The sequence below is a fragment of the Hevea brasiliensis genome, chromosome 7 (assembly GCF_030052815.1).
Source record: "Hevea brasiliensis isolate MT/VB/25A 57/8 chromosome 7, ASM3005281v1, whole genome shotgun sequence".
Taxonomy (NCBI): Eukaryota; Viridiplantae; Streptophyta; class Magnoliopsida; order Malpighiales; family Euphorbiaceae; genus Hevea; species Hevea brasiliensis.
In genome coordinates, this window is record NC_079499.1 from 15,042,445 (window position 1) to 15,114,533 (window position 72,089).

The 72,089-nt window shown below is 31.4% G+C and overlaps 2 protein-coding genes across 2 annotated transcripts; both read left to right on the forward strand.

Annotated features, from left to right (window-relative positions):
- The first annotated feature begins 47,360 nt into the window (after positions 1 to 47,360).
- Positions 47,361 to 49,397, forward strand: LOC110658473 (5'-adenylylsulfate reductase 3, chloroplastic). Its single transcript, XM_021816101.2, has 4 exons — positions 47,361 to 47,519; positions 47,834 to 47,971; positions 48,073 to 48,166; positions 48,768 to 49,397. Exons 1-4 carry the CDS (start codon positions 47,465 to 47,467, stop codon positions 48,919 to 48,921), a joined length of 441 nt encoding a protein of 146 aa, XP_021671793.2. The 5' UTR covers positions 47,361 to 47,464; the 3' UTR covers positions 48,922 to 49,397.
- Positions 49,398 to 52,067: 2,670 nt separating this feature from the next.
- On the forward strand, positions 52,068 to 52,691 carry LOC110658442 (uncharacterized). The gene has a single exon (XM_021816061.2). It carries the CDS (start codon positions 52,068 to 52,070, stop codon positions 52,689 to 52,691), a length of 624 nt encoding a protein of 207 aa, XP_021671753.2.
- The last annotated feature ends 19,398 nt before the right edge of the window (positions 52,692 to 72,089 follow it).

The window sequence follows — 72,089 nt, forward strand, 5'->3', positions numbered from 1 at the left end:
TTTTTTTATAAAAAGTCAAATATCTAATTTTTAAATGTCATCATCGAAGAAAAATATTCTTAATAATAATGGGTTGTCAATTACATTTTTCTTTTAAATTCTAATTAACTTAAAAATTTAGAGTTTTAAGATAGCAAAATTCAATCTAAATAATTTGTGTTCACTAATAATTAACACTTGGTATAATTATAAAAAAAATAAATAGCTTTGGAATTAAAAAAATAAATATTTAAAATTTTTATTTTAACTTATCTTCTTTAAATTTTTAGTACAAAATATTTAAAATTCCATTTTAAAAGTTTTGTTAGATGAGGTTAACTGAGTTTGAAATTTAATATTAGCTTCAGGGATGTGCATGGCTCTTGGGGTACCGAACAAAAATGAAGAACCACACCAAACTGATGGGAATCATATCGAACCAAACTTATTTTGCTACTTTGGTTCTATTCTAGTTCCTCATTAAGAAGCTGTTGTCCCTTAAGCAACCTAAAGGGGGGCAAGGGGGGGGGGGGGGGGGGGTGTGGGGAGTGATGGGGGAGGGTTGAATTGGGATCTAATTGAAAATTTCGAAGGCTAAAAGAGATTAAAGAAAAATAAACACAAATAAGGGTGGAGGAAGAATGAAGACATAATCGATTTATAGAGGTTCGGCTATCCCAAGCCTATGTCCTTTCCTCAAGGCCTTGCTGAAGAGTTAACTCCACTAATCTTTCTTCTTTGGGTGAAAAACAAACCCCTTACAATCCACAAGAGCTAACCTTGCTCTTTGATAAATCCTTTTTCACACAAGAGCAATTTAATGCTCTAAAACACTCTAGATACAATAAATGCACTCAACAACTTTAAACTTACTCCCAGAACTCACAAGCTCTCAAAAATTAATTGTGAACGCTCAAGTTCTAGAGAGAGAAAATAGGGAAAAGCTTTAGAACTCGATAAATTCTCAAAAAATTAGTTGTTGTAACTTTCCTCTACTCATAAATAGTTTCTATTTATAGTTTTGGCAAGAAAATGACCGTTTAGAGTGCATTAAATGCAATTACAGTCATTCAACCGCCTAAAATCTTATTTTATCGAGCTGCAGAAACTCAAGTTTGACTATTGAAATCCCTTACTTCGGCTGCCAAAAGTTGGGGCACCAAAACTAATATTTCAAAGACTTAACTTTGACTGCCGAGGTGCCCACTAGACTAAATGGCATAAAAATTTAAAAAACTCATAACTTTTCATTTCAAACTTGGGTTTCAAATCCGTTTGAACTGTTGGAAAGCTAATTCACTAAACTTTTCAATAAAAACATTTTCAAAACCAAATATTTTATTTCTCAAAAACGAAAATTTCATTTCACTTCCCCTTGGTCAAGAAATAGGTAAAAACAAAGATACTAAGAAATTTTGAAAATACCTAGACTTGAGCCAACACAATTAACTAATTGATATTCATAAAGTATATAAAGAAAATAAAGATTGACATTGTAAAGTCTCCATGATCTTTGCTTCAATTCCTTACTCTCATTCAGTATAGATTTTGAACTAATTTCTCAATTTTTGGGACCCATTATCTTAACACAAACACTTCCAAAGTAGATTGTTAGCACATTAATTATTTATTATCATTAAAACATGGATTAACATCACTAGGTGCAATAATCTCTCCCCTTTTTATGATAAAAAGTAATTAATAGGTGAAAGAGATTAAGCACAAGTAAAGTGTGTGTTTTTCAAAAATTCTCCCCCTTAGTGTACGTCCCCTTACAAAAATAATTTATGCCTCAACAAAGACAATTAGAAAGCATATAAGAGAGGTTTTGACTCAATGATGCAATGTTATGATGCCTTGAGTCCTAAATAAATGACGATGCAAAAAGCATTATTAGATCCAAAAAAAAAAAATCCAATAAGAGAGACAGTAAGCCAATATACGAGTCAATATATCAAAAATATATCAAGAAGAATAATCATCTTCCAAAAAGCCAATGTGGCTAAGGGATAAGAACTGCATGTATATCAGTTATAAAACCTACAACTATATATCTGCTAGCTAAAAGATCCATAAGATGAAGAAAAATATCCACTAGCTACATATCTCTCCCTTTTAGCATCATCAAAACACTCATCAAAAGGGAAGATATACAAAAAGAGTATCAAAAGATAATAGAAAAGAAGGTCAAGACTTTGGAGGTGATGGAGTAGTCGTATCTGATGGAGGAGCACCAGATGCCATATGCTAGAGAAGTGAGAAAATCTAGGCCATCGGCTCCTCCACATACTGTTAATGGTGAATCTGTCGATCCTCCATCTGCTGTAATCTATCCTCTATCTAGATAGACCCGAGATTCAGACAAGCTAGAGCATCATATATGTCCTAAGAAGTCTAGGAGGACTCACCCTGGTTCACTGTACCATTAGGGCCTGCTGTTGTTAGAGCTGCAGCTTGATCGGAAGAGTCTCCCACTGCTACACTCCTAGGCTGTGATCTCTAAGTCTTTGGTCACTGAGATGATGTAGGGCGATCCCTCGTAGCATGCTTGCAACTGTCTTGGTAAATAGTAAGCCCCATGTATAAGTGTGTCCATAGTATAATAACCATAATCTCTAGCTATAATCATAGCGGCTTCTGTACCAGGATCAACTCTTAGAGCCCTAAGAAGTCTAGTGATAAGATGACCATAGGGGAGACAAGCCATGGAGTGCTTAAGGGCAGAGGCCATAGTATGAAGGATCAAAACAGGTAGATTAAAGGGATGACTCTCCAAGAGATAGGTCATAACAAAAATATCAATATAGGTAAGGTTAGACCTATGACCTGCTTTTGGGATAATCTCATGTGTGACTATATGGTGCATAACCTTGGGTACTACCCCAAGGTGACTAGCAGGAAAGCGAACAGGGTCACCAGTATGGTCACCCCTAATGACAATCCTAACCTAGTTTGTAGGAATATAAGGCTCAGTAATCCACTGGTGAGTGTTGGTCACAACTACACCAGCATTTGGGACCCTTAGGTGCTGAGATAGAGTAATATGAGTAAAAGAGACTCTAGTTTGGTTAACATAGCTAATTAGAGTGATTGGGTTAGATTGTTGAACAATGTGGAGGTCGGCATAGAAATCCCTAACAAGGTTCTCTCTGGTGGGATCAGGAGTAATAATCAGATAGTCCCACCCTTGGGCAACAAAGGGAGCAAGAAACCTATAGGTAGTAAAATGGACAACAAACTCTGGGTCAATAGGTTTGCCCAGGTGAATGAATCTCTTAGAAAATGGAGCATACTTCTTAGAGTTCCTAGTTACTATGTCAAATTCAAAGGTTGGAGGAGGTTGATTAGGTTAAGGACCTCTACTAGATTCTCCACTAGGCTATTTACTACATGCCCTCTTTTGATCCATAGACAAAAGAAAAAGTGTATAATAAAAGAAGAGACATAGAGAAGAGCGCAAAAACTGCAAAAAGAAGGTATACATGTGCCAAAACAAATCAAAACAAAGAAAGATATCACTAAGTCAAGAAAATCATATGAATATCTCAACTTTAAGCAATATAACAGGCAATTAAGAATTTAGGTAATAAAAAAAAAAGCTCAAAAATCCCAAGTATTCACTCATATATAGATACATTTCAACATAAACTCAAAGAAGCAAGAATGTAATTGTATTAAGACAAATTAGAGTGAATAAACAATAATTTCTCAAAGCATAAACATAGTACAAGTTGATTTTCAAGAAAAACAATTTGAGGTAAAAAGGTACTATGCCAAGAGAGGATTAAGGCAAGTCTTTTATGTAAGAAAAATGTTAGCATAGTGTTAAGGAGATATACAAAGGTAAAAGGAACAAAAAAAAAAAAAAAGTGATACACAAGCACTTTTCAATTCACAACTTTAATCACAAAACACAGTGCAATATTAAGCAATTATAAGCAACTTGAGATATAAGTAACAGTTTCAAAAACAAACCACTGGACACATATTTATACTTGAACATAGTAAGGTAGTCCACAATATAGCTCAACAAACATATTTTGTAGGGTTGGCACTGGGTAGGGTACCCGCAAAATTTGAAGTACTCGAATTTGAATTCGTATACTATTTGAGCTACCCGTATCAGTCCCGAACCCAAATAAAATATATGTTTTAATACCCAAACCCGTCCTGAATCCGATTAATAATACCCGCATACTACCCGAACTCGACCAAACTCGTTAACTTTATTATGCATTTTTCTAGGATCAGATAACCCGAACTTAACCAACCCGAACCCGAACTCGAACATTTTAAATTCACTATTTAATAAGCAATAAACATAATACTAAATATTAAGCTGTCAAACTTAATACATAATTCAAATAAACTTAATGTATAAAACATGACAAAATTGTCATAGTGCATGCCAAATCACATCAAATTAAATCCCTTTCAAAACAAAAACAAATTAAAACACAGATTATAAAAATAAGTTCGAAAATACAATACTTCTAAAATAACTCATAAAACTCATAAAAACGTGGTCTTGGAACTCTGAAAATCCCAAGACATGATGAAATTCCTTCAATACCTTCAAAAATAAATCATAAGAAAAAAATTAGAATATTACACTTTCTAAAACAATATATATTGTGTACAACAATTTAAGAAAAAACACACACTCATATTGAAATTGTGAAATACATGCTTTAATCTACATCTTCCTCAACATCACATAAACAACTTGTTTCCTCAGTTGAACAAGCAGCTAAAACATTAAAATAAAGAAAATAAAATTTTTGAAGCATCAGTTAGTTTTACATTTAAAGTGAAAAACATAAATATTAAAAGAGTTTGTAGATGTGATAAACACCTTCAATTTCTGCCTATAACCAATTTTGTGAGCACATCAATGCTTCTAAGGTATCCTCACGAAGCCTACTTTGATGAATACTAACAACTCTGCCACCAGTACTAAAAACAAACTCAGATGCAACTGTAGACACGGGCATAGCTAAGAAATCTCTAGCAATCAGCTGTAATGTGGATTATTTTATCCCATTTGTCCTCCACCAATTAAGAATATCAAAATACCCTCAACACAAATAATAAAATCAAAACAACAATGTTAATAAATCATAATTATAATATTGCTACAATATCATGAAAATTATAAAATCTAGTAACCCAAAACCCAATTGCAGTATATCTTAGTACTAATTACTAATGCATTTGTAAACTGTGATTGATGTCCTACATAAATAACAAAGCATCTCTCTTAGTACAAATCCATAAGAAACATATACTTACTTGTACTAATGTTAAAGCACTCATTACTTTAAAATTGGATTAAAAAGACATATCAATGATTTTCATCAAAATGACAAACACAAATTAAAAAAAAAAAATTACAACCAAAAAGAAACTTCATCCCCATTCTCTCTCCCAACTTAATTTCTATAAAATGACCAGATACGCTCATTTAAAACGTGATAACAATCATATAAGCTCAATTCGAAAATGCTAGCTTCAACCACCAAACTGCATTTGCATTCAGTTACACTTTGTTAAGTATACTGAAACATTAACTTCCAATTGAACTATCTCAATCAGAAAAGGAAATTGAAAACCTAAACTTTCATAACCACAAGCACACACCAACAAAAAAATATCAAACAAAAAAGGAAAACATAAAATTCTAATTAGATAAAAAAGTACTTCAAAAAAAAAAAGGAACAGTAAGAGAGAATACATAACCCAAAACCTAATTCCTCCAACACAGCCTCCTTCTAACTTTTGTTTCCTCTCTCCAATTGATTTCTTGAACTAAAATCAATAGGTTTTACTAATAGAAGACAGTTGATGTAATTGGAGAAATCTTCCATTTTACTTTACATTATAGACAAGAAATTCTATATAATTTTGCTACTTTTAAGAGATTAATTAGTAATATATATTCTTGTAAACCTTACACAAGTATTGGTTTTAACATTTTATTGGCTGATATCTTTATAATTAAAATTTGATCTTTTAAGCATCCACTTTCAGTAAGTAAATGACCTGGAAGAGTAAGAATTGTTGATCAATATATAAGAACAATAATAAGAAGGAGAGAGCAGTGAAGGGGAAATATATCATGGAAAGCAACCTTCAAAATTCAAAATCCACTCTTAACAATCTAAAATCCTACAAAACACAGCTACCAACAGCACAACAAAAGAAGCGTGAGCATCAATAGAAAGTTATTCTTGAGCTAAAAGAAGAAAAGCAAGTTAAGCTCAACAACTGCTTGCCTGGATCAAATCAAGCATGAATAGATCAAATGTTGAAGTCACAGTAACTTCAACTCATGAATTAAAAACATACGGCGTAAACTCACCTATGAGGATTGAGTGTAGAGTAGTAGAGCTTGAGGGCATTGTGTGTAGCCGTGAGAGGTTAAGTGAGACTGCGAGAGGTTGAGCGAGACAGAGGTAGTCATAATAGAGAGATTGAGTGAGAGGTTGAGGAGCCAACTAACATAAACAGAGAGATTGAGCAAGAGGTTGAGGCATTGAGCGACAGAGGCGATCGTTTTGCTCTATGACAAAGGCATTGTCGGAAGGTGAGAGGTGGTAGAATCGTGCGTTTGAAAGGTTACACACTTACTCTCTTTGTTAAGCGACGGCAGAATGAAAGTGAAGGAAGAAGAGATAATTTCATTTAGGTTAGGTTTTGTGAAGTTATTTTCAAAACGACGTAGTTTTATGGTAATCAATAAAAAATTTTCTATTAATTAATTATGTTATTAAAACTTAATAAAGATAATCAATTATTCTTACTTAACTCTATAAGTTTAAAAATAAAAAGTTTTTAAATTATTTTTTATTTTTACATTAATATGATTTAATTTATCATAATTATTTAAAAATTGAATTTTAAATTATTTTTAATTAAATAAAAATTATTAACAAAAATTATATTATAATTTAACATTCATCAATTATAATTTAACATATCATTAAAAGGGTTTAGGTAGTTATAAGAAAGTAATGATATATTGAGAGAGAGAGAGAGTAAAAAATTAATAATACATGCAATAATATATATATACATAAATATAAGGCAGAATATTATAATATTTATATTGATCCAAACACCCCCGCACCCCACAGATCTCACTTTTTATTCTAATCGAGTTGCAACGCAAAATTTTCATATTGAATCACAATTCGAGTCCATGAAGAAATATCCAAATGTCAAGCCACATAAAAATAATATATATATATATATATATATAATGATAGAAGAGGAGAGAGATGATCCATATATGAAGTAATGATAAATATAGAGATAAAGAGATTAATAGTATTAGTAATATAAAAGAGAGAGAGAGAGAGAGAGAGAATAACAACAAATTTATAAAGAGAGACAAAGTATTAAGTATATGAATAATTATAAATATATAGATAGTAATAAGAGAAAGAGATAAGTGGGAGATTTCATAAAATATTAGTTTAAAATATTTAGAGAACTTTTAAAAATTGTATTCATTTAATTTAATTTAATTTATCAATGTTTAAATTATATAATATAAACTATTATTAGTATGCAAAAATATATAACTTTTTTTTTAATTTAACACTGATAATATAAATTTTGATGTTTAAAAAAAAATATATATATATAAAATATAATTCTTATATAAAAAATATGAAGGTTATATATATAAATACACATACATAAATAACAAATGTGAGATGTAGCTTAGTGGTAAGTTATGGTCCTTACACCTTTGGAGGTCTAGGCACTCATAATAATATTTTTTCATTTTTACGGGTAATAAAATTGGGTACCCGCGGGTACCCTACCTATTTAGCTAAGCGGGTTCGGGTAGCAGGTATTTAGGGTTCAGAATCCGAACCCTACTTGAACCCGTGATAGGTAATTTTTTCTAAACCCGAATCCATCCAAATCCAAATATAATAAACTCGAACCCATCCCATTAGGATTCGAGTGGGTCGGGTACCCGCGAAAATCCACCCATTTGCAGTTGGATTAAGACAAAACAGAGTTTCAAGTATAGTATCAAGACATAGAAAGTCTCAAAAGTGATATAAGTTCATTCTTAAGATCAAAAGGCAAAGACAAGAGAGATCGCACTTGAATAACTTTATAAGAAACACAAACATCATCTTAGCATATTTAAGTGATAAAAAAAAAAAAACACAAAACAACATCATAAATGTCATACCAATGTTAACAAGGGCACCAAGTAGATACATGATCACAAAGGTATTTTGAATTAATTATACCAAGTGACAACATAGAAATATCTCAATGTAAGTCAAGGTAGAGAATTATATCACTATTAGACACAACCATACATATAGATCAAGCCAGTTAAAAAGCATTTTAACTTGTAGCAAACGTAACCAATAAAGAAAAGTCATTACCACTTTGACACAACTATCATCCATTAACACAAGGTATTATAGCAAAAGTTATCAATCACTATTCACATAATTTTGATCAAGAAAATATCAAAAAAAAGATATGGCAGCAAAAACAAAATTATAGTAGAAAGTTTATAGGATTGACAATCCATAACTTGTATATATATTCAAGCAGCAGTATAAAAATTGTAACAATATCTCAGTGGTAATATGATTTATATAGAATAATTACATGGTTATAGTAGTTAAAAAACAACTATTTGCAAACATATATAAGCACCATAAAAAGTAGCAACTTAAATTTAACAAATTCTCATAGCAAAACTAAAATAGTAACAACTGTAGATACCATATTTTGGTCGACCCTCAAATGCATAATGTACAATTTTCTTTTAAAGTTGTAATGAGATTAAAATTTCATTATGTTTTCTTGAATGGATTATCCATCTTAATGTTATCCGTTCTCAACTAATGACCCGATCACAGATCACCTTTCTGAACTCAGCAATAGTTTGTCCTCAGAATAACTCGATCTCACGTTCAAGTTAGATTGTTTTCCGATCTCTTCATCTTTATTCGATGTGTTCGGATCGATATTGGATCTCCGGACTATTTGATCTTACATGCTATTGTTTATCGATCTCACTATGTTCAAATACCTCAAAATGCCAAATTTGCGTATAGTTTTGTGATCAGGTATCTCGCTCGAATTGTTCAAACATTTCTCAACAAAGCTAAGGTTTTATCCGATCTCTAAATAATGATTCTGACCCTAATAAGCTCAAGTCATTTTCAATCTTTACAATTCTACTAAATCACTCTCAAATGTTTCAAGGTTTCAGTCGATATTCGGTCATAGCACCGTCCGATCTCATGTTCACGTGTAATGATTTTTCGATCTCTTGAAGTGGCCTGATGTTTTATGATTAATAACCGGTCTCAGGTTTAATGTTCAACTTTGTTCAATTGATTAAGTACTCATGCAATTTGGTTTGGATGTCTTCCAATTTCACCAAGAAAATTGAGCATGAAAAGACTTAATTCATTTCAAAATAGAAAAATATGCAAGTCATTCGGCAGGAGGGTCTCTCCTAACCTGCTCTTCAGGTACATTTTCAGTTCTGTCATTCCCTTTCTCTCTTTCAGGCTCCTCCTTGCTGTCATGTTCAGCTCTTAGGATAAGATCCTCCATCCAGGAGAAGTCTTTCTCAGGATAGCACTTCATGAGTTTAGCCAGAAGATCGCCATGAGCATTCACATAAGCACCAACCTCCCTCGCCATCGAGTGACATTGACAGATTGGCAGGCTCTAGCGTCATCAAGTTCCCACTTTAGTTCAGCTATCCTTTCCTCATAAGACTTTGCCCGATCTTCTACCTGGGCGATGTGGTCCTGAGTAGTTGAGAGTTGGGCTTTAGCGGAAGCTGCGTCCTGGATCGCCTTTAGAATCTCCTATCTTAAGAGATGGGCATTTTCTCTGATTATGTGTTGATTCGTAATGGTCTCCAAACCCAAGCTCATCGTCTAAGCCAGGAGATCATCAATGCTATCCGAGGCCAATCTGTTCCGATCTTCTTGAAAACATATGGTGGCACCCAGGACCTTGGTTAGGTCAGGATTAACCCAAATTGAATGGTTCCTTTCCAGAGAATGGATAAGGACCTAAGCACCTTGAAAAAGTGTCCTTACGACTAGTAGGGGAAGGCCGCCCTTTTTCACTTAAAGAGACTGGCAGAGGTGGAGGTTCGGCCTGTTGAGGTGGAAGAGGAACCACCTCTACCTCTGAGGCTAGCTATTTTGGAGGTCGGAACGAAGAGCTCGGTACTTCTACCAAGTCTCACCTCGGTGTCTGAGCAGTAGCAGCAACTTTCATCTCCCGCACTTTTTGAGCAAGCTCCCTTTTTTTCTTATGGCTCTCCGTGGCACTCTCACCTCCCGCTATACCTGCACAGAGAATAAGTTAGTGAGATCACCAAAGTTAGGAGACTGAAGATGTAGATTATACTGATCCCAGGGCCAAGGTTAGAGATTTGTAGCTCATAGTCCTCACGGGCGATCACTCGCATCAACCACTATTTCAGTTCGGCCCTAACCACATCCAAACATGAGTATTTGTGAGTGGCCGCCTGATTCTTTAACTCATTCACCATGGCATCCTCATTTCTATTTAGGGTGATCTTCTTTGGAACTAAAGGAACCAAATACTGCCAACTACATGGAATGCCTTGAAAGCCATTCGGGTCCTTGCTCCTCAATATGAAAAATGGATCTTTCCAGTCCTTCAGCGAAGAAGGGAGATCGGTGAAGAGCCTGCAGTTTGGCTTGACTTGGAAAAACTAATATTCATTGTCTTTTCGCCAAGCGAGCCTAAGCAACTCGGCAAAAACCTTCGCCGTAGGTTTGAGCTTTTTAGCTCGGCATAAACCTCTAAAATCCACCAGAGTCCGCCAGGAGTTTGGATGTACCTGGGCTACATAGACATGATGGAACTTCAAAATGGCTCTATAGAATTCGTCCAGGGGAAACTGAAGCTCGGCTTTCAATTGTTCTTCATATACCATAATCAGGTCTGTTTCTTCAAAGAAATGATTGGCTTAGAGATCGCCATAACATCTGATAAGTTTGAAGGAGTCAGTCAGAAGGTTGTATTCTTGGCTAATAGACTAGAGATCAGTCTCCTTGAGAACCGATGGCAACTCATCCACGGGTAAGTTCTCTTTCCTTGAAGACGATGCTTGTTTTGACTTGGTCACCCGACCATGTTGCAGATGGTTCAGGTCGCTCGCTCAGTCTAGCCACTTCACCTTTGTTCGATGTCCACTAGATGTGAACAGAAGGAGGACTGGCAACTCTTTGATCGTTAGTACAGCTCACTTTTGAAGATAAAAATAAAATTGATCGGAAAAGGATTAAAGCTCTTACCGGAGTGTAAAACAGCGTCAGAAAACTATAGAAGGTAGGAAAGAACATAGTAGTTGCTCAGGGAATCTCAAAATGGCATAAGTAGGCAAATGGCCAACACTCTCCCCTATTTATACTTGCCCGAGTATTAAATGCTCACGCAGCCCCAAGAGATGCTTCGGTTAATGGGATTGGGCTGTTTTGATGACTCATTAAAGGAGAATTCCAGAAACATGGTAGGGAGTCGGATATTTAAAGAGCGATCAGGAGAGATCGGTCGATGAGTGTGAGTTATGAGATTAGATCGGATATAGTTATAAGAGATCTAAAAATAATGCAATAATAAAATAAAATAAATAATCAATTTTGAATAAATAAAACTTCATTTCATTTTCAAAAGGTCAGATTACATCATTTGGGCGATCTCTCAAGATTAACAATTACAAATTTCCCTCCACTACATTCTACCTATCTTGTTCCTGCAGATCAAACCACTCCCAATTTTGAGATGCCGTTCAAGAGATACGTGGAGATCGGGAGGGTAACTCTCGTCAACTATGGTAAAGACTACGGGAAGCTCGGTGTCTTCGTCAATGTCACCGACTAGAACTGAGCTACGATCAGGACCTCCGAGATGGTGAGGAGCCAAATGAACTTCAAGAGGCGATCACCAATATTAAGATTGAAATTAGCGGTCCTCTTGTCAAAGATCAGTCTGCACGCCATACCGATGAGTCGATTTGAGATTGGCGCGGTAGTTAGTTTCGACCTTGATCGGTCAATTAGCCCAGTTCCCTTTCCATCATCAGACGATGCTCTCATAAACCTCTGATCACCAGAATTGCTCATTTTCAGGAGATGAACGAAGAAAACATTTGGAAAAAGATTAAGGTAATTGTCGTGAGGAGAATTCTTGCCAGAAAAACCAAAAATGGGAAAATGAAAAATTGAAGATTCACCGGAGAAGGAAGGTTGTGAGTATGCAAAGGACAAAATTCGTCAGCATATATATAGGGCCTTGGCATTTATTGCATGCAAAACTCAAAGTGTCTCATCGATAATCAAAGAATTAATTGCTTTAAGAGGTGAGGAAGGGATCGAAAATTAAGATCAGAAAGAAAAGAGATCAGAAGCAGAGAGAGCCGAATTAAGAGATCAAAACAAGAGGCCTCAGGTCTACCAATAATAAAAGAGATTGGCTAAACTGAGAAATGACCTATAGAGATCAGAAAGCTTGGAGGATCAAAATCACTTTCAAGTTTGTAAAATTAACTCCTTACAATTGGATCTCAAACGGTTAAAGCAGTCGAGTACATCTCAATTTACACCGTTGATCGCACTTGTAAGGACAGATTTGAGACCTTTAGATCAAAAGAGAGTAACTAATTCAGCACCTTTAGCTCCCAGCCCTTGGATCCATTCTGTAACGTGGAATTCCTGATCGTTAGATTAAATAATGAAAGGACAGAGATTCTGAACCAAATCCTGACCCTCAATCTTGATTCTCTTTAATTCTAAGACGTCAGATCATGTCCTTTTAAATTCGGGCCCTCCAACTCCTCCTGCTGGAATCTTGGCCCTCTGTTTTGAGTACCCATCTCCTATAAATACCTGCATGCAATGCTATGGGGGTAGCAGTGATTATTAAGGAAAAACCCTGGAATTTTGCTGTAGATTTATTTTCAATCAGAAACTCTCAAGGTTCTTAGAGACTTTAGAAACAAGTTTTTCTAAAGGATCTTACTGCAGAAGCTATAAGCCTTGCAATCCATACCCTGCACAACCTCGCTCGGTCTTGGAAACTCAATCACCGTTTATCAAGAAGATCTCACGTCAATCATTTATAACTCCTCAAGATCACCTTACTGTCTCAGTTTTAGTGGCGCCGGATACACGAAGACATCAGTACCAGCTTACTCATTTAAGTCTTTTCTACAGGTAAATGCTCGACTTATCATTCTCAAATGATCATGACATAGTTTGTTGCAAAAAATCTTCAGAATAAGTTTACGTCAAACCGGACTTATTTCACCTTTTGTGACATCCACGAGTTTTACCTTTTATTTTTACGTTGTCTTTAATTTCTTTATGTTATTTCATGTAAAAAAAGATAATTCAGGATACTGACATTTTGTAAGTTCTGTAAGGAGTACGAATGGGGGAAAACAATGTGGGGATTCCCGATCAGGGTAAAAATGATTAGGAATAGTACGGACGAATTGGGAGGTTAGCTACTCAGTCTAGCTTTGAAAAAACAGAAATGAGATCGGGATTCTGGATTAAGCTCGGAAGGGAAACCTCTGAAATAAGATGTCTAGAAGACTCCAAATGAAGAGTCGTAATAAGCTAAGGAAAGTTCGGTAAATAAAGCATGAGATCGGGAATTAAAAGTGGGATAATATGAAAAGCGAGAGGTGATGTGAGTGATGCTCTCATATCTAATAGGGTCAAACAAGTTCGGTCTCACGACCGAGACCTTTTAAAATTCATTTTTTACGAATCAGAAGAGATCGGAAAAGAGTCCTTACCCGAATCCTCTTAGCAAAAATTCTAATAAAACATTTTAAGAGATCGGGAGAGAGTCCTTACCCGAATCCTCTTAGCAAAAATTCTAATAACAAAAAACATCTTAAGAGATCAGGAGAGAGTTCTTACCTGAATTGTCGTAGTAAAAATTCTAATATACACATCTTAAGAGATTGCGAGAAAGTCTTTACCCGAATTTTCTTAGCTAAAATTCTAATAAAAACATTTTAAGAGATCGGGAGAGAGTCCTTACCCAAATTCTCTTAGTAAAAGTTCTAATAAAAAAAAATATCTTAAGAGATCGAGAGAGAGTTCTTACCCGAATTCTCGTAGCAAAAATTCTAATATACATATTTTAAGAGATTGGGAGAGAGTCCTTACCTGAATCCTCTTAGCTAAAATTCTAATAAAAACATTTTAAGAGATCGGGAGATAGTCCTTACCCGAATTCTCTTAACAAAAATTCTAATAAGAATATTTTAAGAGATTGGGAGAAAGTCCTTTCCCGAAATCTTTTCAAAATCTTTAAATATCGAGGTACATAACATGTGAGCCAAGAATCCTCCTCATTCATTACGAATCTTTAGGGACTCAAATAACATCTCTTAAAAAATTAGAATCCCAATTCAAAGCTGAAAATTTAGATAAAATGTGTAATAAATCAAATAAACAAAACACCAATTCACCGTGGGGTCATCCCATGTACCCGTGTTCTTGGGAAACCTAAAATGGTGAGATATTGAACACTCCTTTTGTCAATAAAAAGGACCGACATCGTGACTCCAAGATCCCTAAATTATCAATCGTAAGTAATTAAGAGCACATCGTTAAATTTGCTGACCCTCGTTAAGAGACAAGGTGGGGTGCCTACCACCTTTTCCACCCGTGAACGGACTCTGAACCTAGAATCTCTATTTCGAAAGTGGTTTTTTGTTTTCAGTAATGGTTTCCTTTAATTTTCCTTAAAATTAAAGCGGTGGCTCCTCATTTTTTCCACTTCAGTGAAGAATCGTCTGGCGAGCGCAAAGTCCTTGTGACAACAACCAAGGTCAATATTAAAAGGATCTTCATTAAAGGTTCACAAGATCAAGGTCCAAAGAAAAATTAACATTAAATTTGTCACACCTTACCCCTCCGTAAGGCATAACATGATCCCATAGTATACCTAATGAATTACCAAACTTCGCCTACCGATAACCCACTAAATATACTACAAGGGATTTTAAATCAATTTCTATTCATTTTGAAGTGTAGGATAATTATGAACAATTAATAAAAAGCCTTTAATTAAGGTTTATATCATAAGGTAAAATTTTGATTTATTTGGAATTTCAAAAATTTTACAAAAATTTTGGCAGAGTGCGGGCTAAAAATTGAGAAAACAGTTCTTCAGAACCTGTTAAAAACACTCCCAATATGTATAAAATCTACAACTCCATTTAAATCAACATAATCCAACTCAGTCAACACAATTTCAAGCAATTATAATATCATTTCATTCAGTTCAACTCAAATATAAAATTTGCAATTCCAGAAAGAGAACAAAATATTATTATTACAATTTTGATTGTACAACTGCTCGACTAGTTCAATAGATACATATGAACAAAAATTTATATCAAAAGAAATTTACAGGGATATAAAATATTATACTCATAAAAGATCCTCAAAATGTGCTACTCTGCAACTATAGCAGCTCACTCTGCTGCCTTATCCTTCTTTCTATCTGTGACAGCAAGAAAAGCCATCGTTGAGTAATTCACTTTGTGATACACAACTAAAAATTATTAAAACTCATTATAAACTACAATATATCAAATCATAACAAATCAAGATTTTCATAACTAATGAAGCATTTCCACATTTTCAAGTCAATAAGAACCACCTATTTCAAATTATATTTCACAAATCATAAAGAAAAGGTGTTGCTAAGAACACACAGTCTAGACCATGGCACACAGTCTAGACCATCGGATCTCAAACGGTTAAAGCAATCAATGTCGTGTTGTACACCACGACAAAGCAAATCACCTTTAATGCATCTCATGCTAACTGTGGTTTAAAAATAATTTCATAAAATCTCTATTCAAATAATTGCCTTACCAATCATAAAATACATCTCATTCAATAAAATTCCCTTCCAGGGTTGGCAACACATAATTTATCAAATTCAAAAAAAAATCATAATTGCATTCAAATAGTTTATAATTACAATTTATTCAACTCATTTACAAAATTAAAATCAATTGAGGAGATTAGTTGTGTACAAACCTTTAATGAGTTGCCTCCCTTCCTTGACTCACTTTTTCCTTATCCTTCCTGGCCTCTTTTTCTATTGAAACACATAATAGAAGTGTTTCAATATCCATCCAAGCCATTTCTAATAATTAATCCAATAAATAAATTTTTGCATACTTAATTTTTCTTATGAATTCTCCTAAGGGTTGAGTTCTTTGTATTTAATAATATTGTAGTTACTATTCACATCACTATTCATTCATAATGTTAACTTTTTCATAATTAATAGGTATATCATTTCTAAACACATGGTCATACCACATTTTGAGTCACAAATTTATTGGCATTGGTTGCCAATTGAAATTCAAGGTCTATTAGAATTAATCCCAAAATTTTAGATTTAGTCACTAATGTTTACTATTCTATTGGATCAATCTATAGTAGAAATTTGGCTAAACTTTATTCATCAAAATTGTTCCTTAATGTGTCTAGTTTAATTTTCTTTTTGAATCACTCCATTTGGAGTTTTGTAGCTCAAGTTATGGTATTTTTACCATAACTGGCTGGATTGGTTATTTCCAGATTTTCTGGGTAAAATGTGATTCTGGCAGATTAGATGAGCTAATTTTTGGTTAGCAATTTCATTAGGTTATGGTCAGAATTTAGGTTTGTATTCTTCATAAAAGTTGTTCTAATATGTCTAAGCTTTACAATAATTCAAAAATTAGGTCATTTGGACCTCTCTACACAAAGTTATGACCATTTGAACATGTACTGTTCATTTGGTCAATTCTGCCCATAATCAGGGCATCAATTCCGGATTCAACCTAATTTTAGACCAACTTGTGGTCACTTTTTGGGCAAGGTTCCTTAATAAAAAATGTAGCATTATGACCCTAATTTCATCTCCAATTAGCCTCACACCAATTAGAGTAACACAATTCAACTTATGGCTTGTTAACCTAGCTATACTCATTAGACCAGAATCTAATCACTCCACAATCACAACTCAATCCAATTCTATTCATCCATTCCCAATTCAAAACATACTAATTGACCATAATTAAGCATTTTAATACCAATTGATCAACATTTCATCAAAACCCTAATTTCCTCCCAAAACCCTAATTTCCATCTTCTCAATTTTACAATTTATGTAAATTCATACAAGTCTCACTTTACAAATCTCATATACACTCTTAACTAAAGTAGAATTCAAGCTCAATTTAAATGAAATACCTCAAGGCTCTAAGGTTTAATGGCTGGCCGAAATTCATTGCTTGAGTTTCATGCAAAATTTTTATGATTTCTTAAGTTGTTTGTACCTATTTAAAATATAATTCCATCAATATGTAAAGAGAGAGCTTGAAAATTAACTTACCTTAAATTGGCAATTTTCCAACTTCTAAACCTTCACTTGTATCTTGAATTTCTTCCTCCAACTCTTTACTTTGAAGCTCAATTAGGAGGTTTTTACTAATTTTGAAGAAGAATTTAGGGAAAGAAAGTGAGAAATCAAGCTTGAGAAGAACTTAAAATGGAGGGACGGCCAAGAGAGTTTGGGAAGAAGATGATTATTTTCTTTTTAATTTTTTTGTCTTTTAACTTAGTAATTATCTCATAAAATAAATAATTTAATTTATAATTTAATTGTGTCATCAATATGTCATGGTGATGTCATAATTCACTTTAATTTAATTTTCTTTTCCTTTCCTTTTTCCTTTCTTCTATTCACCTCTTCCTTTTTAATCTATTTTTCATAATTTTAATTTCCTACATTTTAATGGACATTTAGGCCAAGAGTCACCTCTAAGGGTAAATTGACCATATTGCCCTTTATCGGTTTGATCAAAATTTCTAGTAACACTGAGTTGCTTCCTGAAGTCTGTCTCAATTGTTTGAACTTGTTTTTTATTCTTTTCTGTGGTTTTCACATTACCATTAACTTCGCAATTATCTCTTGGCCTAGGGTGTCACAGGGTCCCACACGAAATTAGGATAGCAACTGGATTCACAGTCACTTTCTGGTACGGTCACCCATCGCCGGGACCTCAGCTCATTTAAACTTTTATGCTTTGTTTTTCTTATTTGTATTTCACCTTCTTATAATTTCTATTAATTTTTATTCATGACTTTTCTAGATAACACAGACATAGTTCTAGATAGAGGTGGCCACGGTCCGGTTTGAAATCGGAATCGAACCGAAATCAGACCGGTCAAACCTGGACCAAAACCGGTCAAAACCAAAATCGTTATTAAACCGAACCTAAACCGTTTCTCCATGGTTTGATTCAAGTTCAATATATTATGAAATCGTTGAATCGTCGGTTCGATTCGGTTTAAAATCGTTGATTTAGAATCGACTCGAACTGGCAGTCTGATTTAAACTCGCACAGTCACATTACACTGCAAGGCTGCAGCCTGCAGACTAGACTAGACCTAGTGTGCTGCACCAGTACCCCCCTCCCCCCTGCACTCTGTCAATTCATGGGTCATTTCCTTATTAAAAAAAAAAATCTTAATCTTTTTTTTTGTTTAATTTCAACGGTAAAATTTGTAATGTTTACATTTTTTTAATTTTTTTTTAATTTCAAACGGTAAAAATTGCTACCGTTATAATTTTTTTTATTTTTATTATAAAATTACTTTTTAGTCCCTTAAACAGTAAAAAAAATAATTAATTTTTAGGGATAATTTTGGAAATAAAAATTTATAAAATCTCTATAAATACCTCAACTCACTCCCTTAATTCATTCATGTAATTCTCTAAAATCTCTCAAATTCTCTATACAATTATTCTCAAATCTCTCTTTAATTCTCAATATTCTCTAAATTTCTACATTTTATTTTTTTATACACTCATAAAAATTTCTAATACTTCATTATTATACTCTATAACTTTATTATTATTTTTTTATAGTATTATTAAAATTTAATATTTTCTCTATTACACTATTTTTTTATATCCACACAAAAATTTCTACTACCTCTATTTTTTTTAATATTCTACACTAATTTTTTTTTTATTTTCAAATTTCTAGTATCTTTTTTTTTTTATATCTTCTACACTTTTTTTTTAAATTTCTAGTACCTTCTACTTTTGTTATCTTCCACACTATTTTTTTTTAATTTTCAAATTTCATCATACTATTTTTTTTTTTTTTTAAGAAAATGGCAAGTAGTGGATTTGGAAGTTCATCAAGTAGCAAGGGGAAAAGTAAGGTTGGTGAATCAACATACCCAAATCCAAATGAGTTTGCTGCAGTTGATTTAGACAACATAATGGAGCAAATTGGGGATGATGATAATAATGCTGAAGTTCAAGAGTTATTCCAACACACTGAAGAAAGCAAAAATCAACAAGCTGAAAAAGACGAGGCAAAAAAAGCACTCACATTCAATATTTTCAAAGTCCACTTTACAAAAAAATGAAAATCCGAAAATACATTTGATGTAATTTGTAACTACTGTGGCCAAGTTTACAAGTTTAAAATGGGAGGTGGATATGGCACATTCAATAGGCATTTGGAGCAAAAGCAACCGACTAAAATTGGGTATGATAAGTCTCAAACTCAAATATCCGAATATGCAAATTATAAATCTCAATCTTTATTTCAATATTCTGATCAGAAAAATATAGAGGAATTAGCAAAAATGATTTGTATTGAGCATTTATCATTTAATTTTGGTGAAAAACTTGGTTTTATTAATTATTGTCAAAATGCTTTAAATCCTAATGCAAAACGCATTCCTAAAAATACTTGAAAACGCAATGTTTTTTCTTTATTTAGAAAAGGAAAAAAAGAATTACAAGAAATTTTTTTTAAACATGAGTGCACGAGTTTCTATTTGTAGTGATATTTGGAGTGATCATTGGCAAATACATTCATAAATGGGTAAAACATGTCATTGGATTAGTGATGATTGGATCATGCAAAAAAGAATAATTGCATTTTGTGTTTTTGATAAGAGACATACTGCTGATAATATTTATAGGATGATTAAAAATATTTTAAAAGAATATAGATTAATTTATAAAATTTTTTCAATTGGTTTTGATAATGCTACTACAAATTCTGCATCAATTAATGACCTTAAGAAAATTTGCTAACCCAGTTTTGGGGGAAAATTTTTTCATATTAGGTGTGCATGTCATGTTTTAAATTTGTGTGTGCAAGATGGTTTAAGAACCCTAGATGAATTTATTTCTCCTATCCAAAAAGCAATTTCATTTTTATGGGGACATCCACAAATTATGAAAGAAAATGCTAGATTTTGTAAAATAAATAATAGAAGACCAAAAAGATTTCCAAGAGATGTTCTCACTCGTTGGAATTCAACATATGAATTAATAAACGAGCCATTTGGATATAGAAATTTATTGTGCACATTTATTAGTAATAATGTGCCACAAGTTTAACTATATCCACAAAATTGGGATATTTATACAAAACTTTTGGATATTTTAAAAGTTTTTAATGATGCTACATATACATTGGTGGTATTTATTATCCTACATCTCATTTATTTATGATTGAATGTCTTAATATTATTGGTGTATTGCAAGACCATGAAAATGATGTTAATTTAAAAGATTGCATTCCTAATATGGAAAAAAAATGATTGAATTATTTCAAAAATATTCCTCCACTTTATCTTGTTGCTTGTGTTTTTTATCCAAGATGTAAATTAGATGGTTTAAATGATTATTTGTTGGTTTATTTTTCATGTTTAAATCTTGATGATGAGATTGATTTTGATGTTCATACAATAATTGTTGAAACTAGAAAATTAATTTTAGATTTATACAGTGAATTTTGTTCTTCTAGCCAATAGTTAGTTTCCCAATTTCAGCCTTCTAGTCAAGTTCAGAATGAGTCATCCTCCAGAATAAGCATGGGATCGTGCTTTATTACAAAGGCAAAAAAGGCTTAGAGGATCCCTTGGTAATAATTCTGAATTTGATATTTATCGAACCACTATTTTCGAGTTTGGTGAAAGTAGTGCAGGTAAAGAATTTCTAGTACTTGATTGGTGGCGTCAACACACAAATACTTTCCCTACCCTTACACTAATTGCTAACTAAATTTTAGCAGCACCAGTCTCCACAATTGCAGTTGAACAAGCTTTTAGTGCAGGGGGTAGTATATTAGATGAGACACGATCCAAAATGGTTCATGAATCATTAGAAGCTCAAACATGTTTGCATGATTGGATTAAGGTAGCCTTAAGGTAACAAGAGATCACACGTGAAAAGATGAAGATTTATATGACATAGGAACCGATGGAACAATAACGGGATCAAGCAGTTGTGTAAGTGATTAGGGTAAGGGGGTTATCTAACTCTAAATAGAAGGTAAGAGAACTACGTGGGCTTTAATTCCTCTAACCCCTAAGAGGATACGTAGGCAACTTAATTTCTGCAAAATTAAGTTCAAACCCTTCTTTCTTTTTTTTTGTAACTAAAATTAATTTAATCTCTTTTCATTTATATAATTTTTTCAAATTAAGTTTACATATTTTTTATTAATTTTTATTACAAACACAAATAATATCGTTTTTTTCTTTTCTTATTTTTTTGAAATATTTATTTTACTAATTTTTTTCTCCCATTTTTTTGATCAAACCGCCCTAAACCGTCCCTCGAACAGCCCAAAATCGTCTCTTGAACTGCTATAAACCGCTCAACTCTAAATTGCCTATTAAATGGTTTCAAACCGGGGCTCGAACTGGAACCGACGGTTTACAAACCGCCCCTCAAACCGTCCCTTAGCGGTTTGGTTCAGGTTCAATATTTCTCTAAACCTAAACAGACGGTTCAAGAATCGTAACAAGCGGTTCCTGAACCTTGGCCACCCCTAGTTCTAGATATCCTGACTATCCAAACAGACACTAATCACCGGAATAGTAGAATATATAGACTACTTAATATGGAGGTGTTACAAAATTTATCCCAAACTGGCAAAAATATATGAGATTACAAAAAAGAAAACTTACTCGTAAAAGGAGAAAATGGGGAAAATTGCCCGAAAACCAAAACAAAGTATCAACTAGCAATTATTATAATAAAACATGAAATGAGTATATAAAAAATGTTTATAATAATTAATTTTTTTTAAATAAACAATAAAGGTCGAGGAAATACCTAGAGATTATGAAAATTATTGTAAAAAATCTAGAAATGTGGTAAAAGGCTTGGAAATCATATGAAAAAGTGAGATTGAAAAGAAAAGAATGAAAATTATATTGTTTTTAGAGGGATTTTTGGTTGGAGAGAGAGAGAGAGAGAGAGAGAGATAGAGAGAGAGAGAGAGAGAGGGGTGTGGTCAAAATATCGAAGAAGAGGGAAAAAGAGGTTTTAAAACGCCAAGTTTGGCAATCAGATCCAAGAGTTTCGGTTGCTGCTCTTCGTTTTACTCATTTTTTAAAAAATAAGATTTTAGAGGTTTCAGCTATCGGAACACTAGGTTTTGGCTACCGCAAAGCATTTTTAAAAAATAAGAAATAAGGGGCTTCGAATGCTGCAGCCGCTTCTATTTTTAAAAAATAAAAACTTTAAGACTTTCAGCTACCAAAACTCTGGATTTTGGTTACCGCTTTAAGCAATTTTAAAAAGCATTTAAGACCAAAATAGTTTTGAAAATCTTCTCCTTTTGAATGAATAAAACACTTTAAACATAAAATAAAAATAATAAAAATTGAAACACAACTTAAATAATAGGAAATTAAACAAGGAAATTCAAAGGAGCATACACATAGAAAACACATATAACAAAAAAAGACAAATTCAAGCATTATGGCTATCAAGCATACTTAATTCTCTCTTAATGAAATTAAACCTATCTTCACATAAGGGTTTTGTAAGGATATCAGCAAGTTGGCTGTGCGTATTAACAAATTCAAGAACAACATCACCATTCAACATATGATAATGAATAAAAAAATGTCATATGTCTATATGCTTAGCTCTAAATGTTGTATATGGTTCTTAGTCAAGTTAATTACACTTTTATTATCACATTTAATAGAAATGTGATCAAGAGACACTTTGAAGTCTCTTAATTATTGTTTAATCTAAAGAACTTGGCTACAACAATGACCCGCAACCATATATTCGGCTTCTGCAATAGAAATTACAATAGAGTTATGTTTCTTCCTACACTAAGAAACTAAAGAATGTCCTAAAAGTTAATAAGTACCTAAGGTGCTCTTCCTATCAATGATGCTTCCGGTAAAATCGCATCCGAGTAAGAACACAAATCAAAAGATGCATTTCTAGGATACCATAAACCTAAATGCAATGTGCCACTCAAGTATTTAAGAATGCATTTAACAGTATGCAAATGAGACTCTTTAGGACATGATTGAAAATATGCACATAAACATATAGAAAACATAATATTCAGTCTACTAGCCGTGAGGTATAAGAGACTACCGATCATACCTCTATAGAGCTTTTCATCAATCGATTTTCCTTTTTCATCCTTGTCAAGCTTGGTGTGCTTATAATCATTGGAGTTCTACTTAGCTTGCTATTCTCTAACCCAAACCTCTTGATCAACTCTTTGGTGTATTTGGCTTAGTTGATGAAGATGACATCCTTAGCTTGCTTGAGTTGAAGCCTAAGGAAGAACTTGAGTTCTCCCATCATGCTCATCTCAAACTCACTCTTCATAATGTTAGAGAACTCTTCGCATAAATACTCATTAGTAGCACTAAATATAATACTGTCAACATATATTTACACTATAAGAATGTCATTTTCATGATTTTTGATAAAAAGTATTGTATCAACTTTTCCTTTTAAAAAACAATTTTGCAAAAGAAAGTTACTAAGCATTTCATACCAAGCTCTAGGAGCTTGTTTCAAACCATACAAGGCTTTAATTAATTTAAATACATGATTTGGAAACTCATAATTTTCAAAATAGAAAAATTACTCAACATACACCTCATCATCAATAAAACCATTTAGAAAAGCACTTTTAACATCCATTTGAAAAAGTTTAAAATTCATGTATGATGCATATGCAAGTAAGATTCTAATGGCCTCTAATCTAGCTATGGGGGCAAAAGTTTCATCATAGTCAATACCCTCCTCTTAGTTATAGCCTTTGGCTACTAACCTAACTTTATTCCTAGTTATGTTGCCATCTTCATCTAACTTATTTCTAAACACCCATTTGGTACCTATGGATGGATGGTTCTTAGGTTTAGGAACTAAGTTCCAGACCTTATTCCTTTCAAATTGGTTGAGTTCCTCTTGCATAGTAAGTACCCAACCCTCATTATTAATGGCCTCATCTGTGGAATTAGGCTCTATTTGTGATATGAATGCAAGATTATTACAAATATTTCTAAAAGAATATCTAGTTGTTACCCTTTTGATGTTTCACTAATGATTTAGTCCTTGAAATTATCCTTCTTGAAGGTTCAATCCTTAAGCAAGTCTTATAGAACTCCTTTCTATGGAACTAATTAGCCTTGCTACTCTTGAAGCTCAACCTCATCATCTCCCAAAGCCTTCGAGGGATTTTTTGTCACACCCCGGCTTAGTGGGCCCCAGCTCAAGCCCCTCTATGGGTGGCCATCTTGCCGGTGTACCCCTCTAGAGGCCGGCGATGCGACTCAAATCGGTACTGTCCGCTTTGGTGGAGTTCAATCCCTTCGCCCTGCAGAGCTAGGATTCGAACCCATATCACCTCACGGGTTTGCTTCGCCTCTTACCAATTGAGCTAGTGGTATCAGAGCGCAGTTTAGGCGTTTCTGGACCTAGATAGATTGCATATCATGCATTGCATTCATATGAGTTGAGGTGACACTATTGCATATCTGTATTTCTTGTTTACTTTAGGTTAAGGTATGGAATAAGAGAGTGAAGAGACAATGAGATAGTGAATGGAGATGAGAAGGAGACTGTATTTAAGATGAAAAAGGATAAGTACATAACTGTTTGAGGATAGGATTGAGACTAAGGAGAAAGTGAAGTAGGATAACACGGAAAGGTGAAGAAATAAAGAGGTATTAGCTCCTTGGCTATTTACATTGGGTAAATTTCAAGGACGAAATTTAAATTAGAGGGGAAGAGTTGTAACACCCTCCCGATAGCAACTCCGTACATTCTACTTTGTTCAGGAAAAATATTTCAACTAAAGTGAGGGACCAAAATTAACTCAAATATTAATAAGAAAAATATAGTAAAAATTTTAGAAATAAAATACAACCAAGTTAAATGAGCTGGGGCCCACTAAGCCGGGGTGTGACATTTTTCTTGAGTTGATCTTGATCTCCACTTGGTTGAGGATCTTTAAGGTTCAACTCATCAAGGTCACCTATAACATCATCATCACAAGAAATATCCTTTCTAAGACCAAAGGGATTATTACCTTTGCCATTGTCACCAAAGGTCGCTTGCCCACCTTTATCCTTTTTTTCAAGAGAAAGGAAGAGGTTGGCATTTTCGGTTATGTGCCTTGAACATCCACTATCCAAGTACCACTTGCTTTCAAGCTTGGAGGATTTCAAGCACACCTACACAAAACAATTCAAAGAACTTTAGGCACCCAAATATACTTAGGTACTTGGAGATTAGTGGTTCTATCATCATTAAAATCAAATATTCTTTCATATCCAAAATGGATTTTCCTAATAGCACACCTATAGTTGGTGTGACCAAACTTGCCACAATAATGACAATGACCATTGAACCTTCTTGTTCTTAGTTTATATGCATAAGAGTGTGCATATGGTCTCATGTGACCATTCTTTTTATGTCCATCATGGGTATGTGAGCATGGGCATTGTGAGTGTGATGATGGTTGTGAGGCCTAGTAGCATATCCCCTTTAGGAGTTTGGCCTAGATACAAATCTCCTATATGTATATGCCCTATTAATATTTTATCTAGGGACATGTTAATGATGTGGAGTCTTTTTAGGTACATTGCCACTAGATGTCTTTGACTCTTGCCTCTTAGAATTGGATATTTTTAGGCTAGACTCTTGGGGGGTAGGCTCACTAGAACTAGTAGCTTTAACAAATATGGCCTTGGAAGGAGGTGCTTGAGTAAATTTGCTATAGCCAAGTCCATACTTGATGTTAGGGGACTTTTGACAGTCCAAAATTGCATTAAGTTTGTCCTTCCCTTTAGCAAATTTTGAAAGAGAAGTTTTTAACTCAAGTATTTCATTTTTCATCTTTTTATTTTCTCGTGAGAGCTCATTTAAGGATTTTTGCATATCATTGTCTAAAGGTCCAGAATCCTTAAATGAGTTCTCACTCTCCTTCCTCAAGCTAACTAGTTCATTTTTCAAAAATTCGTTTTTCTTATGACTCAACTTAAATTCATCATTCATGGCTTTAAGAGCATTAACAAGTTCATCATGAAAAAATTCAACAACATCATCACTTAAAGTTACCTCATTTGAGCTTTCCTTCATTATCATGAAGCACATTTTGGCAACTTCATCACCAATCTCCTCATCTTTGAAGTTACTTAATTTATCCCATGTTGCTTTGAGTGCTTTCTTCTTGAACTTCTTGGAGGGCTTCTTCAACTTGGGATAATCCATTCTAATGTGACCCAGCTTGTTACATTCATAGCATATGGGAGGATCCCTTTTGCTACTCTCACCCTTATCCTTTTTGAAGTTTCTCTTTGGAATGAACTTCTTATTTTGGAAGAGCATCTTCCTTATTCTCCTTGTTACCAGAGCCAATTCTTCCTCATCAAACTCTTCATCTTCATCACTTGAATTTTTGAAAGACGCCTTAAAACCAATGTTCTTCTTGGCTTTGTTTGGTTCCTTCACTTGCTCTTTTTTAAGAGTTATCTCATAGTCAATGAGAATTTCCAAAAGTTTATGGAGTTGTACCTTGCTCAAGTCTTTGGAATCCTTGAGTGAGGTTACTTTTGGTAGCACTCCTTAGGAAGACTTCTTAGAATCTTCTTTACTAGCTCCTCATTTGTGAATGTCTTCCCAAGGGATTTGATTCCTCTAATGACCTTCACAAATCTATTATACATTTGACTTATAGTCTTATCTGATTTCATCTTGAACAACACATGTTGATAGATTAGGGAATCCATCTTATTCTCCTTTACTTAACTAGTGCCCTCATGAGTAATCACCAAAGTATCCCAAATCTCCTTTGCAGTAGACTTCATACACTTTTTGTTATACTCACTCTACTTAGAGCACAAAACAAAACATGAATAGCTTTATCATTTAGAGCTACTCTACTCTTCTCTTCTCTTACTCACTCCATTCACTCTTTGGTTTCTCCACATGTAAACCTTCTATCACTTTGGTTGGGGTGAAAGGTCCATTCTCAACAACATCCTATAAATCAACTTCCTCTGATTTTAGGAAGTAATACATCCCATTCTTCCAATAAAGAAAATCATTACCATCAAAGAAAGGGGGTCTTACCATCGATTAACCTTCTTATGCATTGAGGGTTGCCATTGATCTTTGCTCCAAGATGATTAAATCTTTGTTGAAAGGAGACTAGCTCTGATACCACCTGTTGTTCCTTAAGCAACCCAAGAGGAAGGGTGAATTGGATTTTAATTGAAAATTTTGAAAGCTAAAAGAGATTAAACAAAAATAAACACAAAGAAGTGTGGAGGGAGAATGAAGACACAATAAATAAACACAAAGAAGGGTGGAGGAAGAATGAAGACACGATTGACTTATAGAGTTCGGCTATTCTAAGCTTATATCCTCTCCCTAAGGCCCTCCTTAATAGTAAACTCCACTAATCTTTCTTCTTTGTGTCCAAAACAAATCCCTTACAAACTACAAGAACAAAATATCTACTCTTTTACAGATCCCTTTTCACACAAAGCAATTTAATGCTTTAACACACTCTAGAAATAATAAATGCATTCAACACTTTGAACTTACTCTCAAATCTCACAAATTACAGCTCAAAAAATAAGCTCTCAAAAATTAATTATGGAAGCTCAAGTTCTAGAGAGAGAAAGTAGAGAAAAGTTTTAGAACTCAATAAATTCTCAAAAATTCAGTTGTTGTATCTTCCCTCCAATCATAAATGATTTCTATTTATAGTTTTGGCAAGAAAATGATCATTGAGGATGCATTAAATGTAATTATAGCCGTTCAATCACCTAAAACCCCATTTTATCAAGTTGTAGGAATCCAGGTTCGGCTACTAAAATCCCTTACCTCAACTTCTAAGCGTTAGGATGCCAAAACTAATGTTTCAAGAACTTAACTTCGGCTGTCGAAGTTCCCTACTTCGGCTGTCGAAGTTCCCATTGGACTAAAAGGCATAAGGTTTAAAAAACTCATAACTTTTTATCCCAAACTCAGATTTTCAATCCGTTTAAATTGTTGAAAAGTTAATTCACTAAACTTTTCAACGAAAACATTTTCAAAACTAAATTTTGCATTTCTTAAAATGAAAATTTCATTTCACTCCCCCTTGGTCAAGAAAATAGCTAAAAACAAAGGTACTAAGAAAGTTTGAAAATACCTACACTTCAGCCAACACAATCAACTAATTGAGATTCACAAAGTATATATAAAAAAAAATAAAGATTTACATTGTAGAGCCTCCATGATCTTTGCTTCAATTCCTTGCTTTCATTCAATCTTGATTTTAATGCAATTTCTCAATTTTGAATTTGGGACCTACAATCTTAGCACAATCACTTCTAAAGTAGATTAGTAACATACTAATTATTTATTATTATCAAAATATGGATTAAAACCCCTAGGTTCAATAGAACCGAACTGGAACCGTACCGAAATCAAATCAAAACCGTACTGAACCGAGAACCGAATTAATACATATATTTTTCTATGATTTTTTAGATATAGTATATACTTTCAATATAATTATATATATTTATATATGTTTATATAATTATGAACTAAATACAACCTAATATTATATTTTATTTATCTATATTTTCTTAATAATTTTAATTATAAATACATTAAATTACCTTATAATTCTTAATTATAAATGTACAATTATACTTAGGGTTGTGCAGTTTTCTGTGTGAACTGAAAAATCGAATCGAACTAAATCATTTTGGTTAAATCTGTTCAGTTTTTTAGTTTTATCGGTTCGGTTTGAAAATTTGAACATATTCAGTTTTTGGTTCGGTTCAGTTTTTTATCGGTTAAAACCGATAAAACCGATTAAACCGAATAGTAAAATGGCTCAAATAATTTTTTAGCCCAAGATGCATAACCCGGCCCAAGATGCATAACCCAGCCCAAAAAAATAAAAATTCTAATATTTTCGATTTAATACAATGGAATCGAACCAAATCGATATTTTTCGATTTAGTTCGGTTTGATTCTCCTTAGGTGATTGATTCGGTTCGGTTTATATTTTTAAGCAATTCGATTTTTCGGTTTTTGGTATTCAGTTCGGTTCGAAACTGAACCGACCGAATGCTCCCTATATATATATTAATTCATAATTATATTTGTATCTTACAGTTAAATATTATATAATAAATAGTTAAAATGTATATTATATGATACACTATTATATTATAAAATATACTTAATCCTAAATTATATATGTACTTTAGTTAAAAGATTATATAATTTAGAAATAGCTAAAATATATATTATATAATATATTATAGGTATTAATAACCCAATTTAAAACTTGAATGCTAATTCAAATATGACTTTTAAGGAAACAATTACATAAAATTATTTCAAGAACTGAGTTCCAAATCAAAACGGTATCGAACCCAACCGGAATCGAAGAACCAAGAACCATGCCAAATCAGTATCAAAATAGTGAAGAGCCAAACTAGAATCGTATCGAAATTTCGATTTAATTTCGATTTCTAGGTAGACCTTGAATCGAACCGAAACCACACACATCTAATTAGCTTATCTTTTTTTAATACTAGGCAAAGGAAGTACTTTTTGTAGCAAAGCTATGGATTAGAAGCCATAGCTCGAAAGGTGGTTCTCCTAGTCAAAACAAGATGTCATAATTGAAGGGAACTCTTTAGATGCAATAGAAGTAATTTTCAGTAACTTTAAACCCCTGTCAATTTAAGGAATTATCTTGGATATTTTGCAAATAGCTGGCTAACAAATGTGTGATTTCTTTTTAACATGTGAATCGGCTTTATAACAGAGCAGTTCATAGTCTTACCACCAAATGCTTGTATGATATCTTTCTCATATAATTCTATGCGTCAAATTAGTTCTGTATTATCATCTTTATTGCGTTGAGGGCATTGCAATGAGATAATCTTTGTGGGATTTTGTTCGTGTGTTTGACATTTCAGTTATATATATTTGATTTGACAATTGTATTCACTATTAATTAATGCTTAATATAATTAAAAATAATATTTTTATTTAAAAAATATAAAATATATGAAATTTAAAGAACATAAAATATTTGAAATTATATTTTAAAAATGAAATTAATTTTATTAGATAAGACTTAACTGAATTTGAATTTACATATTAACTTTTTATTTTTTTTAATTATAAATTTAATAATTGATATTAGATAATACTTAACTTAATAATATTATTTTAATAATATATATTCATTTTAACAATATTTGGTCTAAATTAAAATAACCAAACAAATTAATTTTAATTTGATTGATTATTTTATTTCAGACCAAATATTACTAAATCTATAGACATTGGTATATATACAAATTAATATAATAATTAACATTTTTTCAATATATAAAAAAATAAATAATATAATCAAATAAAATTTATTTAATTTAAATTAAATAAAAATTAAACTAAAAAATAAAATTATTATCATATATATGATTTGTTTAATATAATGCTAAAAAATGAGGCTACAATATTCTATTATCAAAAGAAAGGGTAAAAATATGAATTAGGAGAATTTTATTCAAGAACTTAAAATTAACCAAGTTAGGTTCAGGAATATGAAGCTAATTAAGTTAGGCTCAGGAATTTTACTTCTTATTTAGAAAAGAAGTGGATTCATTGTTAAATAATTATAACAATTAAATAAGTTAAATTTTCACACTTTTATGAAAATTTAAAATTTAGTAGTGAAGCTTGTCCAATCAAATGAGACGTAAAGTAACCCTTATATTGTGATGATTCAAACAGCCTCACAATCTATCTTAAAGGATAAATTTAAAAGTATATATATATATAAACTTAGAAATAATTTGAATAGAAAAATATAAATAAAAAATTAAAAAAAAAAAAAACAAAAGAAAAAAGCCCAAGGGTTTCTTGGGAAAAAAACCCGTTAATATGTAAGCTTTGTTCACTGGGCTCAGTCTAATAGCTTTTAAACGAGATTTTTGTACGGTTCAACAATGCTTTTTTTTTTATATAATATCATTTTTGTAAAAAAAAGTTCTTTTAAAATTCCATTTATTTCGTAAAAATAATTTATATTTAAAAGTTATTTTACATATAAAATATTTTTTTATATTTTTCATGAAAATATTTTTATTATTTAATTATAATATTTATATCATATATAAATATATGAAGGATGGGAAATATTGACTTTACTTAAATTATTTTTTATTTTTAAAATTATATGATTATATTTTTATTATTTAAATTAATTTTAAAGTTTAAATAAATTTAAAATTTTTAATTTAGAGTTAGTTCTATTTATATTTAATTTTAATTAAATATAAAATTTTATAAAAAAATAATTAACTAAAATAAGAAATTAATAAATAAAAAATATAATTTAGTTGTATTATAATATTAAATAAAATACTTTATTAACATTTAATTTTTTATATTTATATTAACAATTAATTATTTATTATACATATTTAAAAATATTTTATTAGTTGTATAATATTTTTAAGTTAATTTCCATCTAAGATTTTTTTATTTCAATCAAATATTATATTATTATTTATAAAATTATGAATATTAATTAAAATTAAATATTTAAATGAATATAATTTATAAAAAAAATAATATAAATCATTCAAAATTATTGTTAATTTTAAATTTTATTAAATAAACAATTTAAAAAGAATTTTATTTAATTTTAATTAAAGATTAATACTAATAAAAAATAATAAAAAAGAAAAAAATTAATTAAAACTGAAATTAATTATATAAAAATATTTTTTATAACTTTTTTAGAAACTTAACATAATTTAATTATATATAATTAAAATTTAAGTGCATTTATAATGATAGGCTATGTGCACTATAATATGTATACAAGTACGAATAAGGATCTAATTTTTTGAACTAATAAAAAATTTTTTTTATAATTTTTAATTTAGAAGTAAAAACCTAAACACATGTGTGTGTGTATATAGAACATACAATATTAAATTTGAGTTTATATTATAATCAATAATGTATTTATAACATATATAATGTAATCTATAAATTTGAAAATAAAAATAATTATTAAATATATTAAATAAGTTTTAAAAGTTTTTGTATTAGCAATTTGACAATATAAAATTTTAAGATATCAATATAATAAAAATAAAATTTTATAATGATAATACACTAAACTAACAAAAATTTATTTCAAAACTATTCTATTTCTAATTTTATAAATGATTTTCTTTTACATTAATTTAGATATGCAATTTCATTATGCAAGTTAACATTGTTTTAATTTATAAAAAATTAAAAAAATATACAAATCAAACTTTTTTTAAAAAAATAAAATAATAAAGTTTAAATAAACTAAATTCAATGAGTAAATTTACATTTATTTTAATTTTTAAATATTTTCACATATTTATATTTTAAAACTTATTATTGTAATTTTTTTATTATATTACATTTAGATTTATAATTAAGTTAATATTTTATATTAATAATATAACACATTGCTTTCATAAAAATATAATCGAAAAAAAAATTTTTAATTGATAAATATTTTTATTTATATAGTTAATTAAAAAGACATTAAAATTAATATTTTAATCTAAATAATTAAATATAATATTTATAATATTATGATAATATTATATAATATATAAAATTAATATATATAAAAAAAAATCAAATCACCAGTTTTTATAATTAATATAATAATTTTATAAAATACTAGTTAAATTAATTATCACGACCCGATCACGCGGGCCGGACCGGCACTAGTATATGGGCCAGTATAAGGCTTCCAAAACCTGTAGTAAGCCTAACTATTTTCTAACTCAATCATAAAGCCAATATTTGAGCTCAATTTCAAGAAATCAGCTAGACAGAGTCCGACCATAATCTGGACCATCCAATGGGGAGTTCTTAACTCATTCGATCTGTAATAACAAAATATACAAATTTGAGGAGCTCAGCTCACTATTACAATCCTTCATCAATCAATGAAGTCTAATGGGAGCTCAGCACCCTCATCCATCATAAATATCCATTCTATTCAACATACATGCATAATATTAAGTTTACAATTTCAAAATAACAATCTTTTACCATTCCAAAACCAAATAAGATAATCCTAGCACATGCGAAATTTTAGAGTTCAAATTAACAACATAAAATATTAATGTAGTAACTAATGGACCTGTGAGAAAGGAAGCATGTTAAACTCAAGAAAAAAAAAAGCCCTCCTGTAACCTGGAAAAATGGAATGAACAAGAGTGAGCGCTCGACTCATAAAGTAAGATATTAATTTTACATACAATTTTTATAACTATCTAAGTCTAGTGCATCCCTAAGAATGAAATGCAACATTTTCACATAATTTAAAAAAAGTCAAGTCATAATCACACCAAAGGCAATCTGGAGCAGTTACACACCCGTGTGTCAAATTCATACTCACACATACACACACACACACACATATATATAGATGGGGGCTGATCTCCAATACAGTGCTTAGTTCCAACCTCTGTCAGCGAGATTAACTCAAAGTCGGACTTTCTCTTAATATCCAAATGCGAGAACTAGTGAAATCAACTCAAGCCGTGCCTACCCCGACTTATCCATAATAAGGATCGGATCCCAGCGAGTCAAGCTCCAGTCGCATCTACCCATCCTACCCATATCCATATACACACCACATGCACAACAACTCACACATGCGGCTCCAGATCGCCATAAAGCAACAACCACAGCAATGTCATCAAATACAAATGCAATACAAGGTATGCCTAGCAAATAACGATTTACATATATCTATAAATGATACATGAACATGCTTTGAATATATAATAATATTGAAATTATAAGTAAAATCAATATCTACTCACAATACTTTATAAGTCACTGCGACTGCTAGGCGGAGGAGGAGGGCTAGGTCGGCTCACCTAAACAATTACATTACAAATTGATCAATATTTACTTAAAATAAAACTTTAAAAGAGTCAAAGACAGCATAGGTTTTGCTGAAAATTCGACAGAGTTTCTTCTGTACCTAGGATCTACCTAATCTGCAAAAGGGCTAAAATAACACTTCTAAATGATACACCTCAATCCATATTCCATCAACATCATATGGCCCCTCCTGGGCCCTCCAAAATAGGTAATACTTATAAAATTGAAAAATTATGTTTTAATCTCTAAAATTAACATTTTATAAAAATCATTCAAACGAGCTCTAAAATTTTACCCCGCGGTCCTTAATAATATTATAAAGCTAATGCAAAAGAAATTATAATTTTCTAGCTACCCACGAATATTTTATGGATCTCTATTCTAAATCCGATACTAGGTAAATGAAAAAACATAAGGTTTGGGTTTACCAACACAAATTTCGATGCTTGGAACTCGTCTGGGGCATTTGCAAATGGTGGGGAGGGCCACAATTCCAATTCGATTTTGAAACGACTTCGGCAGCTTGTCTGTTCAACTTGAAATTACAGATCTGAGTGCTGGTTGAATTTCCATAAAATGAAAGTACTTACGTGAAGCCCATACTACCAGAAGTTAAAATATAATTTTTACAAAATTAAATAAGCTCGTTTAAAGCCCAGAAAAATACTGCGAAATCCGTGGGACCCATCAAATTTTCAATGTCGAAAAATTTTGAAATTTATATTGCTGCGAAGCTTTTCGTCGAGTGGAGCATACCAGTACTCTCGAAATTTTCATGGGGTTTACGGTTTGGAAGAAATTTAGCCCAAAATTCGAAATGGACTAAAATTTTTCTAGCCAAAATTGGGCAAACCGCTCAATGAAAAATTTTGATCTTGGTGTTTATGGAAAGCTCTTGAGGTGTAGATAAGGTTTGGGAGAAGAGCCAGTTCAATTGGTGGTTGAAAAGTCGCGCGTTGCACGTGGGGCACTTTAAGTTGATTTTCCAGTGACCTGGGGCAGCGACTAGCGAGGGGTAGGTGTCCAGGTGGGGTGCCAGCGAGTGGGGAGGGGCTAGGGGTGGTCCGATTCAACCGGTCCAATCTAGTTCAGCTCTATTTAGACGGTTTGATTCATGATACTCGAAATTGAATTTTTACTCTGCCTTGGGACACAAAACGAGGTTTGAAAATTTCTAAAAAATTTCAAAAAACTTAGAAAAATTTTTGGAGTCCAAACATATTTTTGGTTTTGCCACGTGGTCTTTAAATAAATTTTTAAAAATCAACAAATTTTATTATTTTTGAAAAATCAAACCCGATTTTAAAAATTTAGAAAATTTTAAATAAATTTAAAAAATATTTAATAAAATAAAATATTAATATTTACATAAAATAATTATCTAAAAATTTAGAGTATTACACTAATAGAATATATTTATGTCATGTATATATAAATATTTTTTAATAAGATTGTCAAAATTTAGAAAATAACTTCATTTTTTTAAAAAAATATTGTCATAATTTTTTTAAAATGACTTGATTTAAAAAAAATACTTTCTATTAATTATTTTTTAAGTACTCAAATATTAAAAAATAAAAAAAATATTTTCCATGAAGTATCAATTCACAAAACCTTATGATACTTTATTCAAGTTATTTAATTTTTCTTTTTATATTACTAAAATCTTAAAATCAATTTAAAAATTTAATATATTAATTATAAATATTATTAAAAAATAATATTATATAAAATAAAATAATCTTTATGGTGCATGAGATTTGCACTAGCTTTTATTCATGTTATCGGTCGGCATTGGTAATGCAAATCTTGCATTAAAAAAAAATAATAATAAATAAATAAACTGAATAACTCTTTCTCTGATTCCAATCAATTATGTTGAGGGTGTGGATAGCCTTTTGGCCAGTGGCATCCAGTCATTCTTCTTTTTCTTTTTATTTTTTATTCTAATTTTCCTTATTTTTTACTAGTCCTTTCCCAGGTCAGATGTTTCTACTTTTATAATAGGTCTTTTGCAGGTTTACACGGCTTTAATTCATTGAGGGAATATTGAGGGGATTAAGGCTCCTATTTATTTTTGGAAAATAACTTTTTTGTTTTTTATTTATTAATTTTTAAAATTTTCAATTTTTTTTATAAAAAATAAGAGAACACATAAAAACGTATTCACTTATTAATAAAAAATAATTTTTTAATTAAATTTTTTTAAAAAAATATTCATATAATTTATAATTAAAAAGATAAAATATTGTAAAATATATTTAAAAAGTTAATTTACTTCTAAATTTTTTTAATACATATTATTTATTTATTTTACAATAATATAATTAAATTTTTACCATTATAAATAAATTATTTTAATAATTCTTTAATTTTAATCGCAAAAGTAAAATGGCTATTGAATAGCCGCTAATCACACTTTTCTTTTAGTTTCAGGTCATTTAGGATACAAACATTGGCTACCATTAGGGATCTAAAAATCCATGGCAACATCACTATCTATTAAACGGGCTTTAAATGTGCAGATCTTCATCTAACATTAATGGTGTCAGATTTTAGGGATAAATATATTAATGGTGTTTCAACTATTCAAACATTCATAATTAAGCGTTTAATTTTTTTTTTATCAAAAGTACTTAGAGAGTGTAGAAAATATGGATCATACTTAAAAGAGGGATTGTGATGGAATGAGTAAGTACAAAAGGCAATAAAGAAAAAAAGGAAATGGTATAAATATATTAATGGTGTCAGATTTTAGGGATAAATATATTAATAATGTTTCAAACTATTCAAACATTCATAATTAAGCGTTTGATTTTTTTTTTTTTATCAAAAGTACTTGGAGAGTGTAGAGGACATAGACCATACTCAAAAGAGAGATGGTGGTATAATGAGAAAGTACAAAAGGTAGTGAAGAGAAAGAGGGAATGGTATAAGAAATTACCTAAATGTGATAATAATGAGGCATATGAACAGTACAATATAGCAAAGAAAGAGGCAAAAAAGACAGTTAGCCAAGCAAGAGCGCAGGGATTTGAAAAGTTATATGAGAAACTTAGAACTAAAGAAGCGGAGAAAAATATTTATAGATTAGCAAGAATGAGAGAAAAAAAATGTCAAGATCTCAATCAAGTTAGGTGCATTAAGGATAAAGAATGAAAAGTATTGGTGAAAGATGAGGACATTAAAAAAATATGGAGAAATTATTTTGATAATCTCTTTAATAATAGTCAAAATAGTAATAACGTGAATATAGATTACAGAGCAATAGAAAAGAATATGCATTATGCTAAAAGGATTAGATTTTTAGAACTAAATGAAGCATTTAAGAGAATGAAAGTGGGTAAAGCCTGTGAACCCGATAGAATACCAATTAAAGTGTGGAAGTGTTTGGGAGATATGGGAGTGGTATGGTTAACTAAATTATTTAATAAAATTCTAAATTCAAAGAAAATACCTGATGAATGGAGGATGAGTATTTTAATACATATTTTTAAAAATAAGAGAGACATACAGAGTTGCTCAAACTATTGGGGAATTAAACTCATGAGCCATACTATGAAGTTGTGGGAAAGAGTTGTAGAACATCGACTACGTCATGATACTTCTATCTCTCCCAATCAATTTGGATTCATGCCTGGTCATTCAACTATGGAAGTGATCTTTCTCATTAGAAGTTTGATGGAGAAATATAGAGATGAGAAGAAAGATCTACACATGATTTTTATTGATTTGAAAAAGGCTTATGATTAGTGTTCCAAGATATGTCTTATGAAGAGTGTTAGAACAAAAGAGGGTATCTATTAGGTACATACCAGTGTTGAAAGATATGTATGAAGGAGCAACTACTATTGTGTGCACAGTGGGAGGGGACACAAGAGATTTTCCTATGTCAGTTGGATTACACCAAGGTTCAGCTATAAACCCTTACCTTTTTACATTAGTTTTAGATGAATTGACGAAACATATACAAGAAAGTATCCCTTGGTGCATGATGTTTGCGGATGATATAGTTCTGATAGATGAGATGCGAGAAGGAGTCAATAGAAAGCTAGAGCTTTGGAGAAGTACTCTAGAGTCAAAGGGATTTTAAGTTAAGTAGAACAAAAACAGAATACATGCATTGCAAGTTTAGTAAAGGCCAAACTGGTGATAGGGAAGGAGTTAGTTTGAGTGGAGTGGTACTGTCCCAATTTAATTACTTTAAATATCTTGGTTCAGTCCTTCAAGTAGATGGAGGATGTGAGGAGGATGTTAGTCATAGGATTAAAACCGGATAGTTGAAGTGGAGACGTGCCATGGGAATTTTATGTGATCGCAAGATTCCCAATAAGTTGAAAGGAAAATTTTACCGTACAGCCATATGACCGACCATGTTATATGGTAGTGAGTGTTTGGCACTGAAAGAGTCGTATGTGTCTAAGCTAAGAGTTGCGGAGATGAGAATGTTAAGGTGGATGAGTGGCCATATTACACTAGATAAAGTCTGTAATGAGAGTATTAGAAAAAAGGTAGGAGTGGTGCCAATTGAGGATAGGTTGAGAGAAAGGAGATTGAGGTAGTTTGGTTTTGTGAAGCGTAGACATACGGAGGCTCCAGTTAGACAAGTAGAACACATTAGGTTAAAGGATAGAAAGAAAAGAAGGGGTAGACCTAAACTGACCTGGAGGAGAGTAGTACAACATGACTTAGAAGCATTACACATTTCTGAGGATTTAACCCAAAATCGTTTAGAGTGGAGAAAGAGAATCTATATAGTCGACCCCAAATTTTTTAGATAAAAACTTAGTTGACTTGAGTTGAGTTGAATTGTTTTATCAAACAAGTGTTTGAGTGGAGAAATTTATCTCAATTAAGTGCATTTGGTCTATAAATTGAGTTGAGTTAGTGTTAAAAATAAATAAATAAATAAATATGTTTAGTTAACTTGAAACCCAAACCATTTAGTCCAAAATGTTTGGATTGGGCATTATGTGAATTTGGATTGAGTTAAGTCAACAAATTTAAGCCCAAGTTTAATTTAGTCGAGCTTCAGCTTTTTTTTTTATTAGATAAAAAAAAATGCATTGTTTTTAGAATGGCTTATTGACTTAATTGATAATTTTTATTCATTTTTTTATTTTGATAAAATTAAATAAAATTTTAAAATGTATAAAAATTTTATTTAAAATTTTTAAAAATTTTTAAAATTTATTGTAATTTTATTTAATTTTTTTCGACATATTCTTATACTTCATTTTTTATTTGATCTAACTTTAATTATTAATATTTTCAACTATTTTCAAACTTCATTTTATTTTCATGATGTATCAAGATTTTTAGTCGATCAAATTGGATGGTTTAGTCACACATTCTCTTTTCTCACAATCACCAAATTTCATCACTATTTGATACTCAATGATTATCAAAATAAAACTATGGAGTAATATTAGAATTTTAGTGATAGCTATAAACAAATTGAAAAATAGAATTCAAAATTCAATCAATAAAGATTGAATAAAATTTCAAAAACTTTTACAAATTTAGCTATTTTTACTAATATTGAAATTAGGGGTGAGCAGATTTCGGTTTAAATTGAAAAACCGAATTGAATCAAGTCAATTCAGTTCAATAGGTTCAGTTTTAAATTTTAATCAGTTCGGTTCGATTTTATATTATAAAAATTTCGATTAAATCAAACTAAAACGAATAGTAATTTTATATATTCAAATCGAATCGATTTTTGAATTGATTTATTTGTATGGAAAATTTATGAATTATATTTAATTATATATATATATAAATTGTTTAATTTCGTTGATTAATGTTTATTAAGTTAAAGCCAAAGTCAAAATTAGACTAAATAACTTAAAAATCAAGTCTAAATTAAAAAATAAATTAAAAATCAAAACCGATTGATTTGAACAGAACCGAACCGAACCAGAATGGTTCGGTTTGATTTATTTTTTTATCCATTTCGGTTCGGATTCGATTTTTAAAATATGTAATTCAATTTTCATAGTTTAATTCAATTCGATTCGATTCAATTTGATTTGAACTGAATGCAAACCCCTAATTGAAATGATTGAATAAAATTACAAAATCGTCATAAGATTTTTTTTTTATCAATGGGCATTTTAAAAATTACAATTTGATTTATTTTTATTTTTTAGTATTTATATTTGTATATAACTTTTTTCTTTGTATAATAATAAATTTATTTTAAAAATTTAATTAATATATTATGTCAAATATATATTAAACAAATTTATGGATTATATTTTATAAATATGAAGAAAAAATAAAAATTAAATAAATTGGGCTAGTCCAAGTCGGCTCGACATTTATTTTAAGTTTTGGCTCAGCGGCTGAGTTCATGCCCAACAACTCAAAATAAATTCGTTCCAATCGCCAAAAATTTCAACTCACAAAACATTGCTAATAATTCATATTTAATTTGTAATTAATATTTACGCATATCTACGGGCCATACATAGCATTTTAAAATATTAAGGCTTTATTTGGTAATAATTTTAAAATAATATATAATGTTTTAATTTATCTCTTTTATTTATATTATTGGGTGGTGCAGTATTTATTATAATATTTAGATATTGAATGAGTGATTTATAAAAGTTATATTTCAGCTTTTCAGATTAATGGAGCATTTTGACTATAGTAATACAATTATTTTTATATTTAACAATTAATGAAATAATTATTTTTATCGAATAATTCTATTTTAAATCGCTATATAAATATCTAACTACTAATAATTAATATCTAATAATTAATTACAAGTAAAATAATTAATAATTATTAAAATAATTAATAGCTACCATAACATCTAATAATGCGATTTAAATTTTTACTCCTTTCCCCAAAAAAATATAGTTCACTTTGCTTTTTGTACATGAATTAAAGATTTCGGTTATTACGGTTTAATTGAAATTCTTTTTTTTTTGGTATTTTTTTCTATGTGCCCCTAATTAAAATTGTTTGCTAGAATAATATTACTTGAATTATATTAAATACAAGATAAATATAAAGAATTATTGATATTGGCTAGAGCATCAATTTAGTCTTCTTTTATGATATTAGCTAATATAAAGAGGTTAAAATAGCATTCAGACTGTGATAAATTAAAGTAATAAAAAAGTACTAATAAAATTTATTATTTTTTATATTATAATCAAAATTGATAGTAAATAAATTATTTACTGTACTCTATTTTTTTAAATAAAAATAAAAATTATTAATTATTGTAAAGTATAATTATATGAAGGTATAATTATAAACTTAAAAATATATATATTTTTAAAAGAAAAAAAGAGACTATTATCACGAGAAGTTGAAAAAAAATATAATTTATTTTTTTCAGAATGGGGGGAGTATTATATGTATTTTTAAGCACAAAAAGATTTCTCATTCATCGGAAATTAGTTAGTTTAATTTCAACCGTTCGTAAAGTATTTTCGTCGTTCTGTATTCGAAAATGCGTTCCACCGACGCCAAATGAAAACTAGCCAATTTGGCTAAAATGATGCCGAGAAGCTCTACATGATCAAATTTCTCTCTACCAGAATCGACGTCAAAAGTTTCACTATTGCGGGTCTCGTTCCTTAAGTATTCTCATTGAAGCTGCTGCCATCCCATTATTGTCTGCTGTCTCTGGCATTACATGGGCCAGCCATTGTGGTGGGGACGCTCTCTCTTCAGCCTTTTTTTTTTTTTTTTTAATTATTGTTTAGTCCCTTACATTGACTCGCATTTAATTTCAAAATAGTTATATTTTGTCTCTTTAGCTCTATTTATTTCTTAAAAAATAATTTTTTAAAATATTTTTTTATATATTTTAATATTAAATATTTAAAAAATAAGTTAATAAAAAAATTTTAATAAAAAATTTAAATGATTTTTAAAAAATATAAAATTATTTTTTATTTTTATAATTTTATTATAATATAAAAATACTTATATAAAGATATATATTATTAATTTAATATTATAATTAAATAATAAAAATATTTTTTATATATATAATTTTTTTTGAAATAAATGGATTTTTTTTTATTTTACTTTCCCTCTCATGCCAGTGGTCTCTCCTAAAGAGAATTTACTTTGTGCTTAAATAAAAATTTTAAATAAGATATGAACATGGAACATTTTTAAAATACAAATAAAATATGTTTTAAACTCAAAGGAAAAAAATAAAATTACTTATTGAAATTTAATTTTACAAATCAAATCAAATAAAAAATTTAAAATCTATAATTAATTTCATAATTTTGTACGTTAATAAGGGAAAATACAATATTCATATCGCCAACATCATAATCACTTGTCTATGTTAATATATGACCTTATTTTGTTTGAGCGTATATTATATTTAAAATAAATCTTTTAAACTTTATTAATTTTTCATTTTTATTTTTATATATATGATTAAATTACTTTTTAATCTCTATATTTTTTTTTATTAGTAACTCATCGTCTCTATTTTGAAAAATAGTTTAAAAAACTCTTAATTATTGATTCCATAAAACACCTTAGAGATGTTTTAATTTATTTTTTAAAATAGAGAAAAAAAAAATCTTAGTAATAACAAAGCTCAATGATAAAATAGTAAATTGACAAAATCTTTTATCTCTCATTTGACTTGACTTATTTGTTTAACCAATATGCTGGAATATACTTAGAAAATAGATAGAAGGACTAAAGTATTTAACGTAATGAAATTTTAGGGACTTTTTAATTTACTTTTTAAATTGGAATGACAAAAATATCAATAATAATAGAACACATGGACTAGAAGGTAATATACTCTTCTTATAATTAAGCCATTCTATATAAAATGAAATCCATAGTTAATAAAAATGGCTTTTTTTTTTTTTCAATTTCAATCTGATTAAGATTTAAACTCAATATTTTATAATTTTAAAAATTAGGCTTTTACTCGTTTATTGTGCTAGTATAATCACTATTGATATATTATTTAATTAAATAAAAATATAACTATACAGCTTTTCTTATATACTTATACTTAATTTATTGAAAATGTTTTAAGAATAGCTTGTAAAAAAATTGTAAAAATATAAAGAAAATAAATATGAAGAATAATAAAATTGAAAAATGAATACAAAGAATAAATAAGATACCAATAAAATGTATTTAAATAGATTCTTATAAAATGAAAAATTACTTTATTGATATTTATGCAAATTGTTCATCTTCTTCTTATGCCTTAGTTACAAAAGTATCATTTGCTAGGTTTGTGAAAAAATCTTGATTAAACATTACATCTTTTATTTGCATTAGATGGTAACTAATTTGATTTTTGATATATAATAAATTTTCAAATATAATAAATGAGATAACTCAAACCAGAGTGCTTTTAATTACCTACATTTATAAAAAAAAATCTACATTTATAAAAATGAAGGGAGATTATCTTAAAAAAAATATTAAACTTTCATTTGCTTTGTAGAAAATATTATTTTGGAAAAAAAATGTTTTTTATTTTCTTTTTAACTTTTTGGAGCCCTTAGGGAATAGAATATTGAAAACTATTTTCCTAATAAAAAAGAAAACTATGCCATTTTTAATTAAGAAAAATGACTTTCTCTTTTTAAAAGAGGAAGTCACTTTATAGATTTTGATAATTTTATCTAAAATGTGAAAATATTTTTGCATGTTTGACATAAAACACATACTATTTATTTAATGTTACAAGTAAAACAATCAAAAATATTTTTATGAAACTAATTTCTTAAAAAAATAATTTTTATCGATAATATTTTTTACATACAAATTATTTTTTACAAAATCAATGAAGTCTAAACACTAAAAAAAAAAAAAAAGATTAGCAACCTATCAAATTGGTTACTAATCGATTTAGTAACTAATTTAGCAACTGATTCAGTCGGTTGCAATGAGCCTGCTTGCAAATAGCAATGAATAACTAAATCAATTGTAAAATTTATTAAAGTTAAAAAAAATAAAACTTTTAGTAAAAAATCATCGGTTTTAGCAACTGATTTAGCAACTGAAATCGATTGCTAATAGCAACTAAAACATAATCAGCTGTGAAAAATTTAGTGATTTTGATTTTGTAATTTTGCAACCATTTGGTAAATTGATTGCTATTTGTAACTAATTTAGCAATCAAAAAATTAATTACAATTTTAAAACTTTATAAAAAAATTAAATTTCCAAATAAGAAATAAAAAATTTAAATAAATAAATTTTTCAAAATTTACTAAAATAATAAATTATTAATGAAAATTAGTACTAAAAATTAGTATAAAAATATTATTAAAAAATTATTAATAATAACTATTATAAAAAATATTAACAAAAAATTAAATATAAAATCATATTTATAAAACAAATATTAGAAAAAGTACCATATATATATTATAACAAAAAAATTACAAATAATTAATACTACAAATAATTTACTAAAAAAATATATTTGCACAAAATTTTTTATTTTATGTCAAAAAAATAAATAAAATAAAAAAAAATGAGAAAGAAAAAGAAGATGAAGAAGAAAAAAGATGAGAAAGAAAAATATAACGAAGAAAATAGATAAGAAAGAAAAAAAGATGAATAAAATAGATGATAAAGAAAAAGATGATGAAAAAGAAAATAGATGAGAAAGAAAAAAATGATGAAGAAGAAAATATATGAGAAATAAAAAGATAAAGAAGAAAATAAATGAGAAAATAAATGATAAAGAAAATATGTTAGAATAGAAAAAATAATGAATAAAATAGATAGAATGAAAAAGATGATGAATAAAATGATATACAAGAGAAGAAATAAAGAAAAAAGAGTAATGGAGGAATAAAATGAGCAATGGAGAAAGAAAATGAGTAGTAGTTTATATAAACGAATTAGCAACTGATTGTCGATTGCTGATTTTATTAAAAAATTTGGTGAAAATTTTTGGAGAGAAATTTTGCAACTAATTCATAATTAGTTGCAAAATCAATTGCAGAAAATTGGTTGCTGTTAGCAACCAATTTGCCAATTAGTTACAAATTAAAATAAAAAAAATAAAAAATGGTTAGAAATTTTTTGAGGGAAAAATCAATTGTAAAAATTAGTTGTTATTAATAATCGATTGGCGAATTAGTTGCAAATCAAAAAAAGAAAATAAAAAAATGAGCAAAAATTTTGTTGGGAAAAAATCTGTCACAACAGCAACCGATTCACAAATCGATTCCAAATAAAAAAAAATAGGATGAGAATTTTTGGAAGAAAAAAAATTTAGTAACCGATTTTACAATTGGTTGCAAAAATTGATTGCTATTAGTAACCGATAAATAATTAGTTACAAATAATAACCAATTTTAACAATCGATTGTAAATCAGTTGCTAACTCTGGAACCAATTAATATGACTTTTCAATTTAGCAACTAATTCCTTAAATCGATTGCTGTTAACAATTAATTTTAAAATTGATTACTATTAATAACATATTTTAGCACATAATTTTAAAATTAGTTGCTAATCGTATATTTAAGTTTTTTTTAACATTGATTAGCAATCAATTTAGTAATTAATTATAAATTGATCGTTATCAGCAACTGATTTTAGCAACTAATTATAAATCAATTAATTATAATAATCGATTTAGCAACTGATTCCTGAATCGGTTGCTAAATTTTTTAAATTAACTATTTTATTAAAATAAAAAATTAAAATCACAAATCGATTACAAAATTAATTATTAATAGCAATCAATTTTAGTCAGTTATAATAATCAATTGCTAATTTTTTTAAATTAACTATTTTACTAAAATAAAAAATCGAAATCACAAATTGATTATAAAATTAGTTATTAATAACGATCAATTTTAGTAAGTTACAATAATTGATTGTAAAATTGATTATTTTTTTAGTAAAATAGGTTTTTCTAATTAAAAAAAAACTATTTTAGATAGGTTAAGAAATGATTTATAAAAGCGTGATGGTTAAACATAAGAATGGCAAAAGGTTAGATATTTTCACGTATCTCACCCATCAAACTTTATTGTGATAAATTTGAATTTAAAAAATAATATTTGTATCAATTTTAAGTAGTCTATAATGAAGGTTTAAATATTGAGTATATATTATTCGAATATATATATATATATTGTTAATTAAATATAAAATACATATTTTATAATAATATTTATAAATTATATATTATATTTAATTAAATAAAATTTAAATATTTTATAGAATTATTAAAATTTTAAAATATAAATAAATAATTAAAATATACAAAATTAAATAGGCTGAAATATAATTTGAATATAATTTAAAATGAATTTGACTAATTTAAAATAAATTTATTTTTAAATTAATAATCAAACTCTATTGGTTGGACAATAATTCGGTATTAATAATTGCATTTAAAATAAAATCAATTAATTTATGTTAAATTTAGGTTATGTTTGTTTTATGAAAAATATTTATATAAAAAATATTTTTTATATTTTTTTAGTGTTTAGAGAATTAAAAAAATTAATTAATGAAAAATATTTTTTTAATTAAAAAAAATTACTTTCATTTTTTAAAAAGAAAGTCCATTTTTTCTTTTCTAAATTTTAACAATCTTATTAAAATATAAATATATTTATAAATATATGAAATAAATATATATTATTAATTTAATATTATAATTAAATAATAAAAAATATTTATATAAAAAATATTTAAATATATTTTTCATATATACAATAATAATCCAACTCAAAATGGAGTATTTTTGCCAAACGCTCCTGCCGATTGCGATCCCAGCAAAGCACGTGCAATGCCATCATCATCATCATCAACATCAACATTTTCACCTTATTAGAGAAGATTCTCATGTAACTTTTCAATGTTCTTTTATTTTTTTATTTTTTCAATGTAAGTTTTCAATGTTGGCGTCAAGAACTTGTCTGAATCGTATATTTTGTTTTTGTGCCTAAAGGCTAAAGTGCATTCCCACGGAGTACTTTACGAATGACCAGGTTCAATGAACCTGGAACCTGACCTCCTTTTTTAAACTGTCTTCATGGACGAGCGTACTGCATCCAATTTTCGTAATGGAAACTGAAGAACAACCGACGGAGGAAGAAGAAAACTTGCCTATTCTCTGATTATGGCTGCTCAACATCATCCATTTCTTGATTCGCCATCTTCCCATCAGATTATAGGTTCTTTTTTTTCTTCTTCATTCTCTATATGATGATCAATGGATTTGTTATTTTCATTCTTTAATCTTTATTTATCTCATTCATTTTCTTTCCATCTGACCAATTATATTTCTCAGTTTTCTTGTGGTTCATCTGATCAGACAAGTTCATCAGTTTATTCTTTTAATTTTTTTTTTAATCATCAGACTTGTTTTTGAAGAATTTTGAAGTTTCCGTACAAGATATATCTATCATCATCATGTTTAGTGCTGCAATATTAGTTTTGCTTTTCAAGTCGACTAAAGAATTATCCATTTTTGATCTAATGCTTGAAGCACTGCGTATTGATGGTTCTGCTTCACTACCGTTGGATCTACTTCTGACCACGAATAGAAGAAATAGGCGATCCTCTGTGAAATCCATTAATGCAGGAGGATTAATACACCATGATTTGGTAGAGGCTCCTAGAGCTGGTACATATTTTCATTTCTTAACTGAGCTCGTCAAGAAAGGAAGGAGACTGCTTGTTTTGGGTTTTGGGGTCTGAAGTTCAGTTGTATTGTGAATCTTGCAGGGATAATTGACAAGGATGATGAGAAAGCTTCTTCAATAGCAATTATTGAAGCAGCTCTTATAAAATTGAGAAATGATATTGCCATTGCTTTCAGGTACTTGATTTTTGGGTCCATTTCTATGAAAGTGCATTTTTTTTTCGTGGGGATGTGGGTCCAAAACTGTAGGATGAGATTTTTTTGAATCTGATTTTTTATTTTCATCAATCTTGGTTGATAAGGACCAAGCCCTTGCATTTACTTGCTTACTGGTTGATTTCAAATTTATAATTTCTGGGAATATAACCACTAAGACTGAAGATGTACCGTATAGAATGAAATTGGAACTGCTTATATAAAGAAGAATAGTAATGTCTAATTATTTTGTTTGTATTAGATGTTATTAAATTGTAAACTAATGAAATCTAACGGACATTCCTTGTCAACAAGAGTCAAAATGCTTTTAAATAAATGTATATTGAGCCTGAATTTTCTTTTCTTTAAAGAGGAAAGCTAGCTATTAGTTGGTAGAAAATATTAAAATGATTCAAATCTATCAAATAAACTACTGCTTGTGGGTGACTAGCTTGCATCACTAACTGCTATTGTTGTCCTTCTAGAATTTAATAAATATTTTAGTAATTTACAATTTAGCCATCTGTATCAATTATTAATTCTTCTTTCTGGAATTCTTTATCATTATTTATGAATGTTTCAGGGTGTTTAGCCTGGACAAGAGGAACCTGAACTCGAAAACATTCAAGTTCTTTGATGCTGTGGAGGAACACTATAAATGTTTTTCCAGATTTTCTGACAAGAAGCAAAGGGCTATTCTATTCCTGTGGTGGGATGACAAGCCAAAGAAAAGATGAGTCTCCAGAAACAGGAGCCAAGAGTAGTCCAATTGTTCAAATAGACACTTTGTTCGCAGGAATTGATGGTGGGCTTGTCAAGGATGCATTGGCAAATATGGATACCCTTTTCCACATGTAATGATGTAGAGTCAGGGAGCACAGAGCAAAGAAAAGGCTGCAATTACTGTGGCCATGTGCTCCTCAAAGATTCAACATTCTTGCATTTGTGGTGACAGATACTCGAGAGTTCCCCTATGAAACTTCATTTGTGTGATCATTGGATTGGAGGCTACCTTTCGGCCTATCAATCTCTTACATATCTTAATTTCTGTTGTTATTATTATTATTATTATTATTATTATTATTATTAAGTTGTTGCTACGTGTTGATGAGGTGAGTTTAGAGCCAGAGGGAGAGAATAATTCGGTTCTTTCAGTGTTTTCGTGTATTTCATTTTAAAATGCTATATTAATGTTTTTCCCCCTTTTGTGGCTGCTCGCATGTCTAATGTGGGTTGTGACGAGAATGCTCGTTTTATATTTATTTATTTATTTAAATTTGTCAATGGAAAAATTAGTTACATATAATATAAATTTAGGTAAGAAAAGGTTAAAAATTATTTGTTTTAAATTTTAGTAGTAGAATTTATTGGAAAAGAAAATTAATAATAATAATAATAATAATAATAATAAATGTGAAAATGGGAATAGTAACTTTATTAAAGATGTCCTTTATCTTTTAAGTTAATTATAATTATATTTTTATTATTTAAATTAATATTAATATTAGAATAAATTTAAATTATTAATTTTAAAATTTATATAAATTTAAAATTTTTAATCTTATTTATACTATAATTTTAATTAAATATTTTAATAAAATATAAAATGATATTACCAAAAATGCTCTTCATTATTTATATTATTTATAAAATTACCACTACAAATAACTATAAAAAAGCTGCGATAATTAGGAATTAATTTTATTTTTTCTATTTTAATTTATATTTACATAATATGTATATAAAAAAGCTCATACATTTGTTAATTATAAGCTTAAAAAACGTATTATCAATCATTAAAATAATACAATCCTATTCTAACTTTACAAGTGGTACAAATACTATATCTTATTAATTAATGATAAGAAAGGTATACCTATAGACATGGAGTACTTGAAATTATTAATCACTTTATCATGGGCATTTGGAGAGCAAGGAATGGTTGGATTTTTAATGGCAAAAGATTTGATGAGTGGAAAATCATTGCTGGATGCAGTCAACTTTGGCAAGAACATAAGTTTGGTTCCACCAATGAAGCATGCTCCTTTAATTAGTTGATTCTCACGTAAATGGTGTAGGTCTCTTCGGTAGCCCTCTTCAAGGTCCGTTTCTTTCCTTTTGTAATATGGTTATGTAATCTCCATGGTTTTAACTGTATCAAGAGGGTTTATTTATTTGCTATGTGTAAGTTTAATTTCTCTGTTTATCTCAATTGTTAAACTTGATTATCTATAAGACTTGCATAAAAATTTTTCTTAGAGCTAAGGTAAATATTTTTAATATAATATTTGAGATGAAACATGGCTTGAAGTGTTGATTCTTAAACTATATGTCAATGTTCATGAACTGTTGTCTTGACGTTTAAACAGTAAATTGGTGGATTTTTATTTGATTTAGATTTTCAACCTGTCTTAACTATGATCAGGTCTAGCTTATGTTCCTTTTGATGAATAATAGCAACACTTGTGAAGTGAGCAATACAAAGCCATATTGTGCTTAATTCTTAGATGAATCATCTATTATTGATGGTGAGGAGAGAGCAAGACTTCATTATTTAATGTCATATGACCACAAACGTTCAGACATTGAATTGGTTTCTTTCAACTTACTCGAAGGTTGTGATTCTTGTGCACTCTCAATTTCTTACAAGTTGATTTTTCTTGAATTTTTATCTGCTCTTTAGCTTTTTGGTAACTTTTTACAATTGGAGATTGATTCTTGCTTTTAAGTGTTCTTTCCTCCAGGTGTATCCAAGTTATTAGAAATTTGATATGATTATCTGTTTGAATTTTGATAAGTTTATCTATTTGGATTATGATAAAGTATCTCAATGCTTGCAAGTTAAAATTATAGTTCTGAACTGTGAAATGTATCTGTATAGTAAGTGGGTATCTAAAGCACTATTGATATTTAGCATAACACACATTTATAATGGATTTAAAACTTGCAACATTTGCCAAAGGAATGAAACAATGTGTCATGAAGTGGGTAACATCGTCAATCGGGCATCAAATTTTTTTTTTATTTTTTATTTTTATCTTTTTTCTTCTTTCTTCCCTAGACACTGGCTTTAATTATTCTTCTGTCATTCTTATTGAGAAGTTTGGGGTCATATTTAATTGAAAGGATGTAATTTAACATTGAGGGTATCTTTTTGGTAGCTGTATCCCTACATACAATGAACTCTTATACATGATTTGGCAATTCCTCTTATACCTAAATTACTTTCTTGTACAGGATGTTGTTAGATATGTTGAAAACTGACAGATTGCTGTGAGATAAGTGAGGAGAAATTGCCAACTGGTTCAGAGCTTAATTAAATGGGCTAGGAGATGTAATCAAAGATTGGCCTAACAAATTTTCTCTCCAAGCCCATGTTTGTTCATAGAAAATTGAAGGAGAAGGGAATCATGCACTTCAGATACTCCAGCTCATTTTTTAGCTCTAAATGCATGTTGTAATTCAGTTAAAGATCCTGTAAATACGCCTGTAAATATGGTAGGGTAGTATGGGAAATTAATTTGTTTCTAGATCATTCTTTCAAGTTGTATATAAACAATATACATAATCAATACAAAAGTAGCTTTCTTGCTCAATTACAGAATTCATTAGTTTTTTTTCATGGTATCAGAGCACAACCTGTGCTACTGATATTGTTCTTCTCTACAATCTTAAAGCCACTACACAAACTACTATTTTCTAGCTGCTACAGATAATGATAAATGCACCCAGAGATGGAACTCAAACTCCTAGTGGTGGAGATGGGACTCAGGTTGCTAACTGTGGAAATAATAATCTCCATTTGCACAATTCTGACCACCCTGGTATGATGCTTGTGAGTGCCCCACTTACTGGAAAGAACTACCTATCTTGAAGTAGGTCCATGGAATTGACCTTGAGAGCCAAGGATAAGCTAGGTTTTGTGGATGGAAGTTATGAGGCACCTGTTGTTGGTTCTGCTACTTTTGACAAGTGGAGGAAGGTGGACAGCATGGTCACCTCTTGGATCTTGAGTTCTCTATCAAAGGAGTTGGTGGATGCTTTCATTTATGCACCTTCATCAAAAGACCTGTGGGAGGAGATCAAAGAGAGGTTTGGAGAAAGCAATGGACCTCTCTTGTACAAGCTCAAACGTGAGATAAGTGATCTGACCCAAGCAAATGTATTAGTTATGGTGTATTTCACTAAACTTAAAAAATTATGGGATGAATTGGCATGCTTAAAACTCAAAAAATTATGGGATGAATTGGCATGCTTAAAACTATTACCAGTGTGTGATTGTGGTGCAGCAAAACAAATAGATGAGACAAATAGTGAAGGCAAACTTGTACAATTTTTAATGGGGCTGAATCAAGCTTATGAGAATGTCAGAAATCAGATCCTACTAATGGATCCCTTGCCTAGTGTTAACAAGGCATACTCTATGGTGTTAAGGGTGGAAAAGCGAAGGGAAATTCATGATGCTACAACTGATGAGTTCAATTCAGTAATGGCAGTGAAGGGATAAGTTCAGAAGGAGAAGTTTCATGGCAAGAACAAAGAATTTGGAAAGAAAAAAAAACAAGTTTTGCAACCATTGCAATGCAAATGGCCATACCAGGGACACCTATTTCAATCTACATGGATACCCAGAATGGTTCACAGAACTCAGATAGATGAAAGGGAAAACTAAGAACAATATAGCAGCAAATTTATATGAGAAACCATCTGAGGGAGAAAGTAGGGCAGATCATAAGAATGAAGGGCCTGATTGGGCAAGTCTAACATAGCAGGAAGTGGCCAAGTATATATAGAATCGGAATCCTGTCATGAATGAGGCAAGCTATGTTAAATTTACAGGCTTTGCAGGTAAGAATTCAAGTAACTACTCTTCTAGCAGACATGATACGGATAATGGTATATGGATAGTGGATTCAGAAGCTTCCACACATATGTGTCATGATTTTACCCTTTTCCAAAATATTTGAAAAATAAACAGCCCAAGTTTTGTTACATTACCTGATGGAACCATAAAACAAGTGTTGCACAAAGGAACCATCAAAATAATCCCAAAATTGGGCTTGCACAATGCACTTCATACACCTAATTTCAAGTATAACCTAATGTCAGTAAGTGCCTTTACCAAAGTCACTAACGTAGTTGTCTCATTCTTTGCTGACCATTGCCTTTTGTAGCTATAAAGCACGAAAACAGCACTAGATTACGTTTCCTAGTGTCAGAAACATTTCCAATGAGGAAACGACCTAACACGGCTCGGAAACGTTTCCGAGCCGTTTCCGAAAATATTGAAAATTGGAGATGAGTTTTCGGTAATGAAAACTCGTTTCTTTAAAGAAAATTAAAAAAAAAAAAGGAAAATGGGTAGGCTAAAATCGCAATAGATCGCACCACTTCACATTCACAATCAAGATCAACAGAAAAAGAAGAAGAAGAAAAAGAAGAAGAAGGGGAGGATCAAACCTTCAACAGCAGAATCGCAGGTAAGGATTGCATATTCCTTTCTCTTCTTTTCTCTCTGGTCTACCCTATTCATTCTCTAATTTGCCCTATCCATCCTCATCAACAAAAGAAGAAGAAGAAAAAGAAGCAGAAGGGGAGGAACGACAGCATTACAGGTAAAGATGGCATCTCACTTTTTCTTCTTTTCTCTCTATCTGCGTTAGCTTTTCTGGTTCCTCTTTCTTATTCCCGATCCTCACTCTTTTCTCATTCCCCATCACATTTAGGTATTTAGGTTTGTCGCAAGGTGTTTTGCGGTTGCCTGGACGAACACTCACCGAAGTGGAAAAAGTGAGGAGTCGCCACTTTAATTTTGAGGGAAATTAAAGAAAACCATTTGTGAAAGTAAGTTAGAATAAAACCACTTTAAAAACAGAGATTCTAGGTTCGGGGTCCATGAACGGGTGGAGAAGGTGTTAGGCACCCCAGTTCGTCCCTCAACGAGGGTAAGTAGATTTAACTTCATGTTCTTCATAGTTAGGAGGGTTTGAATGGAAATGTTAATCCTTTTGACCAAAAGGAATGTTTGATTTTTCACTAATCCGGGTTACCCAGATACATAAGTAAATGAGACGACCTTAGTGAGTTGCGGTTGCGTATTAATTTTATTTCATGGGGAATCATCTTACGTATTTGTTAAAATTTAATTTGGGAATCGGATAAGAACTCTCCTCCGATTTCCTTTAAAGATTTATTAATTTTTTAAGTTTGAGAATCGGATAAGAACTCTCCTCCGACCTCTTTTTAAGTATTTTTTAAGTTTGAGAATCGGATAAGAACTCTCCTCCGATCTCCTTTTAAATGTTTATTAAAAATTTTAGGCTTGAAAATCGAATAAGAACTCTCCTCCGATCTCCTTTTTAAATATTTATTAAAAATTTTAAGGGGAAACCGGATAAGAACTCTCCTTCGATCTCCTTTTAAGTATTTATTAAAAAATTTTTAAGTGGAAATCGGATAAGAACTCTCCTCCGATCTCCTTTTAAGTATTTATTAAAAATTTTTAAGTGGAAATCGGATAAGAACTCTCCTCCGATCTCCTTTATTTTAGTAGGGATTGGATAAGGGCTTTTCCGATCTCTCGAAGCTTGATTACAGCTACCCGTCACGAAATCCTAGAACTAAGGGTTTTGACATTTAAAGATGCAGGGGCTCGGAATAAGGCTTCTTTTAATTCATTGGTACCTTGTATCCAGTCAGGAGATACCAAACCGAATTTTCCGACCTTCCTACGTGGTTTGATACCCGATCTATCCCATTTATCTATCTTAAAGTTCGGTTTTACTCTGCCTTGTGTTGTTTTACTCAATTATCTTTTGCATTATTCTAGTGATTCGGCCTTACTATTTTCCCGACTCATTGTTTAGACCTTTTATTATTTTTAAAGAAACCCTTAAGATACGGTTACCTACATTTTACCCAACCCCTTATACATTACTCGAGACTAGAAGATTTGCATTCAGAAATAACAAAGATTAATAAAAAGAATGGACTGATTAACAAAGGAGTAAACCCGAGAGTAATCTTTTGGTATTCTTTAGCACAATATAAACTTAAAAAAAAAAACAGAGGAAATACGAAAAATGAAAATGTGCACTTAATAAAATGGCAATACGAGCACTCACCTGTAGGGAGCCAAATCTACTAAACTAAGTATTGAATCACAAAGCTTAATAGAACTGCAGATTGGTAACCGGAAGATTAAGGTCCGCCTTGAAACGAAGGATGCTTCGCTAAAATGCAATCGGGTCAAAATAATACCCGAGTTTAAATGAGGTTGAGCCTGGACAATAGGAGTGGAACTAAATAAAACAAAGAGCTGAAAATGAGAGCACCACAGGATAATGAACGAACTGAAAATAGAGAGTTTCAGTATTCAAGAATCCCTTTTGCAAGAAAATACTTTAGAAAACTGGTTTCAAAAGTTTTTCTTATGAATGCTAAAAAAAGCAGAGTAACTAACTGAATTAAGTTTCAGAGTTCTTCCACTATAGTCACTGCCCTCCTTCTTTCGTCCCCCTTGAACAGTTTTTCATGCAGGTATTTATAGGAACCGGGTGCTCCCCATGAAGGGTCAGGATCTCTTTTGGGGGAGATGGAGGGTTAAGATTTTGAAGGACATGATCTAAGGGCTCAGGAATTAAAGAGAATTAGAACGGACGACTGGGATCCCTTCCGGAGTATTTGTCCTTTTCTCTCTTCTAATCTGACGGCCCAAAATTTCTTGTCAAGAGCGATCTGAGGGCTACGAGTGAAAGGCGCTGATCTTGTTGTTTTTCTTCTTCGATCTGAGGGCTCCAAGCTCGTCCTTACAAGTAAGATCAACGGTGGAGATTAGGATGTACAGCGCTGTCCTGACGTACTCTGGCACATGTCAGTAGTGCGGGCGATTCTGGGGCATGCGGTTGAGATTTCACCTACAACGCTTTAACTACCTTGGCTCTGATTATGACGATAATCAGCAGGAGCTGTCTCATTCTCTTTGTTTTCCGACCTTCCCTCCTTTCCAGTCTTTTCAACGTGATCCTTTTCCACTCTCTCATACCGGGTTCCCCTCTCCTGACACGCTCTCTTCCAATCTTTCATGCTGGTCTCCCTTCTACCGATCTTCACCACACCAGTCTTCCTTTTTATTAGGTTCGGTCCAGTCAAAGCATTTATTTCCCTCAATTCCCGAGGCGTCCGCTTCGTTTTCTGCTTGCAATAAATGCTCAAATTTTCCTATATATATACCTTCAACCGGAAAGCTCTACCTCACTTGACTTTCTCCCTTATTCTCTTCATTTTCCTTGTTCTAGCTGCTCCGGCAATAATCCCGGACAAAATGACCGCCTTTAATCTTTTTCCGGTTGTCCTCTTTGTTCCTTGCCTGAAAATTTACGATCCCGGTGATCGAAAAATCATGATGACCTTATCTGATGACAGTGAGAGAACTGGACTAATTCACCGTTCTGGATCGAGGACCTCGATCGTGCCGATCTAGAATCGTTCACCCGATATAATCGGCGAACTGGTTTAGGGCGAGAAGATTGCTAATATTCCCCCCAACACTGGTGACTGCTCTTTGGCGTTCATTTGGCTCCTCTCCACACTGGGTGTTCCGACAGCGGCTCGGTTTCGAGCGGTAACTTTGATGACGACCTCTCTCATTCTCATGAGAGTCATAGTCCCCAGTGGTCTCTGGTCAAACACATCTTTTGACTCAGCCACGAGACTAGGCTTTGACATAGGCCTTTTAGATAGGATGTTCCACCGGTCTCTAAAGATCGCCCTTATGATGTAATTAGACCTTTAATGTAATCCGATCTTTAGAGATCGCCCAAATGATGTAATTTGACCTTTAATGTAATCCAATCTCTAGAGATCGCCCAAATGATGTATTCTCCCTTTTAATGTAATGACTGAATGAGATCGGAAAGTATCTAAGTTGCATGAGCGCCTGATTGTCTGAACATATTAGAACAACAACTAAAAGTGATTATTAATCTAAGTGTAAGAGGTCGGAAAACACTATAAGCATGAGATCGGCTGGGAACCAATGCTAAACGGGACTTGATTAAAATTGGAAATTTGACTTGAACACTTAAGATCGGAATCATCATTAAACCGGATCAGAACCTTAACTTTATTATTCCCAAACTTTTAAAAGAGTGATCGGCAATAAGACTGGTGGTACGAAGGCCTTATGTTGGTTCAATCTTATTTGACAAGAAAGATCAGAAATATGATTAAATGATCAGGGGACTCGAGAATTGGATTGAGGGATCGGTGAGGCTTTAAATGACCTGGAGACTTGGTATTAATTAAATTCTTTTTTTGTGGGGAGATCGGAAGTGCAGTCGGTTGGCAAAAGAGACTGTGTTGGGGATCGGCTTCAAAGTTTATTAATTTCGGGGGATCGGCCAAAATATGGTGTCGACAAGGTTTATATAGGGATTGTTTAATTATTTAATTTATTATTTTCCTTTTTTTAATTTCTTTGTGAAACAATTTTATTAAGTAACTTCCATTAATTAATTACAATTTTATTCCATTAATTAATCATAACTTTATCACATTTAATATCAATTTTTTTTTCTCTAAATGTATATTCTATAATTAGATTTTTCTCATACTAAATTTGAAGAGTTATCATAAATATTTTTTTTAAAAAGGAAGATAAAAATTTTTTTCTCTCAAATTCACTAAAAATTTTCAAGATTTGCCCTATTTTTACAATCAAAGTTTTGAAGGAAATTAAGGACAAATGTAAATATATTTTTAAATTTATTTTTAAAATTATAAAATTTTAAGTTTAAATTCTAATTAATGGTAAATAAAAAAAAATTACAGCATTCAAAATTTTTATTTTATATTAATATATTTTATATTTTTGTAATAATTTATATATAATGTGTTTAATATAATTTGTTTTAATGTATCATTTTATTATATATTAAAATTTTTCATAATAATTTTTATAGTCAATTTATTCAATTCTATTATTTAATTCTTTAATCTTTTAACATATAATTTGCATTGTGGTTTAATCCTTAGTATATAATTTGTTTAAATAATTTGTAAATTATATGAAATTGCATTTTCTTTTTGTCATTTTGATAGGATAATATTTGAATGGATTCTTTAAACTCTAATTCTATCCAAGCAAATAGCACTAATGTCACTTCTTTGAAAACTAGGGAGGAAGGATTTAATCCTTTGTGGAGATATGTAACTAAACTTGAGAAAGATGGAGAAGGAAGGCGTAATTGTAAATGAATATGTAATTTTTGTGGACAAGAAAAGCAAGGGACTTATACTAGCGTGAGGGATCATTTATTGAAAATCACTGGAAAAGGGATTGGTGTGTGTAAAAAAGTGATGAATGATAGTGTTTCTGAAATGAGAAAATAGAAGGATGAGATAATAAACAGAATTACCAATTCACAATCTAAGCGAGTTCCTCTGCCTATTAGTACAACTTTTGTTCCTTCATTGAATATAACCGAACCAAGTATCTCAGGAACTTTGAAGAAAAGAAGAGTTAATGATTCTCCTCTTGGTAGAGCTTTTGACTTGCAAACTAGAGCTCAATTAGATGCAGAGATTGTTAGAATGTTCTACACTGGGGGTCTACCTTTTAATTTTGCTAGAAACCCTTATTATGTGAGTTCTTATTCTTTTGTTGCTAATCATGCTTTGGGTGGTTATGTGCCGCCTGGTTATAACAAATTGAGAACCACATTACTTCAGCAAGAAAAATCAAATGTAGAGAGGTTGCTTGAACCAATTAAAAGCACTTGGTTAGAAAAGGGTGTTAGTATTGTGAGTGATGGATGGAGTGATCCCCAAAGGAGGCCTTTGATTAATTTTATAGTTGTTTTTGAGTCTGGCCCCATGTTTATCAAATCTGTAGATTGTTCTAGTGAAGTGAAAGATAAGCAATTTATTACTAATTTGCTAAAAGAAGTAATTGATGAGGTGGGTCATCAAAAAATGGTACAAGTCATTATTGATAATGCTTCAAATTGTAAAGGTGCTGGAGAAATCATTGAGGGAATGTTTTCACATATTTGTTGGACTTCTTGTGTTGTGCACACTCTTAATCTTACTTTGAAGAATATATGTGCAGTAAAAAATTTAGAAACTAATCAAGAAACTTATGATGTTTGTCACTGGATCACTGAAATCCATGGGGATGCTTTGCAAATCAAGAATTTTATAATGAATCATTCTATGAGGCTTGCAATTTATAATCGGTTTAGCCCTTTGAAATTACTTTCAGTTGCTAACACTTATTTTGCTTCTATTGTTGTGATGCTTAAAAGATTTAAACTCATTAGGCGTGCTTTAGAAGCAATGGTTATGAGTGATCAATGGGCACAATACCGAGAAGATGACCAAGGCAAAGCTAGATTTGTGCATGATAAAGTGTGGATGAGGATTGGTGGGAAAATGTTGATTGCATCCTTGCTTTTACTGGGCCTATTTATGACATGATCAGAGTTTGTGACATGGACAAACCATGCCTTCATTTGGTTTATGAGTTGTGGGATTCTATGATTGAAAAGGTGAAGAAAGTTATTTTTGATCATGAAGGAAAGCAAGCAGATGGGTTTTCTCCTTTTTATTATGTGGTTCATCAAATTCTTATTGATTGTTGGGCAAAGAGCAACACTCCCCTTTATTGTTTGGCTCATTCATTAAATCCAAGGTAAATTTCTAACTTACATACTCATCTTCTTATTATAATTTTTTATTATTATTTCCAGAATTTATTTTCTTTTTTTTGAAGATTTTATAGTGAAAAATGGCTTCAAGAGGGAGAAGGTAGAGTGCCTCATCATATGGATGGAGAAGTATCAGCTGAAAGAATTAAATGATTTAGGAGGATTTTTTTCTAATGAAGATGAGCGAATTAGAGAAAATGATGAATTTGCAAATTTTTCTTTGAAAAGTGAGCCTTTTACAGATCCTGATTCTATTGGAAGTATGTATGCTATAAATCCTAAGAAGTGGTGGTCGTGTTTTGGTTTCAATGCACCTTTACTTCAAAGGTTGGCTTTTAAAGTGCTTGGACAACCTACTTCCTCCTCTTGCTATGAAAGAAATTGGAGTATTTGTTCCTTCATTCATTCATGTAGAAGGAATAAATTAACTCCAAAACGTGTAAAGGACTTGGTTTTTATCCATAATAATCTTTGTCTTCTATCGAGAAACTCCTTCCAATATTATGATGAGAAGACAAAATTGTGGGATGTTGGTGGTGATCAATTTGGGAGTATGGAAGATGTGAGAGTTCTTGAATTTGCCAGTCTTTCATTAGACAAACCAGAGTTAGTCTTTTTTTTTTTGATGAAAATGCAACTACAAGCATGGAGAAGGGGAAAGACAGTAAAGTAGAGGAAATGTCATAAATTTTATTATCTTTTCTTTTTTAAACATTTGAATGTGTTGTAGTTAATGTTTATTTCTTATAAGTATGAAACTTCTAAATATGTATAGACTTTATTTATTATTGAACATCTTTCATGATTTGAATATATGTATGTGTTTATATATATATATATATATATATATATATATATATATATATATATATATATAAAATTAAGATGTTAAAATACGTTAATTAAGATGTTAAAATTATAAATGAAAAAAAGTAAAAGTATTAATAATATTAATTTTTGAGTTAAATAAAAAAAAGATAATATAGTCAAAATAAAAAGTAAAATAAAATCAGCTGATAGCTGATGGAAAACAGTTCTAAAAATAGAGTTGATACAAACTACAGCTGATGAGTATCATATTAGTTACCCATCAGTTACCAATTTTATGTTTTTAAGCTTATCAAACACTCTAGTTCACCTATTTAGATGTCTATCAGCTATCAGTTGCACGCAACAGGTAAACCAAATGTCCTCTTAAATAGCTTGTTTAAGGGCTCGCTGCAGTTCATTGTTGTGCTTATACATTAGGATACCCTTCTTCAAAAGCACCGTGTGACCACCTACCACTGGTCTTGAAAATAAATATACAAAATAGACTCGTATACATGAAAATATTAGAAGAAATTAAAAAATATATATTTACATTGCATATAAAGGTTAAATATAAATCGGCTAAATTTGTAAATTTGTCTATCAGAAAATGTCATCTCTATCTTTTGCTATGGTTTATTGGACGGAGAAATTATCGATGGGAACAAAGGTTGTGAATATCATATGGGTGTGTTTCCCATCAGAAGACCGTTGAAATATGTGAATTTTATAATAAAAATAGTATGTTCTATTGGACAACATTTATAGTTGCTTGACTTAACAATTTTGGTCGATTTATGTGAATTTTGCAATAAAAATAGTATGTTCCATTGGATGACATTTATATTTGCTTTTGATTTAACAATTTTAGTCCATTTTTTATCCTCTCTCTATATATAAAAGAAGGGATGGCCACGGTTTAGAAATCGCCAATTCAAGGTTAATAAAATCATGTACTTTAACCAAACCATCATAGGACAATTTGAGAGATGGTTCCTCAACTACCAGTAAAAAAAAAGGTTCAAAATGTGGTTCAAAGAAGGACAATTTAAAATGGTTTGGAAGGCAGTTTAAGAGCAGTTTAGGGACAATTTGGACAAAAAAATTAGAGAAAATTTTATTGATTTAAAATTAAATTATATTTAAAAGTATTTTAATTTTTCTTAGAAATCTTTCAATTAAAAAAAGGAAAAAGATAATAAAATTAATTTATCTTTAGGAAAAATTTAATAAGAAAATACTTGAACTTAAATTTGTCTACGTATCCTTTTGGATTTCAGAGGAATCAATGTTTTCAATTCTATTGCCTTCCCTTTTTTCAAAAGTTGTATGATAAAATTTAATAATTAGAAAAAAAACATAAAAGAGAAAAAAAAATCATAATAAAGGTATTGGAAATTTTATTGAGGATAGAAAATAATAATAGAGTAATTGAGATAGTATTGAAAATTTAAGTGAATTATAAAAATAATAATGTAGGAAAATTGAGAGAGATTTGGGAATTAAAGAGAATGTATAAAATAATTGTCTAGAGAAATTGAGAGAGTATTGAGAATTAAAGAGAGTGTAGAGAATAATTATGCAGAGAACTTGATATTTGTATAAATAAATTAGAAGTGGGGTGGGGTATTTATTGAGTTTTTTTCTTATTTTTTTATTTAAAATGTTGGTTTGATTTCGAAATCGACAGTTCAATGAAGTTCGAAACCACCTGATGTTGTTGTGGATTTCCTGGATAATGGATTTGACTAGGTTGAGAGTCTCTTGTAAATCAAAAAATGGGTGAGGGCCAGTGATAGTTGGCAACCACTCTGACGCTCAAGTCAGTAATCAGATTATGGATCGAATATTTGTATGATAAGAGTGAGAGTTTTGTTTGCATACCTATTTCTGAAACTTTACTTGGTTTATATAGTAATTGAGATGAAATCTTGGCCAAATCCTCGCTAATTCCCTAATTAAGTTGTAACAGTTATCATTCATAGATTGAGCTGGGAATTAGGTGAGGTCAACACGTGATCAGTGGTGAGATGATGGCGTGATACTCGCTTGGCCCGGTCTCAGACGATGCCGATCTTTCCATTTTTTTAACCTCATTGATTTGTTTAATCTTTAGATGACGAGTTGGAGCATTTTGAGAGATCTCCTCAGAGCTCGATTCCTCTAGGTGTTGGGTTGAGATCAGATGAGCAAGCTCTATCTGGTCCAGAGCACGAGTAGGCGATCTCTAGCTGGGTCGGTTTATTAGCCTTTTATATCATTAGTCCTCTTGCTAAGTCCAAATCTTTAGCTTTGGAAGATAATGCCTTTTCGAAATTCGATGAGCATTGATGGCTTTTCTCTTGAAAGATGTAAGAGACCAAATGATTTTTCGGGCGTTAAAGGCGGCGATTCGAATATCTTGTCATATAATGCTCCCCCTTATATATATATGTCTGTCTCCTGAATGAGTTTTACTTTTATCCTGTTTTCTCTAAATTTCCTCAGTTGGTCTTCTTTCATTTTCTACTGTCATTTTGGCGAACTGATTTTTCCAACAAAGGTAGTGCTCTCTTTCTGTGCCTTTTTTTTTCCTTTTTTTTTTTTGTCTTTTTTCAAAAATAAGTGATGCTGATATTCAAAGGATAGCGAGTATTCTGTCCGTGCAATTTTCATGGAATTCCTATGAGGATGTATGGACTAGTGGATGAGATGTAGGTGAAGTGTAGATGAAGCCAAACCTTTATAAATTTATCGATCCTAGTAAAAAGAAAGCTCAAAAACTGAGAAAAGAGTTGCTCTCGATGGAGAAGGTTTCATCAGTTCTGCTATCCTCTGATCTTACCTGAATCAGTAAGGAGTTCAACCTTTTAGGTGACTTATTTGAATTAATAAAGTGTCATGGGGATTTTCGTGCCAATTACAGCTTTGAAAAGGGAGATCAGATCGTGGTGTATGAGGGGCAATTGAGGGCCAAACTGCAGTTTCCCTTGGAGCAGTTTTATAAAGACGTGCTAAATTATCATCATATTTGTGTGGCTCAACTCACCCTAATTTGTGGTGAACTTTGGTAGTTTTCAAGGTCTCTACTGAGCTAAAAATTTGAGTCCTACTATAAAGAATTTTGCTGATATGCACTGCCTAGGGAGGCAAAAAAATGAAGAGTAATGGTTCTTTTAAGTGAAGCCTAACTGTGGGATTTTTACAGAGCTCCCATCCTTTTTAAAAAGTTCTTTGTACTTTAAAGCAAGGATCCACGTGGCTTTGAGGGTGTTCCAAGAAGTTGGAACTACCTAGCCAAGAGGCCTTAGAGGATATCATTCTGAACCTAGATGAAGAGGCGATGGTAATAGAGTTGAAGAGCCAAGCCAATACCTGTCAGTTTTTAAATGCCAATGTCGTTAGTGCCGAGCTGAGGTGGTGGTTGGCCAATATAGTGGCTGGGGAGAGCGCCCCCCTATAAATTTCTGATCTTGGATCTAGAAAGGGTAAAAACCCAAATTCTTGATCTCCTGACTCAGTATAAACTCACTAACTACATTCTCTGTGCAAATATGGTGGGGACTGAGGTTGAGAGAGTTGCAAGAAAGAGAAAAAGGGAGCCTTGCCAAATGATTTCTCTAGAAGAAGGAGGCTGCTACTGCAAAGGTTGGAGAATAGCAATCATAGAAGAGGGACTGAGCTAAAGAAATGATTTCACCGACTCATGTTCAAAATAAGCCTACTGATATTAGATGGCCTTCAATTCAAGACCTGCTTTTGAATCAATCATCGGTTCCCACCTCTTTAGGTGGTGTTTCATTTGGGCAGCCGATCTCCAGGGGTGCTCAAGTGCTTTCCTGATCTATGGAGAGGAACTGGTCCGTGAAAGGCAATGTCGACCTCGCTAAGGTTACTACTGTGACCCTATGTTTTCCATAAGATTGAGCTTAGATGGGCCTGGAGAGTATCAATGATCTTCTTAATCAATCTATGAGCCTGAGTATAGAGGCAGTTGCTATGTAGCACATGGTGAAGGAGAAGGTGAACTACCTCAGGCAGGAGATGTCAAAGGCAGTCTTTGAAGCTATTGCTTATGAGAATAACTTGACTATTGTAAGCACCAGGGTGGAGGAGCTTGAATAGTAGATGCAATCTTATGAGAAGCTCGTAGCTTGGTTGTAAAAGGAACTAGAGGATGCCATGGTGAGCCAGGTAGTTGACTTAGCTAAATTTTTAAAAGAGTTGAAGAAAAAAAAAATCATTGAGAGGGAGGGGAAGCCTTTAGTAACCTTATTACTGAGCTCTTAAAGTGCTACCCTACTGAAAACTTTGGTTGGCTAGAGAAACTCGTCCCTAGTGCTGAAGCTGATGGTAAGAGTGAGGATGAGGAGGGTGGGGAGTCTGTAAGTGTAAATGATGATGTGCAGGTATGTGGAGATCCACCTGCCGAACGATTGTATTTCCCTCTCTAATTAATGAAATATGAGTTTTGTTTACTCCATTTTCTTCTTAATTGAGTGTTTGTATCGACCTTTTTATTTTTGAAAGATTGTCTTTTTTCATACCTAGTAGAAAGAATCCTTTAGGAGTCCAAACTTTGAGTTGGGCAAATGATTTTTGCTGTTGAGTTTGAAATTGTTTGGGTGAGATGCTCCTTCAATGCGATCTTATGCCTCGAATGAGGTCTATGCTTTGGATGAGGCTTTTGTGCCTTCAATCTTTTTTTTAGAGATCGATAATTTTATGCATTTCTGATGAGGTTTTGTGCTTCGCATGGTCTTTATGCCTCGGATGAGGGCTTTGTGCCTCTGATCTTTTTAGAGATCGGTAATTATGCATGTGGATCAGATTTTGAGATAGTCTGTTTGATGAAACATTGATTCTAAACTCATTTATTGATAATATTTTTTCAAGTTGCAAATGTTCCATGCCCGTGGTAGTTTGCTTCCACCTGCGTAAGCGATTTTGTAAGCTTCTGGGTAGATAAATTTTGAGATTATATATGGTCCTTCTTAGTTGCTACCTAGTTTTCTTGCTCCTACCGTGTCACCTGAAATATCCAGTCTTTTCATAACTAGATCTCCAACGGTAAAGGATCTATGTTTTATATTTTGGTTGTACATCCTAGTCATTCTCTGATGATATTCTGCAATCTTGATGAGAGCTTGGTCTCTTATTGTCTCTACTATATCAAGATTGAATATGAGATCTTTGTTGTTCATTGCTGCCTTTGGATTTTCTATTCAGGAGCTTAAGATGCTTATCTCTACGGGGATGATTGCTTCTAATCCATATGCCAAGGAAAAAGGAGTTTCTCCAGTTACTGATATGAGAGTAGTTCGAAACTCCCATAGTATAAATGGGAGCTCTTGTGGCTATTGTCCCTTTGCTTTGTCTAGTATTCTTTTTAGTCTGCTTAGGATGATTCGATTGGTGACTTCTATCATGCCGTTGGACTGTTGGCGATACATTGAGGTAAATCTGAGATTAATTCCCCATTTTGTGCAAAATCCTCTAAATTTATGTCCTTTGAATTGAGTTTCGTTGTCTGTGATGATGATTTTTGGGATACCTCTGCATCAAAATATGTTTTTCATGATGAAAGAGATGGCCTTGTCTGTGGTGATGAGTTGCGTTGCTTCTGCTTTCGGTTATTTGGTGAAGTGGTCTATGGTGAATATGACGTATTGTCTAGATCCGGATGCTTTTGGGAACGGTCCCAATACATCTATTTCCCACTGGTAGAAAGGCCAAGAGCTTCCAATGGTTATCAATTTTTCTACTAGAGTTTGAGGGATGAAATCGTGCTCTTAGCATTTTTTGCATTAGTGAACTAGATTCTTGGCGTCATTTACTACTTTAGGCCAATAGTACCCTTGCTTGAATGCTTTTTTAGCAATTGTCCAAGCTCCTTCATAGCTTTCGCACAGTCCCTCATTAATATCGATTAGTATTGCTACTCCTTCTTTATTTGAGATACATTTTAGCCATGGCTGAGTAAAAAACTTCCTCTAGAGTTAACCATTGAGAACGCTGTAACTTGTTGACTTTTGAACAGTCTTCTTTACCTCTAAATGTTTATTAGGCAATGTCCCATGCTCGAGATAATTGAAGATCGGGTACATCCATGTTGAATCAATGTCGACTGGGAGGATCTCTTCCTAGTTGATTATTAGTTGACTTATTTCCTCAAGATGGATCTGCTGAGATAGGTGCTGCTCCCCTACTGCTGCTATCTTGGCTAGGGCATTTGCATCACAGTTCTCTCCTCTGGGGACTTGTACGATTGTGACCTCTCTAGAGTTGGATCAAATTTGGGCTATTGGCTGCTATATGCTAGCTTCGTATTTTCCTTGATTTGGTTCTTGCACTTGGAAATTACCTTGACACTAATTCACTGCTAACTGAGATTCAGAATATATAATGACATTGGAAGTTCTTACCTCTTTGATTATGCGTAGGGTGATCAACAGAGCCTCGTATTTGGCTATATTGTTTGTAGCCTAAAAGTTCAACCATGCAGCATACTTGAGTTTTATGCCTTGGGGGCCTTCTAAGATGATCCCAATTTCGGATTCGTTAGTGCCTGTTGCTCCATTGACCCAAATGCTGCATGTTACTTTCTGCTCTGTTTTTGCTTTTGGCAATGGTGTGAGTTTGGCTCCCACTATTATTGACTAAGTGGATAGGCTCCCAATACTTGATGTTGAGAGTTTAGGGCTTTTTAAGGTACATACTTGATGTTGTAGGCTCCCAATATTATTGACTAAGTGGATAGGCATCTTGATGTATCTGGTCTTTGCAAGATCTTTCTTAAGGGGTACTTTGTGGATACTTCAATAGTGTGGGACTTGAAGTACGATCATAACTTTGTGGCTATTGAGAGTACAGCAAAGGCTAATTTTTTTAAGGTTGGATAGTTGAGTTTGGCTCTTTTCAAGACTTGACTCATATAGTAAATTGGTCTTTGCAATCCGTCTTCTTTTCTGACTAGAACTAAGCTTATGGTCTCCTTGGTCATTATAAGATAAAGACACAGGATCTCACCTTATCTGGGTGAGTCTAATAGAGAATGGTGGGTTAAAAATTTTTTGAGTTCATTGAAAGCTACTTGACAGTCCTCTCTCCATTTGAAGCTTTTCCTTGTTTTGAGCGCTTTGTAGAATGGTAGATATTTAGTTGTGGAGCACGATATAAAGTGCCCAAATGCAATTATTCTTCCATTCAATCTTTGAATTTCTTTGATGCTTTTTGGTGGCTTAATCCCATAATGGCTCTGATTTTTTTAGGGTTTGCCTCAGTTCCTTTTTCTAAGATTAAAAATCCCAAGAATTTTCCCGCCTTGACTCTGAATGTGTATTTTTTTGGGTTCTATGTCAAATGCTTCTGTGATATCTTTTGGATGATCCTTCAGATTTTTGCTCGTCCATGTATACCTCTACTATCTTGCTAATTAGTTTTTTGAACATTTTAGTAACCAACATTTAGTAAGTTGCACTTGTATTTTTAATGCCAAAAGGCTATGCCCATATCAGTGATGAACGCTGTTTTCTCCTTGTCTTTGGGTCCATTTTTATCTAATGGTATCCTAAGATGACATATATCAGAAAGCATATGAAATGTCTAGCTATGGAGTTAACTAACTTATCAATTGTTGGTAGTGGGTAGTGATCCTTCAGGCATGCTCTATTGAGGTCAATAAAGTCGATGCACATCCTCCATTTGCCGTTCGACTTTTTAACTGGGACCACATTTGCTAGCCATGTCAAGTACTTAACCTCCCTTATCAAACCTGCTTTTAATAGCTTTTGGACTTCCTCTCTAACAACTCGCTGCCTATCCGCCATAATTTTCCTTTCCTTTTGTTGTACTAGCTTGGTGTTTGGGTCAACATGAAGGCTATGGACCATGACTGTAGGATCTACCCCTGGAATCTTATCCAAACTCCATGCAAAGGTGGATGATCTCTACGTAAGCGTTCAGATGAGCTCATCCTTGTTTGGACCTTGAAGCACAGTGCCGATGCTGATCTTTTTTCCCTCATAGAGTTCGACCTCTTTCATCTAATTTGCCGGCTCTAGAGGGATGCTGCTTTTATTAGTAGTATGCCCTACAGCATTTCATTTTGTATGTATCTTGTACATATTTTATTAATAAAAGGCAATTTCACTTTTCTATTTACATAATCCATTTATGTGTAATTGAAGAGGTCCATTGATATTTTGTTAGAAATTCTATTCTTAAGTTGTTAAGAATATGAGTGATAGTATTTCTAGTACAAAGTATCATAAATTGGTTCACAATCGATGATACTTCACAAAGGACATGACTTATCCAGAAAGATTGTAATCATGTTTGTTCCCAAAGTATTAATATGAGATATAAATAAGTTGGAGTGGTGAGTCTCATGCCATATAACAAACATGATAGGCATTTATACACGATAAGTAGGCCAAACCAGTGATGCTTATGACAAGCACATGGAGTTTGCTCTTATCAATGTATTATCATATATCATATTAGTGTATATAATCTTTAGACCTGAGATAACACAATTATCTTGTATATAGGTGGTTTGAGTTTGATACTGCATTCATACTCGTACTGTGTATGGGTATATGGGCATGTGTTGATTCCTACTAGTTATATATGGAGATAGGTGTTGATCAAGATGGAATCCGTTACCCAAAGTAAATAGGGATAAAATCCTATGTTCATTTAATTATTCTTGATGATTTAAGTTCCTGGCCAGGACAGATAGATTTAGTCAGAAAAGAGTTTTTGACAAGAAAATCTAATTAATCAAGAATTGAAATTAAAAGAGAACATAACGTTCATAGCAAATGGAGTTTGACATTAACCATGACTCCAGCTGGAATTGGGATTTTGCAATGGAGAGATTTTAGTGCATGTTAACATATGATTAAAGGTTCATTTAAGATATTTCTTATTACTAATTGGGTGGCCATGGCATGTTATGCTAGGTATCAACCATGGTCTATGAGATGCCTGAAATAATTTAGAGAAATCATTTATGGTAAGAAAGAGTTCTAATGATATTAAGAGATAATATCATTTCTCATTGCCAATAAGTAATGAGCCTAGTAAGTCACACATCTTCACAAATTAATCACCAAGTAAAATGTGATTTAATTGATTAATTAAAAAGTTTAATTAATTAATTAAATAGGTTTGGTTTGTAATAAGATTGCAAAGTCCCTAGTATGACTTGAAACCAAATCTAGATTATTGGATGTATAGCATAAATTAAATTTATATTTAAATTGTTTAAATATGAATTTAATTGTGAGAAATTAATTAATGAAGATTAATTAATCAATTAATTTATATTTGATATAAATTAATTTAAAGAGGAGAAATTATAATTTTGAGTTGATAACTCAAATTAAAACATAAAGGTAAATTGGTCTTTTTACATGGTGACATGTGGCACTATGAGATAGTAACACATGACACCATACAAGCTTGCTATTTGTCTTTCCATGATGGAAGACCACCTTTTTGTGATATAATTGGAGCTTGACACTTGGCTTGATGAGATTAAGTCAAATAAAAGTAAGATTGGATCTTGTAGTGACACGTGGCAAGGGAGTAAATGAACTTTGACCTAAGTATATAAGTGAAAAAGAAGAAAGAAAAACTATCTTCTTCTTCTCTGCCATTTTGGAGGGCAACTTGGGGACTTTTTCTCCTCCATTTCTCATTTAATTCAATAAGAAAACCTTAATCTCCTTTGAATTAAAATTGCTAGAAAAGGTTTCTAGTTCCTTATACAACCATTAACCCTCACCAAAGCAAACTCCTCTAATTCCAAGTGGTTGGCAAGAGCTAAAGGGACTTCTAGGGGCTGCCATTGGTACAAGTTGGTGTGCTTATGGTGGACAAGCTAGAGGGACTACAATTGGAGTCCTAAAAGCATCCTAAGGAAGAGAGATTCATTGATTGTGCACCTTGGAGGTTAGTACTCAAAATCCCTCTTTTAGTTAGAGTTTAATGAATTAATTTGTTAATTCACAATATTAGATGGCAAATAAAATTTTAATGCATGCTAAAATGTGTTTTGGTATGCTTTTGGGCATTGGAAATTGATTAGGCATAAAACTCATCAAGTATGGTGCATGTAATCCTAGTTTAATTTTTGAAATTCAAGGTTCTAATGCCCTTAATTCCATGCTTTCTTGCTTACAATTGGTATCAGAGCCGCTATATTTTCCATTAGGATTGATTTTGAGGCTTAATTGTGTGATTGGATGAAGTTTGAGTTGATTTGAAGTTGGTTCGGATCAAAAGTGTCAAACTATAGCAAGAAACATGGCCTGGACCGTGTTCTAGGTTTTTACATAGCCCAGGGCATGTTTCCAGCACACACGGCCGTGTTAATGCGCGCCTCAGGGCGTGTCATTGAATGACACAGTCGGTGTCCCTTACGTGCCTCAGCCCGTGTTGAAGACAACGTTTACACGGGCTATCCCATGTTCTGGCATGCCTCAGGCCATGTAATAGTTACACGGGCTGTGTTTTCTCCTTAGGGGCGTATTTGGCTTTAATTTTGGTTTTTTTATGCAAATGTTGTATAATTTTGGACCCAGAATTAAGCCTGAACCTAATTAAATGGTTTAATTAAGAATTCCAATCACACAAATAATTATGAAAATTGTTTTTATAGAATTAAATTTAGAAAAAGTTTCTAAATTTAAAATTATTTGAATAAGATTTAAATTTAATTTTTAGTTGAATATATGATATTCAATTTAATTTTTAAACATGTATATTTTTATTTAATTGTTAAATTTTAATATGCATGATCGATGATCATGGATAATAAAAGACTAATGTGATTGGATTTATTTCTTTTATTTTTCTTTAGGATGTAAAATAATGAATTTTTTTTAGTGGTCTTTATCATAAATGTTGTGATAACTTAGGATGTAATTTTATTTATTTAAGGACTTTAAAGTCCATATTCTTGTATATTCACCTTGGTATGCCAAGGGTTACAATGTAATTGGATTGCAAGAAGAACAAGGAGGTCAAGAGCATTGGTGGACCAGTGGAAGGAGATTAAGATCAAGACGTTAGTTATGTACTCCTTCAGCACTTCTTGTAAAATGAATAAATGAAATACACCTAGGAATGACCTAATTCAATTCTTGGTGGCTCAGAATTGAATCCCTTAGAAAGTCCATAATCATACCATATTATTTATTTATCCATGTATGCATGAGATGTGTATGAATGTATGCAAGTATGTGATATATGCATGCCAACTGGATAATGTGCAAAGTGAGACCATAATAGTAATTAAGCCGACCACAAAATCTTCCAAACAAATGATTAGGTTGGTAATGGTATAATTATGATAATTATATCATGACCCTCCATTGAGGCAGTTATTTTAAGAAATT

Excerpts from the sequence above, each read along its gene's own strand:
- LOC110658473 (XM_021816101.2), top strand. The coding sequence starts at position 47,465 with ATGGCTGCTCAACATCATCCATTTCTTGATTCGCCATCTTCCCATCAG. Across the intron at positions 47,520-47,833 it reads ATCTTCCCATCAGATTATAG|CACTGCGTATTGATGGTTCT; the intron begins GTTCTTTTTTTT and ends TAATGCTTGAAG. Across the intron at positions 48,167-48,767 it reads GATATTGCCATTGCTTTCAG|GGTGTTTAGCCTGGACAAGA; the intron begins GTACTTGATTTT and ends TGAATGTTTCAG.
- LOC110658442 (XM_021816061.2), top strand. The coding sequence starts at position 52,068 with ATGGAATTGACCTTGAGAGCCAAGGATAAGCTAGGTTTTGTGGATGGA.